The sequence below is a fragment of the Carcharhinus amblyrhynchos genome, chromosome 11, assembly GCF_965287045.1.
Source record: "Carcharhinus amblyrhynchos chromosome 11, sCarAmb.v2.hapA, whole genome shotgun sequence".
NCBI classification, from domain to species: domain Eukaryota; kingdom Metazoa; phylum Chordata; class Chondrichthyes; order Carcharhiniformes; family Carcharhinidae; genus Carcharhinus; species Carcharhinus amblyrhynchos.
Window position 1 is genome coordinate 36,101,965 of NC_137334.1, and position 72,089 is coordinate 36,174,053.

The following is a 72,089-nucleotide window of genomic DNA, read 5'->3' on the forward strand; positions in this document are numbered from 1 at the left end:
GGCTGAACCTGACTGTAAGGAGTTCAGTCAAAATGGCAGTTTTGGATTTAATTGCTCTCGCTGTTGTTAATCCTCAGAACTGTATATCTATGTGATGCTTTCTCGGCATTTTACAGCGCCCGTCTGCAGCTATGTCGAGGTGCCCATAGAGGAGAAATCTCACAGGCTGCCTCACAAAGGGGAGATTTGGACTTTGAAAGGGGAATGGAGGAATTTGGGGTTAGAACAAACTGCATGATAGAAACTAAAACAAATAGCTACCTGAAATGTTAACTTTTTCCACAGATTCTGCCTGACCTGCTGAGTATTTCCAGCATTTCCAGCCCCGGCAGAGCGCCCCACCCCCCCCATCCCTGACAAACCGGCCTTCCAGAAAGGCCTTCCAGGGCCTGCCTTGTCCGCTGGCCAGCTGGGGGGGCGAGGAGGAGGAGGAAGGGGAGGAGGGGAAGCGTTTTCTAGTTTTATATTAGGTTGTCAACAGTATTCCACGGTAACCTGTTTTTCCAGCAGTTAACAGGAATCGGGGGGTGGGGGGTGCTTCCTTCTGTACTGATGCATTTAGCCATACTCATCGGGGGGATTTTTCCCATCTTGCCCCCCCACAGCCTAATGGGTGAGGGGTGGACCATGCAAAGGTCCGTTGACATCGGATGGGATTTTCTGCATTTGGGGCGAATGTGGCTGGAAAGTCTGCCCACAGAGTTTTACAGCACAGGAAGAGGCCCTTCAGCCCATTGTGTTTGTGACAGCCACCAAGCGCCTATCTATTCTAATCCTCGTTTTTCAACACTTTGTCCGTAGCCTTATATGCTATGACATTTCAAATGCTCAACTAACTGTTTCTTAAACGTCGTGAGGGGTCCCGCCTCTCCCACCCTTTCAGGCAGAGTCCCAGATTCCCGCTACCCTCTGGGTGAAAAGAGGTTTTCTTCAAATCCCTTCAATCTCCTGCCCTTTATTTTAAATCTATGCCCCCTGGTTATTGACCCCTCTACTAAGGGGAAAAATTTCTTTCTACCTACCCTATCTTTGACCCTCATAATTTTGTACACTTCATCAGGTCACCCCCTCAGCCTTCCTTGATCTATTTGTTAGGGACAAAATTAGAAACTCCAAGATATATTATGAAGTTAGACTTATTTTGCTGATTTTGGCATTACTGCGAGCATGGGGTGGGGGAGGGGCAGTGATGGTGGTGATTCTTCTCACCCGCGGTGCTGCTCCAGCATTGCAGCGGGCTGGGAGACATAAGTGGAGGCCAAGTAACCAGCTTCCCACTGTTGCAGCATGGCCTCTGTGTTGGAAATTGGAGCTGAGCTGATTTGAATATTCTAATTTTAATATGATTATAGACCCGGGACTGAAGTCACAGGGCCCTCTAGTCTCTCCTACCCCACCCCCCGCTAGGAGTGTTTCACTCTAGCTTGTGTGAGTGGGACTTCTTTTTCCTGAGGGATGGAAGTCCTACAATTAGTCACCCTGGATGATATCACTTCAGTCCTGTGTCCCGTGGAACTGGCTGATCATAAATCCTTCATGCAAATTCCCAGTATTTCAATTGGCAACAACTACTAGCTGCATTTATAAATCACACTTAATGTGTGGAAAATGTCTTGGACGCAAGGAAAGAGACAGCAATGGAGAGTTTAGGGCATGCTCAGGAAGTTGGGATCTGAGGAGGGTTTTAAATTCAAGGAGGGAGAGAGTTCCAGGCGGTGGGAGTATACAGTCTGAATGCATTGCCACCTGTATTAGAATGGAAGCAAAGAGGACTTGAAGTGGAGAGCAGAGGTTGTGTTTGGGGATGTGATGTAGGAGATTGTCACAAAAGGACAGTGGACAAGACCTTGGACAAATTTGGAAATGGGGGTGGGGGATCATTTTGCAATTGACAAGCTTAACTGTGAGGAGATGGTGCAGTATGAATATCCTCGGCTAGCTAATACATTCATCAGTTTTGCCAAAAAATAAAGTATTCTACAAGGAGATTTGAAAACAAATGAATGCAGAATAGCAGTAGACGTTTTTTAATATCAAGGTTTCCGCAGGGTTTCTCCTGTTCCAAAGTCAGAAGCTCTGCTGAAATCCTATAATGATAGGTAAATGGGATCCCTGACGATATTCTGCTGAAGCTGCTACAGTGGAGTGGGAAAATGTTCAAAGTAATTCCCAGCATTCTATGGAGCGAGATAAAGGAGACTCTCACATTGGTTAGGCTTTTTTTTGTTGTTGTTGTTAAAAATACCGCTCCCCTCAAGTAGCCAAAAAAAGTCACAGAATCGTTCAAAATTTATTAAAAACTGTAGCTACAGAACTCTGACTTAAATCAAGGCCAGCCAGAGTACAGAATTCAGAAATACACAAGCTGTTTTTATTGCAAATTTGATTACAAGTAATTAGCATATCTCAAGGTATGAGAGCTATCTCTATCCACTCACAGTTATTGATTAAGATTACATAATTCAGTTATTAAAACTAATCACAATAACATCATGCTTGTTTAATTATAATAACCAATCAGCGTGAGGTTTAAATACATCAACTGTCAGTTTTAATAGCTTCTCCCAGCCTAAGACATGAACAATCCCACACTATAGGATGTTTCTCCCTTTCTTATCTGAAGTCAGGTGTCAGGAACTAGCTGATTACTATCCTGATATGCATATCTCTGCAGTTAAACATTCATAGGCTTTTGCCTTTTTTAATCCTTTCACTGGACACAGTTATTAATGTGGCTACTATTCTCCTTCATAATTATTAGATGGGTATTATTCCCCCTCAGGCTCTCACTAAATTTGGCAGAACAAGCCTGTAAGGAGAACAGTGAATAGACAAAATTATCCACCAATACTGGGTGTTTGAAATGTTAGTCATTGGAAAGAGAGTTGAATATTTACAAGAAGATCAGGCATTGGTGTGTTAGGTGTAAGAAACATAGCAACCCTACAGTGCAGAAGGAGGCTATTCAGCCCATTAGTTTGCACTGACAACAATCAGGCCCTATCCCTGAATCCCCACATATTTACCCCACTGATCCCTTTAACCTATGCATCCTGGGAAACTAAGGGTCAATTTAGCATGGCCAGTGCACTAACGCAGTGCACCCGGAGGAAACCCTTGCAGACACAGAGAGAATGTGCAAACTCTGTGTAGACAGTGATCCAAGCCAGGAATCGAATCCTGGTCACTGTAGCTGTGAGGCAGCAGTGCTAATCGCTGTGCCACCGGGCTGTCCCTATAGGGTCTATAAGGATGAATGTCTTGAGGGCTGTCATTTAATTAATATTTATGTTTGGTTACAGTGCATTTGTGTGAGGTCTGTCCTTCAGAACATACTTGCAGTCCAAAGGACCCTTTTCTTATTATGTGAAAACCATCTGGTTAGTGCCCCCAGGAGAATTACAGAGAACACAAATAGGAAACAGAAGTTCTTTTGATACATTCATTTCATTTTGAAAAACTACCAAACTGCAGAATTGGAGAACAAATAGGTACCTTTCACATGTTGACCAGGCAGAAAACGTCATGTGGTGGAGCTTGACATGCTGTGCGAGAATAAAATTGATTAATAATAATCTAACAGATCAAAATTTTGCTCCGTAATTAGATTCCAAAGATGGTTTTAGAAAAAATAGATTTGCTCTATTATTACTGCATGCAAATCTAATGACAGAAAAGAGACGGCTGCGCCAAGCAACAATTGATATCCTGGCCTGTATCAGGGATGGCTTTCTCAAACAATATGTCAAGGAACTAACTAGAGAATAGGCCATCCTAGACTGGGTATTGTGTAATGAGAGAGGATTAATTAGCAACCTTTTGGTGTAAGATCCTTTGGTGAAGAGTGACCATAATATAGTGGAAATCTTCATTAAGACGGAGAGTGACACAGTTAAGTCTGAGGCTAAGATCTTGACCTTAAGGAAAGCTACTTTATGGTATAAGATGTGCATTGACTAAGATAAGCAGGCAAAGGATACTTAAAGGGTTGACAGTGGATAGGCAATGGCGGACATTTAAAGAACACATGGATGAACTTCAACAACTGCACATCCCTGTTTGATGTAAGAGTAAAATGGGGAAGGTGGCTAATCCATGGCTAACAAGGGAAATCAGAGACAGTGTTAAAACCAAAGAGAAGGCATGTAAATTGGCCAGAAAAAAGCAGCAAACCTGAGGACAAATTTAAATTTAAAATCCAGCAGAAGAGGACAAAGGGTTCAATTTGGAAGGGAAAAATAGAATATGAGAGTAAGTTTGCAAAAACATTAAAACTGACTGCTAAAGCTTCTGTAGATATCTGAAGACAAAAAGACTGGTGAAGACAAATAACAGTTAGAATCAGGTGAATTCATAATGTGCAACAAAGAGATGGCAGACCAGCTGAACAAATACTTTGGATCTGTCTTCACTGAGGAGGACACAAATAACCTTCCAGAAACACTAGGGGACAGAGAGTCTGGCATGAAGGAGGAGCTGAAGGAAATCCTTATTAGTCAGGAAATTACTTGGGAGAAATTGCTGGGATTAAAACCCAATACATCCCCAGAGCCTGATGCTCTGCATCCCGGAGTACTTCAGGAAGTGGATGCATTGGTGATCATTTTCCAGCATTCTATAGACTCTGGAAGAGTTCCAATGGATTGGAGAGTAGCTAATGTAACCCCATAACCCCACCTTTTACAAAAAAGGAGGGAGATGAAACTGGGAACTATAGAATGGTTAGCCTGATATCGATGGTGGGCAAAATGTTGGAGTCAATTATTAAGGATGTAATAACTGAGCATTTGGAAAGTGGTGACAGGATTGGTTCAATTCAGAATGGATTCACCAAAGGGAAATTGTACTTGACAAATCTCCAGTGGCCAGGGTTTATTCATCAATAACATTAACAATAAATTTTTAATTGCACCTCACAGCATGATTGTGTCTCTGATTTCCCTCCACCATATTGAATGGTGGTGTAGGCTTGAAGGACCAAATGGCTGACTCCTGCACTTATTTTCTATGTTTCCAACAATACAAAGACATTGGGAGGGTTGGTAAAGGAGAGTTCATGAACCTATGACAGAGACAAGACTGGAACAGAGCTTCTGGATCTTATATGTCTTTTAGGAATTTAACCTTCAATTCAGAAGCTACATAATAAGTTGCACCCCAGGTTCCGAATACAGAGGAGGTGGTAGGTACAACAATTAAAAGACTTTTGCATGGGTACATGGGTGGGAAAGGTTAGGGGATATGGGCCAAATGTAGGCAAATGGGACCATTTCAGTTTAGAAAACATGGTTGGCGTGGATGAGTTGGGCCGAAACGCCTGTTTCCATGCTGAATATCTCTATGACTCTTCAAGTCTTTGACTTGAGTTGGAGGCTTGCAGCAAAAACCTTTTATTGACAAAAGACAGTTCATCAGATAAACAGTAAAGACTTGTAATAAAAAAGGCATGAAAGACAAGTGCTCAAAAAAAAAGAAAATCCTGTTGCCACTCTGCACTTTGGTTTGGTGCTGGGGAAGAAAGGGCAAGGATTTGAGCTGGACATTGGAGTATGGAGAGGTCTGGGCTGCTGAGGGAGGTCTGGGCTGTGGGTTGTAGGGGGTGGCAGGGGGGGAGCGGAGGTTGGGACTGCGGAGGTGAAGGTCAGGGCTGCCAGTGAGTGGAAGGGAAGGTTTGGGAGATCAGGATATCTAGTGGCGGGGAGATTGAGGCGGGTCCAGACACATACAGGAGGCCAGTAATCGGGCGGTGGTCGCATGGCCAGCAATGCGGGGGCCGTGGGGCTGGCCAGCGATCGGGAGACTGGCAGTACGGGTTATTGCGCATTCACTGATCTCTGGTCTGACAGATCAGCACATGTGTAGCAGCCTGCTCAGCGCTATGCTGCCAGCCTCTCCAGTGGGAATAGGCCTCACCCACTGATTTTTAATGAGTGTACTGAATGTAGGAGATTCACTTTGAAAATCCTGCTGAATAAACCAATATGATGTAATCCAGTTTTGACCAGAATTTGGCACTTAGAATTTTTTTGGGAGAATTCCACCCAATACTTTTCACTGTATACCAATACATGTGATGGTAATAAATCAACTCAAATCAAATCAAAATCTTATAAGACATATCAAGATTGTATGAATAATATAATGAAAATTTTACTTTTTTCTTTTGTTTGATGTATGCTGCCTGATTCATGCTGATGTAGGTTTGAATTTTACAGTAAAGAATTTGAAAAATTGAAACCTTGTCCTTTCTGTTAGTTGCTGGGGATTATTATCTTCTTAAGAAGTTATCGGTCTTTGCAGGGATGGTAACAAAGTGCAAACTGAACATATTACAGCAAAAACCACTGACACAAAGATTATTTATATCATCATTATTTGGCTGTCCCGGCACTACTGTGGCACTATCTTGCTATATTTCACTGCACATTGCAAGTAAGCTGCAATGTAAGTTGTTCTTTATTGATAGAACTGCTCACAATCATACAGGAAGTGAGATACTTATTCCAAAGAAATGCTAATATCCATGACATCATTGCAATGTATTAGAGAATCAAATATTGCTGAATGATTTCCCTTTGTTATATCAACCGTGAATTAAGTGTGACCATTTTAAGGAAATGTTCAATTTCAATCCTATCTTGGTGTCTGGAGAACTCACCGCATGGCAAAGTTCACTTAAGCCTCCTGGTTTCTCCCGGGTGTTCCGGTTTCCTCTCACAGTCCAAAGATGTGCAGGTCAGTGGATTTGCCATGCTAAATTGCCCCTTAGTATCCCATGGATTAGCCACGAGAAATGTGTGAGGTTACAGGGACTGGGTGGGGAAGACGGCCTGGGTAATATACTCTGTCAGAGACTCGGTACAGACTCAATGGGCTGAATGGCCTCTTCTGCACTGTTGGGGTTCTGTGATTCTATGAATCCATCAAAAACAATTCATGAGTGTAAATTCGTGCTTCTCATTCCCGCTTCTCAAAAATACCATGGATCAGCTTTTTACTTTGTAGCACAAGGTGGGATTATTCATTTCTGCCTGAGCCTTTTCAGATCAAGCATCTATAATTTCAAATACTTTCAAGTACAAAGTAATGGTGTACCATGAATTTTATCTGTGACATTTGCAGAGTGCTGCTGTGTCCATATCTGGGCTAAATTTATATCCTGCTCTGCTGGGAAGAAATGCTGACCACAGCAGCATTTATCCCAACCCTAATACCTATTACACAAATTAACCATATAAAGAGCTGAGCTCTGCCAAGGTCTAATATGCTGTAAAGCAGCTTCCTTTCCATGTCAGTGGCGATAGAAGATTGCAGTCAGCAATATATTGAACAAAATTCTTGCTCTGCTACTTTGATGGAGTCACTAATCCTTTACTTTAAGTAGGTTAATGTCTCTGCTAAAATAGTACATTGAGAAATTTGATCTGAAGGCTTGCAATAACATCGCACAATAATTCTGAGGCGTCTATATATCCTAATTTAGTTGATTCATTCAGGCCTTTGCTGGTAGCATTTTTTGCTCCACATATCTTTACTTGCCAAAATAGTTCTTCTAAATTATTGTTTAATATTGTTATAGCGAAGAGGTTGAACAGGAGTGACATTCGTAACATTGCTTTGCAAATGATTTGAGGCAGTAAACTAATTAATGTTTTTTCACTTTCATAAGAAAATATAAAGGTATGATATTGTTCCTGAATAACCACCACAAGGGTATGTTCCTAACTAGCATTCTCATAGCAAATTTTAAATGCATGGCTCAAATTTAATGAGAAAATCACACTCCATACAAAAGAAAGTATTTTCAGAAAGGTCATGAAGCTGGAAATACCAAAGGTGGTATGCAGTTATATACAGGCAATTTCATTCACAGCTTGTAACTCAGCAACTTTACCTACTTTTTGAATTTATATAAAAATGTAATTATAAACTTAACAATTTTAACACTTCATGGCTGGAAAAAGAATGCAGTGAAGACCAGAGGGGACACTTGAATCATAGTATCCCTACCATACAAAATGAGGCCATTCAGCCCATCCAGCCTGCACTGACAATAACCCCATCCAGGCCTTATTCCCATAACCCCATGTATTTACCCTGCTAGTCCCCTTGACACTAAGGGGGAATTTTTTTTAGCATGGCCAATCAACTTAACCTGCACACCTTTGGAGTGTAGGAGGAAACCGGAGCACCCAGAGGAAGCCCATGCAGACACGGAGAGAACAAGTAAACTCCATGCAGGCAGTGAGCCGAGGTTGGAATTGAACCCCGGTCCCTGGTGCTGTGAGGCAGTAATGCTGACTACTGTGCCACCCCAAATGGTTAATAAATAGAACACTTCTGAAATTTTAGAAGTTGCACTTCTAAATGTTTGAATTCTTTACATTACGTGTAGTTAGCTATATGAGTGTTCAATCTTCCTTATTTTTAGATTGCTTGAGGTCCGAGATATTTGCCAAGTTGAACTTGTCAAAGTCCGAAGCCACGCATTTATCATTTTGTTTCACAGGACACAAATTTAGCTCTGGCTCTCAGATCAATAATCACTGCATTAATTGGTGAGAACGAGTGGAGGTCCTACAGCAATGTCTGCAGAGTTGAACTGTGTGATATTAAACTAGCCTGATGGCTATGATTGAGTACTGTGCTGGTACCTCTCCCTGTCTCTGTTAATCACGCATTACCTGCAAGCATATCCATCACTGCGCTGCAACCCACAGCATCTCTGCTAATGGGACCTACTATGACATCAGGATTGGGAAATGAGACTTTCTAACGAGGCCAGTCGATAAGTTTATTAAGCTCACTTCCAGGAACGTACACGCCGCAAGAAGCATACAGTACGTATTAGATTAATCATTTAAGAACATAAAGGGGAGGAAATGCAGCAATGAAGAGTAATAAGGGTAAAAAAAAGTTTAGAAAATCACAAGTTTCAGCAAAACTCAATAATATACAACCTAGTGTTTCTTGTGACAGATGGACTGTGTTGCACCTATATAGGTTCCCCACTGTCACTTGTCACACACTTGGCTGCACAGAGCCCGCCCTGCCTCATTTATAAGGGATGGTGCGCTCTGTGGAGACTTTGGGACCTGGTCTTTCTCGCTGTATAACTGAACTCGTCTAATTAACAGCTACTGGTTGATTGATTTACTTTTGTGGAAACATCTGGCTACCTTTTAAAAAGTACATCAAAGTACACTTTGCTGCAAGTTGCAAACACGGAAGATTGCATGCTGGAGAATCGGGCCGCCTGTGAGAGGTTGGGCTGCATGCAGCTAATATTCAAATTGCGCCAACCTTTTAACTCCAGCGGGAGTCAAAACTGAAAAGCAATCTGAAGTTTCTGGCTCCTGTGCTCAGAAACATGCTGACAATTCCAGCACTATTCACTAAATTGCTGTAGGAGCTGACGTCTGATTCAGATTTAGTTTTCTAGGGCTATGCCACTAATACAACACAAATTGAATAGCTCAGAACGGAATGCTGACCAAAAGCCAGATCAGTGAAATATTCTAATCAGAGGACAAACGCCCAGTTTAATCTCCTCATCTCTTTGACCCAGCTTTTGGCCACAGCTCCCAATAACTCCATCTCTGTTTTGGCATTCGTTCTGTCTGATTGTTCTTCTGTGGGTTAATGTTGCTATGTAAATGCAATGTGTTATTTCACCACTTCCCACCTCACCAGTAGATGGGGCAATCTTCTTAAAAAAAAGAAAGACATGCATTTATATAGTGCTTTTTGACCTCAGGATGTCTTTAAGTACTTTTCAACTCATATTGGAAAAGACACAGCAACTAATCTGTACAAAGCAATTGGCCACAACTGTGATAATGACCAAATTACATTTTTTAAAATTTATTCATAGGACGTGGGTTTTGCTGACTGGCCAGCATTTATTGCCAAACCTTAGTTGCCCAGGGCAGTTGAGTCAACCACATTGCTGTAGCTCTGGAGTCACATGTAGGCCAGATCAGGCAAGGGCTGCAGATTTCCTCCCCTAAAGGACATTAGTGAACCAGATGGATATTTCCAACAATCAACAATGGTTTCATGATCATCAGTTGATTCTTAATTCCAGATTTGTTTTATTGAATTCAAATTCCACTATCTGCCATGGCATGCTTCGAACCCAGGTCTCTAGAACATTAGCTGAACTTCTGGATTAGTAGTACAGTGATAATACCACAAGGCCATCGCCTGCCTCAACCTGTTTTGCTGGTGTTGATGGAGGGATAAGTGTTAGCCATGATACTGGAGTTAACTCCCCCTGGACTTCAAAATACAACCATGGATTCTGTTACATCTACCTGAGAGAACATGTGGGGCCTCAGTTTAATAATTTATCCAAAAGGTGGCCTCTCTAATACTCCCATAGGACTGCACTGGAATGTCACCTTGATTGTGTGCTGAAGTCTCTGGAATAGAACTTGAACCAATGTATGTGTGACTCAAGAAGGAAGAATGTTATCTGTGTGCTACTATAAAAATAGGTAAATTGGATCACCTATTGGCATCTACAGACTAGAGCAGAGTGCGACTCAGAAAGGAGTGTTCATGTTTTTTGTTTGAACAGCGTGTTGTATTCTCACAGGCGCACAATGTTTCATTGGAGGAGCAATCATTAATGATGAGACAAAAGAATGAAGGCTTTCAGTACAAGCAACTTCATTAACCAATTGGTAAATGGCTAACTATGTTGCCCATTCTTCAATGTTGATATCCAAATGACCATGAGAATCTTCATATAAATATGTCTTTGAACAAGTGAAATGTGGAGACAACATTGTTCTTCAGCAAAACCACAAAATTAAGGCCAATTTGCGAGGGTGAAGTTGGACATTTTTGCACATTGGAAAATGGGCACAAACAGGGTCTAATTTCACCCCCTGCACGGCATATGATGAAAAGTTTGCTTGATTGACACTCAATGCACCAACTTCAACATTCATTTCCTCCCATACAGGCAGACAGTGGCCATGGTGTATGCCATCCACAAGATGCATTGCAGCAATTGACAAAGATTTCTTTAACAGTGCCTTCCAAACCCGTGCTTTCAACCACAGGAAGAACAAAGGCTGCAGATACATGGGAACATCACCAGCTGCAGGTTCCCCTCAAAGTCACTCCCACTGTGATTTGGAAATATAGCGCTGATCATGAGCTGCTGCTGGGCCAAAATTCTGGAAACCCTTCCCGAACAGCATGCACCTACACAACAGTGACTGCAGCAGCAGTTTAGAAGCTGAGGATAAAGGGCACATGAGGTTTGGAGCCCTTGCTTACCTTGGGGAGTGGGGAGCACCAGACCTGAACAAGATAACAGTTAGGGAATAAAGCTAGGATGATAAAGGAGTGAACAAAAAGTGAATCCAGGTGGTTAAAAGACTGTAAGAAAAAGCAGACTGCAAGTTTACATCTCCTAAGGAAATCTAAACAGCTGTATGGGTGAATATGTTTGTGTAGTTACTTGCTACTACTTTTGGTTATAATTGTTAACATGTCATCCTGATTTATTGTTTGTAAAAAATATTTTCTGTTTTTAATTTTTAATTTTTTATTTCTTTTTTATTTTCTATTTTTATTTCTAAATTTTTAAATTTTTTTTATTTTCTATTTTTTATTTCTAAAGAGCAGAGAAGACAGGCCCTAGTTGATATTGTTGAATATTAAAAGGATTAATTTAACTTAAAAGGATAAGACATGGTAGCAGAGCTGCAAGCCGTGGTTTGCTCTTCTTGCTCCATGTGGGAGACCAGGAATGTTTCCAGTGCCCAAGACTAGCATATATGCAGGGAATGGCTCCAGCTGCAGTCTCTGGAAGCCTGACTTTCTGAGCTGAACAGGTATCTGAGGACACTGTGGAGGATCCATGAGGCAGAGAGTATAGCAAGCTGGTCATGCCACAGGCTCAGACTCCATAGGCAAAAAGGGAGTGGGTGACCACTAAGTAGAGCAAAAGGACTAAGCAGGCTGTGGCTAATCCCCTGCAAAGCAGATATACCATTTTGGGTATTGTTGAGAGGAATGGCCTTTCAGAGGATAACAGCAGTAGACAAATTCGTAGCATCATGATTGGCTTTGCGGTACAGGAAATTAGAAAAAGGTGAAGAAATGCAATAGTCATAGGGGATTCAGTTGTGAGAGGAATAGATAGATGTTTCTGTAGCTGCAAAAGGGATTCCAGGATGGGATGTTGCCTCCTTGGTGCTTGGGTCAAAGATGTTTAAGAATGGTTGCAGGACATTCTGAAAAGGGAGGGTTAACAGCCAATTGTGGTACATATTGGTGCCAACAACATAGGTTAAAAAAAAATGGTGTCTATCCTAAAAGTAGAATATATGGAACTAGGGAACAACTTGAAAAATAGGCCCTCAAAGGTAGGTATCTAAGGATTATTACTAGTGACACATTCTCGTCAGAGTAGAAAGAGCAGGATAATTAAAATTAATATGTGGCCGAAAAAATGATGTGAAGGGAAGGGTTTCAGATTCCTAAGGCATTGGAATCAGTTCGGGGGGAGATGGGACCTGTATACACTGGATGGGTTATACCTGAACAGGACTGAGACTAATGTTCTTGTGGGGGTACTTGCTAGAGTGGTTGGGAAGGGTTTAAACTAATGTCGCAGGAAGATGGGAATCTTTGTAAGGATTCAGAGCAGGGGAATCAAGAACAAGAGAAAAAGACAACAGGGAGTTAAGAACAGTGATAGGCAGAGAAGTTAAGGGCCGGAGTCAGATAAAAACACAGTAAAAAATTATAGGAATGGGACAAGAAATGTTAAAAGGGCTCACTTAAGGTTTTGTACCTGAACTCTGGGATCATTCAAAAGAAAACGGATGAATTAGTTGCGCAGATAGATATATGTATGATATAGTTGGCATTACAGAGACATTCAGCATTTAGGAAGGACACATAGACAGGAAAAGGTGGTGGAATTGCACTGTTGATTGAAGAAGTTATAGATACAATCTTGAGGAAATACATTAGCACAGACAATGTGGGATCTGTACAGGTCCAGCTAAGAAACATCAAGGGACAAAAAACATTTGTGAATGGTAATGTTGGGAATAGCATTTGACAGGAATCAGGGATGCATGTGATAAAGGAACATCTGTGATTATGGGTGACTTTGATCTGCGTATAGATTGGGCGAGTCAAATTAGTCACAGTACAATAAAGGAAGAATTTCTAGAGTGTATATGGGATGGTTTTCTGGATCAATACTTTGAAGAACCAAAAAAGGAACAGACCATCTTGGATTGGGTATTATGCAATGAGAAAGAATTAGTTGGCAATCTAGTTGTGAAAGAACCCTTGGAGATGAGTGACCATAATATGATAGAGTTCTTTATCGAGATGGATAGTGAGGTAGTTGATTCTGAGACCGGGCTCCTGAATCTCAATTAAGGTAACTATGATGATATGAGGCATGAGTTGGCTCTGATGGACATGATCTTTGCGCCCCCCCCCACCCACCAGAAAACCATCTGGCCTCCCTCCTCCCCTCTGCCCATCACCATAGAATGATCTAGCCCTCCCTCCTTCGCACTCCTCCCACCAGAGAATGATTGGGCCTCTCTCTTTCCCCCCAACCAGAGAACAATCGAAACCCCCCCCCCCCCGCCGACCCACCTCCTCCTCCTTCCCCCACACCGGAGAATGATTGAGCCTCCCTTCTCCTCCCTCTCCACCAGAGATACATTAGGCCCTCTTCCTACGCCCCCCCTCCACCAGAGATAGATCTGACCTACTTCCTCCTCCTCCCCCCGGCCAGAGAGCGACCAAACCCACCTCCCTCCCTTCCCATCACCAGTCTGAGTTGGAGAACCGTTGGAAGCTCTGAACTTACCTTTCCAGAAGCTGAAGTGCCTGAAACAGACCTTTGCTGAGCATGTCTGTTTCGCGCCGAATCTGGACGGGCGAACATGATGGTAAAGGGGAGAGTGCCAGTAAAATTGGGCATCCAGCTCATTAAGTCAATTCAAATGCATGCAAGGGCTTTGGTAAAGTGGGAATCTGCGTGTTGCAGATGCAGGCCCGACTTTACCAAGTTTTCATGCCCAAAAACGGGCACAACGCAATGTTAAAATCAGCCTTAAGTTTTCAGTTCAACAAATTATACCACTTAATCTATGTCACCATTACAAAAGAAAACGTCTTATGCATTCTTCTACAAACATTGTAGAAACTCCTTGACTATGCTAACAAAGTGTCCAATAACTGTATTGGGATTCACACTGGAAACTGGCTTCCCCTGAAGGATATTGAACCCACTGCATTCAAAATTGCCAGGGCTCCTCTATGGTTATTCAAATGATTACTCTTAACAGCAGTACTTTTTTTTTTACAGTTTATCTCTTCTGATGACAAGTGTACCTTGACATTCTTTGTTCATAGTTCACACATACATCCACTCTCTCAATATGCATATTTCTTTGCTGTATCACTGTCATCACTTGCTGTTTCTGGATTGTCCTTGCCTCTCTAATTCCCTAGGGCCCCTGCTATGAATATTTCAGCTGAAATACACAGTAAGAAGACAGTCCACCCAACATGTTCATTGAGCACTCAATGTGGGAACTATGTCTTCAGCACAACAGATCTGAAGTAAGAGGAGTCAAATATAATGTTATTTTTAGTGATATTTTACTTTATTCTACATTTGACAATACAGTTGTAATAGTATCACTTTCACAGAGTAATCTCACTTGCTCTCTTTTACGAATAGGACCACAAAGATAGACCCAAGGTCAGAATTGAACCTGGGTTCCTGGCACTGTGAGACAGCAGTGCTAGCCACTGTGCCACTGTGTCACCCAATAGTCTAGCGCAAAAACAGAAAATGCTGGAATTACTCAGTAGGTCAGACAGCATCTATGGGGAAAACAAGATGTTCATGTTAATCTTTCCTCAAGATAATTGAAGATAAAAAGAATTGAAAGGCAAGACTCAAGACTTCAAAAATGTGAATGACTTAGGCACTTGGTTAAAAAAGAATAGAACAAAGAACAAAGAACAATACAGCACGGGAAACAGGCCCTTCGGCCCAACGAGCCCGTGCCGCCATTTTATCATTATGAGTGCCCTCCTCTACCCATGACCTTTGCCTACACCTATTGGGGAAGATTGAGGGAAGACTAATTTAGGGACAATTTGTTACACCAATCAGCCTAAGAGCACGTTTTTTGGGATGTGGGAGGAAACCGAAGCACCCAGAGAAAACCCACGCAATCACGGGGAGAATGTGCAAACTCCCGCAGACACGGGCCCAAATCCATGTATCTGCACAGCAAACAGTGATAGACACTGAGCTGTCATATAACCTGACATCAAATAAACAAGAGAAGAAGAAAATTTTCAAACTGGCTGCCATAATACTGTATTCATAAATAAACCCACAAACAGTCAAATTGCAGCCACGTTGTGTCATCACCCAGGGTACAATAAGCAAGTACAGACCAATTACAATTCTACTGAACGACTATACAGGATTTAATGGACTCAAAAGTATTGACAAGCCATTTCCACTCTTTAGTAATATTGGCTTGTAGTGTGACCTATGTAGTAGGGAGCATTCAACAAGCATCTAGGCTGAATGCAGCCAATTGAAACTTTAGTTTTAACGTCGAACAGGAATGCAGTGTGAGGCAGGCTGCGGATGGGAGGGCTTCTGGGGGAGTATGAAGCTCACATGCAGCTGGAGGAGCGCTATTTTAATCGCCGCACCATTTAAAGGATTGACTCAGCGTGGGAGTTAAAATCAGGGCTTTGCTGATTTGTTTTGGATAGCTGCTACATTATCCCTCAATAGTGATTTGCAATTTGTCTCTGTTGCAGCGATGTGTAATAGTAAGTACAGTACTCACATTATAATGCAGAATAGGCTGTGCTATCACATGAACTCGGATCCTGACTTCTGCAACATTTTCTCTTGCAACATGGTGTCATTGAGTCCCACACAAATTGTCAATGTGAGTGCTGGGGGATAAGTGAAAAAGTAGTTCAATTTACGATACTCAAGTTTGACATTGTAACTTAAGGATCCAATATCATGAAATATTTTGAAAATAAACCTCCTTGTGGGAAGTTTTATTTCTTCCAGAGCTAGTTTTCCTTACACTGAATGTTTTCCCCATACTGTGGCTGACATAATTTTCTTCTCTGAAACTTTCAGTATTTGCAGCAGTTGCTTTTTACTGTTGCATATTGTTTTCCAATGTGTGATATTCCAATAGTACTGATCCTGACAGCTGGTCTAATAGACAGCCATATGAAACTTTAAAGAATGGATGTTATGGAGGCAAATTTGTCACCTATTGAAATATTTATTAGGATTTTTTAGACCAAACCAAAACAGTGCCATCTCGCAGTGATGCATAAGAAGGATCATAAGCCAATTATAGTGTTCCCATAGACAGCCAGCACTGCTGCAGAACTTGGGGACAGCAATATTCCCACATTTTCTGCCTTCACAGGCCTATCTCACCTCCCATTGAAAGGCAATGCCTCAGGCACTTCATGCACAGAAGACAAGTCCTGACTGACCTGTGTCACGAATTGCAGAATAACTTTGAAGCTCAGGCTCTGATTCTCCCTGCTCTTCGAAAGCGCTCAAAGTGACTGTAGCTGGCAAAGTTTAAATTCTTGCCTCATGGTAGGCACCCTCAAGCCATGATGCAGGTGTCAGTTTGTTTTGAAATGCATGCAGCAGAACATTGAAGCATGGATGAAATGGCATGTTGGACTACACAGCTTTCTGAATCTCAGCAGCAGAGATGAACAGCAGCAAGATTCCAAATACAGAGGCCACAAGCATTATAGCTGAACTTATCAGGACAAAGAAATTAGGAGCTAGATGTGATTTTGCAATTGGAACAGTTACTACAGACAAGATAATCTAGGTTTCCTACTTGGAAGGAGGAGGTCATTTGGTCCATTGAGTTTGCACCAGTTTATATCCAAGCTTTCCCCACAACCCCACATATTTATCCCATTAATCTATGTATCTTGGGACATTAAGGGGCAATTTAACATGGCCAGTCTACCTAAACTGCATATCTTTAGACTGTGGGAGGAAACCGAAGCACCTGGAGGAAACACACGCAGATGCGGGGAGAACATGCAAACCCCACACAATCAGCCAAGGCTGGGATTGAACTTGGGTTGATGGCACTGAGAGGTAGCAGTGCTAACCATTGCGCTGCCCAATAGTCTAACATAAAAGCAGAAAATGCTGGAATTACTCAGTAGGTCAGGCAGCCTCTATGGAGAGAACAAGAAGTTCATGTTAATCTTTCCTCAAGGCAATTAAAAGGCAAGAATCAAGACTTCAAAAATGTACATGATTTTGGCACGTGATAAAAAAAATTGATAACCTAACGTCAATTAAACAGCCTTCCTTTCCAGTGAGTGTTCATTGGGTGAAACAGGTTTATCCCATATAGCCACACATATTTTGCCTCTTTTCATTGTCAAGTGCGTGTGCTAAATTGTTACTAGAGTCTCAGCAGATTATTGTCCAATTCACAAGCAGACAGTCAAGTGATTTTGTATTTATCTGTTAAAGGCAAAGTTTGGACCACAAGTAGCAACACACCCTCCAGACCCCACTATAGCCAAAAGTGAAAAATATTTCACTCCATGTGGGATCCAGCTGATAGTAACAACACAGAATTACAGAACCTCTACAGCACAGAAGGAGGTCATTCAGCCCATTGACAACAATCCCACCCGGGCACTATCCCCTTAACCCCACATTTTTACCCTGCTAATCCCCGTGACAATAAGGGGCAATTTACTATGGCCAATCAACCTAACCTGCACATCTTTGGACTATGGGAGGAAACCAGAGCACCCAGTGCAGATATAGGGAGAACATACAAAATCTACACAGAGAATCACCAGGAATTGAACCTGGGTCCCTGGTGCTGTGAGGCAGCAGTGCGAACCACTGTGCCATCGCGTCATGTCACCAGTCCAAAAAAAACAAATAAAAAAACAAAGATAAAAGCAAAATACTGCAGATGCTGGAATCACCTCTGACGAAGAGCCATCAAAACTCAAAACATTGGCTCTATTCTCTCTTGTCAGACCTGCTGAGATTTTCCAGAATTTTCTGTTTTTGTCTGTGAATTAAAAGAACAAACCAGGCCTAGGAGAGCAGGAAAAATGTTGCATGTTCTGAAGAAGAGCAATATTGGACTTGAAACATTGGCCAGAACTTTCTGACTGTTCACGCTGGCAGGATATTCTGATCCCATTGGATTCGTATCCTGCCATGGATTCCTGGCGATGAGAGGTGAAACCCCATTGACAGCAATAGAACCGGACAATTCTGCTGCTGGCCAATGGTGCGTCACCTCCCACAGTGAGAAAAGTGCCCTGGGAAGGCCAGAGAATCCCGCCCTTTAGCTCTGCTTCTTTCCTCACAGATGATGCCAGACTTGCTGAGATTTGCCAGCACTTCTTGTTTATGTTTAAAATATCACGTGAGTAGTGGTGGCACAATAGTTGGCAGTGCTGCCTCAATGCACCAGGGACCTGGGTTCGATTCCCGGCTTTGGGTCACTGTCTCTGTGGAATTTGCACATCATCCCTGTGTCTGCATGGGTAACCTCTGCGTGCTTCGGTTTCCTCCCACAGTCCAAAGATGTGTGGGCTAGGTTGATTGGCCATGCTAAATTGTCCTTAGTGTCAGGTGATTAGTGGCAGGGTAAATATGTGGGGTTACAGGAATAAGGCCTGGGATTGTGATCAGAGCAAACCTAATAGGCCAAATGGCCTCCTTCTGCACTGTAGGGGTTCTATAATTTTAGTGCAAATTATTTTGAATGATGTGTTAACAATGTTAAATCTTTACAAGATCATAAAACTGCCACAGTCCATTGAATTGTGATGATTCCAGTTAAAAAAAGAACAAATCTTGGATGAAACAATGTATTCTTGAAAATCATTGAAAATCACGTAATCAGGAAATGAAAGCTCCAAGTATTTTGTTAGGAAATTAAAGAAAAATTTCCTCTTTGTCAAAAAAATGGTTGTTAAATAAATAGCAATTACGTTATAATAGGGACATAGATTATACATATGTCGGTTTACATGAGTTCAGGGCTATCTCTCTCTCCCCCCCGACAGAAGCAAAATACAGGAGTCAGATCTCTTTACAAATCCAGGTGGGAAAATGATTAAAGTCAAGTTTTTAAATAAAAAATACAAAAAAACAGACAGGACAACACAGATGGTGGGAGTTTGGGGTGGTGAGGATGGATTTGGTTGGTGTGATGGTCACAGTGGTTGGTGCAGGTCTCTACTGCGCTGCGCCCAGCTGCCCTGCGCCTTACTGTGCTGCACTTGGCTACGCTGCTCCTGGCTGTGCTGTACCTGGCTGTGCTGCTCCTGGCTGCGCTGTACCTGTCTGTGTTGTATCTATCTGCGTTGTACCTGGCTGCACTGCACCTGGCTGCACTGCACCTGGCTGCACTGCACCTGGCTGTACTGCACCTGGCTGTACTGCACCTGGCTGCACTGCACCTGGCTGTACTGCACCTGGCTGCACTGCACCTGGCTGCACTGCACCTGGCTGTACTGCACCTGGCTGCACTGCACCTGTCTGCACTGCACCTGGCTGCACTGCACCTGGCTGTACTGCACCTGGCTGTACTGCACCTGGCTGCACTGCACCTGGCTGTACTGCACCTGTCTGCACTGCACCTGTCTGCACTGCACCTGTCTGCACTGCACCTGGCTGTACTGCACCTGGCTGTACTGCACCTGGCTGCACTGCACCTGGCTGTACTGCACCTGGCTGCACTGCACCTGGCTGTACTGCACCTGGCTGTACTGCACCTGGCTACAATCTACCTGGCTGCACTGTACTGGCTGTGCTGCACCTGTCTGCGCTGCACCTGTCTGCGCTGCGCCTGTCTGCGCTGCGCCTGTCTATGCTGCGCCTGTCTGCGCTGCGCCTGTCTGTGCTGCGCCTGTCTGTGCTGCGCCTGTCTGCGCTGCACCTGTCTGTGCTGCACCTGTCTGCGCTGCGCCTGTCTGCAGTCTACCTGGCTGTGCTCTACTAGACTGCACTGTACTGGCTGTGCTGCACCTGTCTGCACTGTACCTCTCTGCGCTGCGCCTGTCTGCACTGCACTTGTCTGTGCTGTACCTCTCTGTGCTGCACCTGTCTGCACTGTACCTCTCTGCGCTGCGCCTGTCTGCACTGCACTTGTCTGTGCTGTACCTCTCTGTGCTGCACCTGTCTGCACTGCACCTGGCTACAGTCTACCTGGCTGTGCTCTACTAGGCTGCGCTGTACTGGCTGTGCTGCACCTGTCTACGCTGTACCTGTCTGCACTGCACCTGTCTGTGCTGCGCCTGTCTGTGCTGCACCTGTCTGCGCTGCACCTGTCTGCACTGCACCTGTCTGTGCTGCGCCTGTCTGTGCTGCACCTGTCTGCGCTGCGCCTGTCTGCGCTGCGCCTGTCTGCGCTGCGCCTGTCTGCGCTGCGCCTGTCTATGCTGCGCCTGTCTGCGCTGCGCCTGTCTGTGCTGCGCCTGTCTGTGCTGCGCCTGTCTGCGCTGCACCTGTCTGTGCTGCACCTGTCTGCGCTGCGCCTGTCTGCAGTCTACCTGGCTGTGCTCTACTAGACTGCACTGTACTGGCTGTGCTGCACCTGTCTGCACTGTACCTCTCTGCGCTGCGCCTGTCTGCACTGCACTTGTCTGTGCTGTACCTCTCTGTGCTGCACCTGTCTGCACTGCACCTGGCTACAGTCTACCTGGCTGTGCTCTACTAGGCTGCGCTGTACTGGCTGTGCTGCACCTGTCTGCGCTGTACCTGTCTGCACTGCACCTGGTTACAGTCTACCTGGCTGCGCTGCACCTGTCTGCACTGCACCTGTCTGCGCTCCCCCTGGCTGTGCTGCACCACCACCCAGGCAGCCCGGGAGGGTCTGGGAATGCTAGGACTCCAGTCTGCCTCTGGATGACTACCTTTGAGCAGTTAATGTACTTGTCTCACCTTCCCCCCCAACCAGCCAGTCGCATCAAGGGACAACTCACATCATCATATAATTGGAAAATCCCAACCAGCCTTTATTATTTACCTTTAAAAAACTCACTAATTGTCTCGGGTGACCTTCCCAAGTCCTGAATCTCTGTCAGCTGGCCATTTAATTTTTCAGGCTATGTTCACCTGCACACCTAACCTTGGCATGACTCAAAAATGCTTACTGAGATATTTACAAATTAATTACAGATTTTGCTTTATTAATTTATATCATGTTCCTAGTTACAAAATCTTAATGGCACTAAAAAGTGGCAAATCTTCAGAACCAGATGCTTTCCATCCCAGGATTTAAAAGGAAATAAGTGAGAACATTGCAGTAACCCCAGTTATAATCTTCCAAAGTTCTCATGACTTGAGAAACAATCCTTTAGATTGAGGAATTGCACATGCCACTCCGTTGTTTAAGTAATGCGACATGGAGTGGCGCAGTGGTTAGCACTGCTGCCTCACAGTGCCAGGGACTCGGGTTCGATTCCCAGCTTGGGTCACTGTCTACGTGGGGTCTGCACGTCCTCCCTCTGTCTGTGTGAGTTTCCTCCGGGTGCTCCAGTTTCCTCCCACTGTCTGAAACGTACGTGGTTAAGTGAATTGGCCATGCTAAATTCTCTGTCAGTGTACCTGAACAGGCACCAGAGTGTGGCGACTTGCGGATTTTCACAGTAACTTCATTGCAGTGTTCATCTGGAGTGAATTGGAGTTGCTTTCCTTGCATGGGGAACTTCCTTGGACAAATGGGGGAAGTTGAGCTTTGCATTTAGATTGGGAATGTGCTGTCGTGGGAGGTCAGGGCATGGTTGTCTGTGTAAGCGAGGATGGCTGGGGACCTATGAAGGGTTGTGGGGTCAGAGGGATGACACAAGAAAGACTGAAGGCAGATCAAGCATGATAGAGGGGAGATCATGGGTCATTGAGGGCAGATTGGAGAGTGGAGGATAATCAAAGACTGGGTTAGGAGTTAAAGGGTGATAGAGGGAGGGTTCAGGATGATAGCTGACAAGTCAAGGGTGATGGAGCGGGTGGGTAAGTGAGAGTGTCAAGAGGAATGCATGGGGTTGGGTGCAACTCAATGGTGATGGGGCATAGTAAAGGCAGCTTGATGGTGATGGGAGAAGTTCTAGGTAGACAGATAGCTGATCAGTGGTGATGATGGGTGGCTCAAGAGTAACTGTAGGGCAAGGGTGATAGAGGGAAGATGGGGGCAATGGAGGGAAGGTCAAAGGTGGCGGAGGGAAGTTATAGATTGATGCTTAACAGTTCCAATGTCAAAGTGGGATAAAAGGAAGAGGTGGCTGAAGGCCAGATCAAGGACGGAATTGGCCGCAGTGGGATGTGTGGAGACAAAGGTGTGGTTGATGTCATTTTCAAGTTTGAGCCCTTAACCCTTGATCCTCCAAATGTCACTGTATGCCTTTTCTCTGTTGCTCTCAAACCTCCCACCATCACCCTTGGCCCTATGACATTGACAGTGGATATGCCATCACTCCTATTTGACTCTACCATCTTCTGATCCTAGACATTGCCCCCATTATCCTTGACATGTTGCTATTGGAGAGGGTGAGGGAGAATTGCTGAAGTCCCTGTTTCCTTCCCAATAGCTCATATCAGTAAGCTTTTGAAAGGAAGATGTGTGCATATTTTTTAAACATCTGCTTCATTCTTGATCACTCACAAGATATCAGACCCTTACTGTTACACAGTTCCACACCCCGACCCCAACTACTACACTTCCTTGAAGACCTTATGTCTCGACAGATAGACGCCCCAACCCAAAGCCCTGTCACCCTCGATTAGTCCTTGCCCCTCTGACACCCCCATGCAAACTGGAAATCTCCTGCTCCTCTCCCCTGTGCAACAGATTTGCACAAAACCAACCACTCACCTCAGGTACAATGGACAATTCATCTGAAGCACATTACCTTTAAATGAAATTCAAATGGGAATCATGAGTTTCCCAAACGCCACTGACGTAATCTTGAAGTTAGGGCTTAATTTGAAAAATTTGAAGGCAATGAGTATTCATGGAACAGAAGTGCATTGAAAATAGGAATGTGTCACCAACTCAGTGTGAGGCCCGGTCTGCATCTCAGCCTTCAGGAAATCGAGATTACGTCCCCCTTGCCAGTCAAACTGCCTGCTCGTAAAGGCTCCATTAAATACCAACCCACACGCAGTCTCAGTTAAATATTAAAATCCCATTTGGAAGTTTGGGCCTCCAAATTTTCAATTACAGTGGAACACATATCCATGAGAACAACACAAAAATCCAGAGAAATAGGGCAGGATTTTCTAGCCGCCACACAGCATGTTTTCCAGCAGCAGACGTGGGTCTTTAATGGCCACCGAAGGGATCTTCTGGTCCCGTTGATGGCTATGGCAATTTACTTGAGTGTTGGCTGGAATGGATGAAAAATCCTGCCCCAACTTCTAATTGTGAGCAGGTAGGATTTTGAAAATTTCATTTTGTTTTGCACCTTCCTTTCTTTGCATTCTTTTCCATATATTAGATGGACAGTTCTTCATAGTTCTCCCATTCCCAATTCTCATTTCTGAGAAAGCTTTTTGTTTGGTGTTTGTAGAATAGTCACACCAGCAGGATGACTATATTGGAAGATTGAGTGCAGACTGAAAGATATGTGAGAAGATAGGTCAGATGAATTGGTCTGTGGAATTAAGTGAATTTAATTGAGATTAACTACCTTTCCTGCAACTCATAATTTTTACGGTGTTATGCTTTGTAATTCAAATAGACAAAAGTGAGGGAGGGTTAATAGGTGTCTTTTAGCTAAAGAAAGACTTGGTAATTAATTCACAATTATTACAATATCAAGAATTGCACATTTGGAGATCACTCATTCCCTTATTGCCATTTGTTGTTCGTTATGAAAAACAGACAGTCCTTCCAGTTTCTGATTACGTAGAATCAGGGTGCTCAGGGTCGGAAGGGTTAATGTATGGAATCGAGTGAAATAGAGGTAAGGTAGCAGAATGTCACTATCAGCACCTTTTTTAGGCCTTAACACTGCCACTAACACTTCCTTTGTCATCTGCCCTCAATATCTTTGTGCATATCTCTCTGAGCTCACACCTATCCTAGACGTCCTACTTTGCTCCACTGGTTCCACCCCTCTCTTAAACAGCATAAAATTCACCCCATTTCTTCCTCTCTTTAGTTCTGAAGATTTAGATTCTGAAGCTCGAAAGATTAACTTTGCTTTTCTCTCCACAGGAGTGGCATGGTGGCACAGTGGTTAGGACTGCTGGCTTACAGCACCAGGGACCCGGGTTTGATTCCTGGCTTGGTTCGCTGTCTGTGTGGAATTTGTACATTCTCCCCATGTCTGCTTGGGTTTCCTTTGGGTGCTCCGGTTTCCTCCCACAGTCCAAAGACGCGCCGGTTAGGTGGATTGGCCATGCTAAATTGCCCCTTAGTGTCAGGGGTCTAGCTAGGGTAAATGCACGGAGTTATGGAGATAGGGCCTGGGTGGGATTGTGGTCAGTGCAGAGTTGATGGGCCAAATGGCCTCCTCCTGCATTCTATGATTCAGATGCTGCCAGACCTATTGAGTTTTTCCAGTATTTTGTTAATATAAATGTACACACATATATACTTTAGTTTATCCAATAAACTAATTATAGTTTACACATTCCTATAGATCTGTAATTGTTCTTTAGCCAGTCACAACATGGTGGCTGCAGTGGTGGCTACTGTGAAGGACCCCAAAATCCTGAAAAATCAACTTTAAGTAAGTTTGCAAATCTGACCTCCAAGTAAGGTGCCAAAACTAAGGACTCCAGTCAGACATTTGTAAATCTCCAAAAGAGCTCCAGACAGCCCCTCAGCAAAAGGGCAGAAAAAAGGCTGCACCACAGCACGTGGTGGTCTGTGAAAAATACTGATGCAGCGGTAGAGTTAGAGAACGCAGCGACAGTCGAGGAATGGTGAGCAACCTATGAAAGTGGGTCAGAATTTTCAGTTTAACAGCACAGCAGGCTGGCAGCACCAGGCGATTTCCATTGTAGTGGGTTTTGATACGCCTGCAATCTGTGTCCATGGTTGGCCCCACTACAATGTGGTGACCACAAGACAACAATCAAAAGAAATGATCAGCTGCTTTGACATAATTCCCCAGTGGGAGAAAAACAGGGAACAGAGTTTAATAGTAACTCGCAGCAATTGGGTTAAAAAAAATCTCTTGTGAATTTCAAGGAACAAATACCAAAGAGGTTGAGCAACAAGGGGCCATCAGAGCAAAACTAGCCAGTGCAGGAAACTCACATTACTGCAAGAGAAGTTGAAACAATTAAGACAAGCCTCTTAAAAGTGATGAATTCCAAATTCATCTTACTGGAGAAGTTTGGGCATATGGAAAGGCCAAATTAAACACAGAACTGGACACTTTGGAAGGAAAGATTTATAAAATTCCAAATTGCTTCAGGATTGGACAAGCAGGGTGAGATTCTCTGGCCTCCTATCAGTGTTTTTCTCAGCAGTGGGAATCAGTGTATCATTCCCTGGCGGCAGGATCCTCTGCTTTCAATGGGAATTCCCATTGAAGCCACCCAATGTGCTGGGAAATTTGTGGCAAGGGTTATGCCGATGGCGGGACTGGAGAATTCTTCAGCATGAATGGCTGGAGAATTACGGCCTAGATGTGGGGTTGAACAAGTCAATACATTGTTGTGCTCTATTGGAGTAATTGTACATGATGTTATTGCAAGACAAGGCATTGATGGAACATCAGAGAAACTCAAAGAAGTCTTAAAAGCCTTTGATAATCATTTCACTTGATGGAGTAACAAAATTTTATAAAGGGTCAAGTTCAGAAAAAGGGTCCAGGAACCAGGTGAACCAATAGTTTATTTTATCAATGACCTGTATAGAATGGCTGCAGGTTGCAAGTATGCTGTTCTTGAAACAGAGTTAATACTAGATTGTATTGTAGCTGATGTTACTGTTGATAACAGATCCAATCTATTAATATCAAAGAAGACTATCTTGGGGAAGGTAATATAATTGTTGAGACAAACTGATGAAACAGAATAGAGCCATACTCTGTGATGAAGAGAAACCTCAGCTCAGAAAATCTGCAGTGACAGTATGGTTTATTAAACAAAAGAATATTAGAGAAACTCCAAGGAAGCGGACATCATATGGAATAACATTTCAAGATGCTATTAAACCATGCTAATATTTTGGAGCCCAAAAGCCCCATGGGCACAAACAGTGTCCTGCAAGACCTATGCAATGTTTTAATTTTAAATGCTTTGGATACCTCAGGAAGATGTGCAGAATTAAAATCTCTAGGTATTCAAAAGAAAGCAAGAGAAATTTCACACAAAAGGTCATTAATGAAATTGTGGTTTCTCAACATGAAGAAGAACAAAACTATTTTCTGGTGAGACCAAAGGCCCCAGTTTCTGGATTGCGGATATTTGTGTCAATGGGCATATCACCAATTTGAAATTGGATAAAGAAGCAAGTGTAACAGTCTTGTCAGACAAAGAATCACAGCCAGCTAGTAACACAGTGCCTGAAGCCAACTATAACCCAATTATATGGGTTGCAAGCAATGTCCAAATAGAAAGAAAAACAGATACTGGAAACAATTGTCCTTCACAATCATGAAATCTCTCTTCAAAGTGGGAAAGCCTGCATCAATCTCAGTCACATCACAAAGGTTGAGGAAATCAAACAGCAAGAATCTAATTCTGATTTCAGAAAGGACTTTCTGAAACAATTCTCTGGGAAGACTGAAGACAGAATAGAGCACAACATTGAGGAAAGATGCTAAAGCTTTTTTTTTCACGCCAAGGTAGATGTCAATTCCACTCATGAAACCGGTCCAGTTGCAACTTGAAGGGATGACCAAGATGGGAGTAATCTCTCCCTTCACTCAGCTGACAGAGAGGTGCTGCAGAGTAGTTCTGATTCCTAAACCAAACAGGTCCCTTTGTGTGTGTGGACTTGATGCAATAAGACTGCGGCAGTGAAAATTTACCCAATATCCTCAGTGGGTGACAGCTTGGCTACATTGTAAGAGCATAATGTTCTTGAAACCATGTGCCAATAGCAACTTTTGGCAGGTGGCCTTAGATGAAAAATTGAAATTATTAGCAGTCTTTATGATTTCATCCAGCAGATTTTGCATTAATTGTTAAGTGTTTGGCATAATTTCAGTGCTCAAAATGTCTTCAACAAACAATGTCCAATATCTTGCAGGGTCTTAATAGAGTAAAATGTCACATGGATGGCATCCTTGTCCATGAGACAACTGCTGAAGAACATGACCTGAGGGTTAAAGCAGTTTCAAACTGTGTGTAGGAAGAAAGCCTAACACTTTTTGCGAAGTGTGAATTCTCCAACACAACCATTCGATTTTTAGGCCATATTGCGAGTGCTACGAGAATAATGGCATATCCCCAGAAAACAAGTGCCATGGGTGAATTTCCAACCCCAGCATCCATTCCAAATCTTCAATCTTTCTTTGGTATGGTTAATTAGCAGACAAAACTCCCATCAAACATGATGCAATTAGCAGAGGTTTGAGACAGCTACTGAAGAAGGATTAAGCATGGTGTTGGGAAATCAGGAGAAGATATTCTGCCAGATTAAAGACATGCTGCTCTCACCAAACATCTTAGCTCATTACAACCCATCCCTCCCACTGCGGTCGCAGTTGATGCCTCATCCATAGGGCTGTGAGCAGTCCCCTTCCAAGAAGTATCAAATGGGTGCATTGATGGGTCTATTTGGTGTGTGGTGATATTTGCTATTGATATATTTTATCTTTCTATAGACTCTTTAAAGTTCAGTGTTTTTTTCCTCAAAGCAGTTGGTATGTCTAATGGGAATGCAGCAGATGCTGTAGTGTTTAGCCCTGTAGTATTTACTTAGAAATGTTTATAACTGAGAAAGGATCTCTGGGATAGCTTTCTGATTAACATAATGGAAGGTGAGTTCGACATACAGGGCCATGTGATATAGTTAATGGGAGGAGTTAGATTTTTAGTCAAAAAAAAAGCTTTCTGTGTTTAGCTGCTGAGGAGGAGGGCTGTTAAAAGATAAAAGCCTACAAGCTGCTTTTTCTCTCTTTCTGAAAAATCTTTCTTACAAAGACTCTGCAATGTCTATATGGAGCCTTCACAGCTGTTACCAAAGTTAGAGCAAGTATATCTGTGATTGCTAAATATACTTAAAGTATGTTTTAGACCATGAGACCATAAGACATAGGAGCAGAATTAAGCCACTCGGCCCATGGCTGATACTTTTCTCATCCCCATTCTCCAGCCTTTTCCCCATAACCCCTGATCCCTTTATTAAACAATAACCTATCTATCTTTGTCTTGAAAACACTCAATGACCTGGCCTCTACAGCCTTGTGCGGCAAAGAGTTCCACAGATTCACTACTCTCTGGCTGAAGAAATTCCTCCTCATCTATCTTAAAGGATTGTCCCTTCAACCTGAAATCTTTGAAGTCTATAAAAGAAATATTGCTTAATTGGAACTGAAATAATGAGAAATTAGAAATTAAAATTGCTTTCCTTTCAGTTTAAGTATTGTTCAACTGTTTAAAATTAAGCTATTTAATTTTGTTTGAGCTATATGTAAACCATTTTATGAATAAAATTTGTTTTAATAAAAGAACCCTAATTTCTCAGTAGAATCACACCTGGAGCGAAACATCCTATCCTCACGTTTATGCCAAAAAACTAATTGTTGGGTAGTAATCTAACTTCATGATATAACTTGCGCTTCAAGAGAAAGAGGCGCTCACAGTCACCTATGCTAATGAGAAATACTCCAATATATCATCAGACTAAAGGTAGCCATCAAAACAGACCCCAAACTATTAGCCTCATTATTGGATAAAAAGAAGAGATTCTGCTTGAGATTAAAATGTTCCACCCACAATATATGTTGAGGGCAAGCCACAGAGACAGTGAGAACATTGTCCGGGGTCACAGTGTACCATCCTTCACCACAGGATATCAACCTAGTTGACAAGATCAAGTCCTATACTCAGTTAATGGCAGCACAATTACCACAACAAATATGCCTGGAACAGATGCAGGTTGAGGACTGTAGCCATTCGTCAGTGCTGCATTGCAAGTTGGCCTCAGCAGTGTCCCAGTGGAACGATAATGTAAACCTATTTCAATCAAAGGAAGCACTTTAATATAATTGATGATGTGTTGGTGGATGATGCGAGGCCAGTGTTTCCGTTCTTACAGCAGCCAGAGATTTTAGAAAGAATACAACAAGGTCACATGAGCATTATAAAAGTAGAGCCCAGTCTGCTGTGTGGGACTGGGAATATTGAAATATAGAAGAAATTATTTCTCAGTGGTGTGTGTAGTGGACAGACCTGACTAGAGGGGAACCCCTTACACCCATTCAATTTGCTCCTTGACCATGGGAATGTCTGGGAATGGATTTGCTGATCTACAATAGGTAGTCCTTCCCTATATATTTAAGTTTTGTTTTCAGTTTATTAGTGTCAAATGTAGGCTTACATTAACACTGCAATGATGTTACTGTGAAAATTCCTTGGTCACCACTCTCTGGCACCTGTTTTAGGTACTGAGAGAGAATTTAGAATGGCCAGTGCTACTAACCAGCATGTCTTTCAGACTGTGAGAGGAAACCAGAGCACCTGGAAGAAACCCCACACAGACACGGGAGAAAATGCAAACTCTGCACAGACAGTGACCCTAGCCAGGAATTGAACCCGGGTCCCTGGCACTTTGAGCTAACCACTGTGCCACCACACGACTGATTACTTTTCCAGATGGATTGAGGTGAAACATTTATACACTATGACCACTGAATTAGTTATTCAGGTTTTGCCATGGTATTAAGGACCAGGTGATGTCCAACGGTGACTCACAATTTGCTAACGACTATTTCAATCATTTTGCTGAAAGCTATGGATTCATAAACCTTATGAATTCTCCAAGGTATCCCCAATCCAATGGCAGGGCAGAAATTGGCGTCCACACTGTTAAAACCCTCTTAAAGAAGAATGAGGATTTTCCAATGGTACTTCTAACATACAGGTCTACCCCACTGTAATGTGAACTGGCATTGTCTGAACCTCTGATGTGCAAAAAGTTTCAAACGCAGTTTGCCAATGTAATCCCAGGGTTAGAAGTCTGAGACTGTCAGAAAGTCCAGGGCCAAGAGTAGTCTGAGAGAAAATTACAGACTTCCAACTACAACCGGATGTACCAATACAGGAACCAGCTCAGGCTAAAGGAAGGAGACAAAGTATGAATAAGGCCGGGAGTTAGAGAAGGGTTAATTGTCCAGAAGGCAGTATAAAAAGGAACAGGAGAAACCATATCCTCATTCCTCATAAAGAGAACATCCGTCATACCTTTGGAAGAGATTTGGAACCAGATGTCAAGTCTTAAAGTGACAAGGCACCAGATACTGCAATTTTCATCCAAGACCAGCCAAGTCAAAAAGCCATCCAAAAAGAGATATGGACCTTCCAAATCTGACAAGAACACAATCGGGAAGAGTCATCAAATCTCCTGACTGATTGAATCTATGAAATCAGAGAATTGGGCGTGAAATGGGATAGTATGTAAATATAAATATATATGATGTGGAGATGCCGGGGTTGGAATGGGGTAGGCACAGAAAGAGGTCTCACTACACCAGGTTAAAGTTCAACAGATTTATTTGGCAGCACGAGTTTTCAGAGCGTTTCTCCTTCATCAGGAGCCCCTTCACTCACCTAATGAAGGAGCAGCATTCCGATAGCTCATGATACCAAATAACCTGTTGGACTTTAACCTGGTGTTGTGAGACTTCTTACTATAAATATATATGAACAAAATCTTGGGGTGAGACCTAGTATTAGGATGGTCATGACTGAAAGGGTTAATGTGTGAGACAGGAGAAATAGCACCGCTGTACGATGTTGAAAGACACACATGTACGAGAATCAAGGGGGAGCATGCTCATAGCTTGAGTAACACCTAGTCATCTATATTCCTAGCTGGTTAAACCAATTATAGTTCAGACATCCCTACACTTCCACATTGTTCCTTAGCTTGTCACAATAAACAGATGTTAAAAGCAAAACATTGCAGAAGCTGAAATCTGAAACAAAAACAGAAACTAATAGCTGACTGACAACCACCTTGATTGAATTTTTGAGGAAGTGACCAAGATAATTGATGAGGGAAGAGCTGTGGATGTAGTTTGCATGGACTTTACTCAGGTGTTTGATAAGATCCCACTTGGCATACTGGTACAAAGCCTAACATCCCATGGGATTCAGGCGGGATAGCTAGATAGACACAGAATTGGCTTGGTCATGGGAAACAGAGAGTAGAGGTGAAAGGGTACTTTTCAGAATGGAGACCTGCAGCTAGGGATCTTTGTTATTTTTGTATATAAAAATGATCTGGAAGAAAATGTGGGTGGTCTGATTAGTAAATTTGCAGATGACATGAAGATTGATGGAATTGTTGATAGTGTCAGGGACTGTCAGAGGATACAACAAGATATCGATAGATTGGAGACTTGGGCACAGAAATTTCAGATGGAGTTTATGCTGGACAAATGCAAGGTGATGCATTTTGGACGATCAAATTTAAGTGTGAATTATACTGCATATGGCAGAACCCTTAGAATCATTAACATACAGAGGGATCTGGGTGTACAGGTCCACAATTCCCTAAAAGTGGCAACACAGATGGCCCAGGGATTAAAAGGGCATATGGCATGCTTGCCTTCATCGGCTGGAGCATTGAATACAAGAGTTGGGAAATCATGTTCCATCTATATAAAACCTTGTTTGGCCGCATTTGGAGTGCTGCGTGTAGTTCTGGTCACTGCACACCAGAAAGACATGGAAGCTTTGGAGGGAGTGCAAAGAAGGTCCACCAGGATGTTGCCTGGTCTCAAGGGTGTTGGCTATGAGGAAAGGTTGAACAAACTAGGATTGTTTTCACTGGAAAGACGGAGGGTGAGAGGGGATCTGAAATTATGAGGGGCATAGTTGGAGGCTTTTAGTTAGTTGGATAGGTGGGTGGAAGTATCAATTACAAGGGGTGCAGGTTCAAGGTGAGAGGGGGAACGTTTAAGGGAGATGTGTGGGAGTAAGTTTTTCACGCAGAGAGTGGAACGTACTGCCAGAGGAGGTGGTGGAAGCAGGCACATTAGCAACATTTAAGGGGCACCTGGATGCGTTGATGAATAGGGAGGGAATAGATGGATATGGACCAAGAAAGGGCAAAATATATTTTTTAAGTTTAGTTAGGGCATCATGATCGGCATAGGCCTGGAGGGCCGAAGGGTCTGTTCCTGTGCCATATTTTTCTTTGCTCCTTGCTGGAAAATCTCAGCAGGCCTGACACCATCTGTGCAGAGAGAATAGAGCCAAGGTTTTGATTTGCTGGGATTTTCCAGTATTTTCTGTTTGTGTTTCGCAATAAGCATGGAACAGATTAAAAGTGTGATTTTGTCCCTCTGACTATTCATCAGAATATTTACTTTTTTAAAACGATGGAGCTAAATTTCTGTGCCAAAATGCATAACCAATTTCTAGGCTGTAGCCAAGCTCATTCTTCAGTTTAAATTACACCTCAGAAAGTTTTCCACACAGTGGATACAAACTTGCCTGGGAGAGTGCTGAGTAAATGAGGATGGTGCTACATATTCCTGTGGTGGCCTTAAAAGGATACCCTGGGACAATGGGACACAATAGTGGAAAACATATGCCCCTCCTGCAGTGAGAAGGTCTATGTGTTTGTTCACTATTAAACTGCTATGCAAATTTCTTGCGATCTAAAAGTCTTTAGAAGCTTTATCTTGTCCTTGTGGGATTATTTACTGAGAAAATGTTGATGTAGGTTAAACTCTTTGCAGTGCACCCCAAATGATTGCTGCAAGGCAGGCAGAATTTCAATTACTCAGAAAATTAACTCAGTTATAATCAGTGGTAATTCTGATACACTGGGGCATTCTAATAGAATGTCATTCACCAGGCAAACCACAAGTGTTCTCAGGAAGAAGCATTGGAGCAGGGGGTGGGGGGGAATGGTAGAAAACAGGCCTAATTATTGCCACTTGTTAAAGCTGCTTCCCGTACACATTATATTGATGGATGAAATCATTATGATGACAATCAAGTTTTAATTTAGTTGTTCTGTTGAGTAAGTCTTTGAGACGCATTTTATTTTATCATGTTATTTAATTTCGCTCACAGTTTGAGCATATAAAGCAGTTTAAATCTTCTATTTATCATTCTGCCAGAGTCCTTCGTGGAAGTGATGAATTCATAGTTGTGTTCAGCAAACCACTCTGCGGAGCAGTGCTGAAAAATGCTCTCACAAACCAATTAAGAGGCTTTTTGATGTCTCCTTTCAATCCATGCTTGAAGGCACTGGTGACATTTTGGTTGAGCTCAAGATTTAACATTCTCTGCTTTTCAGAATCTTTTCCTTTAATTTAACTTGACGGTTGTGTACCCAGGATTTATCTCACAAGTCAGGTTCAAAATAATCATGCCAGAATGCTCATTTTCTGCTTTGGTTTGAGGAGGGAAGTGCGCACCCTCAAGCACAACACAGAGGTAACACGCTGATAACAGAAGCACGGCAGGATTGCACAGAAAAACAAAAGCTACTTTAATCATAGAAACCCTACAGGGCAGAAGGAGGCCATTTGGCCCATTGAATCTGCACTGATAACAATCCCACCTAGGCCCTATTCCTGTAACCCCTCATATTTACCCCACTAATTCCTCTAGTTTATGCATCCTGGGACACTAAGTGGCAATTTAGCATGGCCAATACACCTAACCCACACATCTTTGGACAGTGGGAGGAAACTGGAACACCCGGAGGAAACCCATGCAGACATGGGACAATGTACAAACTGCGCAGAGACGGTGACCCAAGCCAGGAATCAAACCCAGGTCCCTGGAATGTGAGGCACCAGTGCTAACCACTGTGCCACCATACTGCCCTTATAATGTTTTATTATGAAGAAGAAAAGGTTTGGTTTATTCTTGCACCGTCATGACTTGTTCCTTAATGATAAGTTATCAGTTCTGGTAGTAAATTTACACTCAAAATGCACCATAAGTGTAGAAGTCAATTCCTTTGTAACAAATATCCCAATTAACAAGAGGTGTTATCTGTTTAACAAGAATTCAGAATGAAATCATAGTAACATCTATCCATTGCATTATTTACTCAGTATTTTTTAGGTTTTAATGAAAGGTTTTACTTGGTACCAGGATAAGGGCATAAAACACGCCAAACTTTACTTTCCTTATAGCGATTCAACTTCTTTTTCCTTGGCACCCATCTTCGATGACTTAATCGAGATGATGTCCTCATATTGATTAACTTTCTTTAGTGCACTCAAATTGTGTTAAATTGATAATTAACTTCTACTTTTTTTTCAGATCCATCAACAGACTTATGTACCATCTGTGGGCCCAGCCCAAATAGTAGTCACCTTAGAACAAAAATGGCCACATTAAGAAAGCCTAGTGCTATTATCTCCTCAATGAAGTGGAATGGTGGGCAAAGATGGCGTGATTAAGTTAATTAAGCTAGTGTCATTGGTCAATTTTGTAGCATTTTCTAGTTTGTGCATGATAATCTTGAAAACAAAGAGGGAACTTATTCCTTCGTTTTTTTGCTAGTTCTCTTTTTCTGCTTGATTTTTTCACATTTGGCCAATGAGGAGATTTGATTTGTACTGTAACAGGTAGCATGTTATTTAAATCAATCATTTGCTCTACCAATGTGAGGGATGATGTGCTAAAGAATGATTCTCTAAGGCCACATGAATAAAAATGTGAGAGCAGACTGAAAGTTGTATGTATTAAAACATAACATACAGAAACTTAAGAAATTGTAAGATTGCCAGATGATGTAAGGAACAAATTGAAGAGATAAAAAACAGAACCAAAAGATTTACCCAAGGGGAGAGAATAGGAGCGAGCCTCATATGCAGACCAACAGCAATGCCAAGGTAAGGTGATTTGATTTATTATTGTCACATGTGTTGGTATATATTGAAAAATATTGTTTCTTGTGCACTATACCGACAAAACATACCATTCATAGAGTACATGGGGAGATGGAAGGGAGAGGGTGAAGAATGTCGTGTTACAGTCATAGCTAGGGTGTAGAGAAAGATCAGCTTAATATAAGGTAGGTCCATTCAAAACTCTGATGGCAGCAGGGAAGAAGCTGTTCTTGAGTTGGGTTGACATGTGATCTCAGACTTTTGCAGCTTTTTCCTGATGGAAGAAGGTGGAAGAAAGTATATCCACAGTTCCTGGGGTCCTTAATTATGCTGGTTACTTTTCTGAGGCAGTGGGAAGTGTAGACAGAATCAATGGATGGGAGGCTGTGTGTTGGACTGGGCTACTCACAAAGGGCAAGTTCACAATATTGTGTAGTTTCTTGTGGTCTTGGACAGAGCAGGAGCCATACCAAGCTGTGATACAATCAAAAAAAATGCTTTCTATGGTGCATCTATAAAAGTTGGTGAGAGTTGTGTGAGAGGAATGCACAGAAGGGGAGAAAGACCAATAGATAAGACATGCTATTGGACATTTACTATAAGAGATACAATGAAAAGCAAAACGTCCCTCAGTAACATGACAAGTTTTTAATAATTCTGATGTCATTTGTAAAAAAAATTAAAATGTTTGCTGTGGCTGTCAATTTTAGGAGCTCATTCTTAATAGCAAATGTGCAATCGGTGATGCAGTTAGTCAATCAAAACTTGCAAGGCTCATAAAATGCTTGCGCTGTACATCAGAAATCTTGGCAGAAAGTCAGTCCGTTATGCAGGCTGTTGTAGCTGACACAGGGCTGCATTGCAGTCTTTTGTGCAGTTTCCTGCTGCTCACCTTAGCTCACTCGAATCATCCGACCTCAACCTCTTGTGCCTAAAAATATCTCTTCCTCACCTCAATAATTTCATCTCCACTCTCCATTATTCTCCTAACCTTGATAACTGCCCAGGACACTTCAACTTTTTATCAAACAAATTCTCTTCTGGTCCCCTCCACTATTCACCATCAGTCGTGGCTTCACTTCTTCACTGCAGTGGTGCTTGGTACAAATGCTAAGTCCTTTAATATCTTAATTGATCTTGAACAATTAATCAGCCTATCAATATGCCCGCCTGTTCAGTTAATCTCCTGGACTTTTTTTCTCATCTCCAGATGCCTTACACTCACAATGGGCTGAATCTCAACTGCCGAAGTAAGGGTAGGTTAAGGTCAGGTCAGAGGATAAACTATCGAAAACAGGAACCCTATCCACCTTGCACACACTCACTTCCATTGTAATAGAGGTGGAACAAGGAAGTGGGAGACCAATCCATTCACAGGAGGTGGGTTGGTTATTTAATAATGCAATGAGGCAGGATATGCCTGCATTTTAACAGCAATTCTAATTTTAATTCAAGTTGAGTTTTCTAGACCTGAGGAAACCCAACAGATGAAAAGAAGCAAGGAGGACTGAATCCATGAGACGTGCACCTATACAGCACTGATGATAGGACAGAAGGGGTGTTCTCCCCAAGGCATAGAAACATAGAAACTTGAAGCAGGAATAGGCCATTCAGCCCTTTAAGCCTGCTCTGCCATTTGTTATGATCATGGTTGATCATCAACTTCAATATCCTGATACCTCTTCTCTCCATATCCCTTGATCCCTTTGGCCCTTAGAGCTATATCTAAATTTCTTCTTGAAATTGGACAATGTTTTGGCCTCAACTATTTTCTGTGGTAGTGAATTCTACACATTCACCACCCTCTGGGTGAAGAAATTTCTCCTCACCTCAGTTCAAAAACGTCCCTTATCCTCAAACTATATACCCTAGTTCTGGCCTCGCCCACCATCAGGAACATTCTTTCTCAATCTACTGTAACCACTTTGCTGTCCCCATAACCACCATTGTACTATACCCAACCAGTATTTTCCATTCTCAGATCACCAGCAGACATCCTCACATGATTGGAGACCTCTTCCTCCTTGACAAATGGAACCATCCATGTGATCAGACACCTTTCCCAGCCTGTGATTGGACCCCCTTCCCACTCCCCCACCCCAACTTGTGGGGGCCCATGGTTCAGGGTTTTCCTGTGTGTCTCTGATGTTAGTGATCAGTTTGCCACCAAGAGGCTGGTGACAATTGGACCTCTGGGTGAAAGCGAGGAGCCAGTCAGTGATAATCAGTGAGGATCAACAAGGATGGGGAGCAGGAGGGGGGCAGCTGACTGGGGATAGGGGGTGCTCGACCAGCTTTGGGGGAGAGGGTTTTATATCAGAGCTAGGAATCAATTAGAGAGTAGTTGGTTATAGGGATCGGTGGTGATGGAGTTGGTGTTGGTTGGAAGAGGGTCAACTGGAAAAGGGGATTGATTGGGTGGACTGTCAATCCCATAAGGAAGTCAGGGTTTTATTGGCAGCATGTCATCCAGGTAGCTGTTGAAAAGCATTGATGCCAGTACTGATCCTTGTAGTCCATTCTTGAGGGATCGAGGTGAGGGGTAATTTTGTCCCCAGAGTGGACATGCGATGGTTTATTGCTCAGCATCACTCAAAGCAGGCAGAGTGCCTGGAGCAGGGATCACTAGGGTCACAGTGCGGAGTTTGCATATTCTTCCAGTGTCTGTGTGTGTTTCCTCTGGCTGTTCGAGTTGGGCAGCATGGTTTGCCCTGCTGCCTCACAGTGCCAGGTTCTAATCAGTATTCTGTAAACTGTGTGTGACTTTATATGCCCTTCTCTGATCAGAACCTTCCACATACCTGACAAAGGAACACCACTTCCGAAAGCTTTTGAGATTGCTATCAAATAAACTGGTTGGACTCTAACCTGGTGTTGTGAGACTTCTTACTGTGTTTACCCCTGTGTTTACTGTGCCGGCATCTCTACATCATGATTTCCTCTGGAAACCAGCCTCAACGTGTATTGCGAGGGCAAGAGCTTGATTGGGAGCAGCTAAGATGTCGATGAAAATCCTTTAATGTGATGAGCAGTTTGGCAACATCACTGCAGCTTCATGCTGTGAATGAACAGGACAATCCGTTAGAGTATCACTGCACAGTGTTAGAGGTGAAATTAGATTGCTCATTCTCCCAGCAAGACTTACTTCAATGTCAGCGATGAGCACTCATGCTTCTCTGCTGTCCCAAGTCCCGACCTGTTAACTGTCTTTGTCTCTTCAAAGGTGCCGTTGGGAAAAAAAATCAAAGGCACACTTCAGTTGTAGGATATTTAGGAAACCCGATTTACCTCTCCTCTACCTCAAAAAATTTCTTGGCTAAAATCCAGCCTGATGTCTTTGTTCTTGGCTACTTTTCTCAGTGCAGCTGCAAATTTTACTGTTCCAGTTTCTCTTGCTGAAGTAAAATGAGGTAACTTTAGCTAACGTTGTGGAGATCATACCTTATGTTTCTTCTTTCATTCCTGTCCCTGACTGAGGCTGAAACAAACTGTTTGCAACTTTACTGTCAGGTTTGACCTCAAGCAGAGTTCCGCTTCAATACCAAGACAGCCTACCTCAGTAACATTGTTCTCCTTTAGCTCAACTGCTGTTGAATCCTTGAACTGGGGTTGTTCAATTTCTGATAAACCTCCGTTTATCATGCTTGATGCTGTGTACACTGACCTAATATTATTTTTGCTCATACTTCTGTATCTCTAGTATTGGAGCTGCTAAATGCAACCTTAATTAAAGCAAAGCATTAACTCCTGTTTTTCTTCTCTACTGCAATTACGACCACTACAAGTTGTATCTATAAGATGCCTTTAGCTGAAGAAACTATTACAAGCTGCTTTACATGTTATCTAACAAAATTTGTCACCCAGTTCTCAGTAAAGGTAGTGAACAGTTTGGTTAAAAAATAGATTTTAAGCAGCAACTGTTCTTTCTGACTTGCCTCTTGACCAATCCACCTAACATGCACATCTTTGGACTATGAGAGGAAACTGGAGCATCCAGAAGAAACCCATGCAGACATGGGGAGAATGTGCAAATACTCACCCAAGGCCAGAATCGAATCTGTGTCCCTGGCGCTATGAGGCAGCAATGCTAACCACTGTGTTGCTCTGTTCAGAACACAAAGTGAACCTTTATGTCTTCAGTTTCTCCTCCAATTCCAATCCAGATGACCTCGCAAAGACCTTCCTTCTAGTCTATTCTATTTAGGAAAACTAGTTTCTCGATGCAACAATTTAAATCTTTATGGTTGATTAAACTAAAGGCCTGTTCAAAATCTACAAAGTCTGTATAAAATAGCCTGCTTGACTCTTGTTATTCTGCTGGTAGTTTGACTATAAATATGAGGCCAGTGGAAGAATTGCTCTACATGATGCTAAATCATTGACGGTGCTGTAGGAATCAGAGGTGATGTATTTTGCTGCTGATCAAAATTGTGCTGAAAGTTCAATTTTTATTCATACAAAAATAGTTCCTCACCCTTTACTGGAATTGGTAAAGTGTGATGATTGATAAATATTGTCCTTTGAAGAGGTACTATTGCTGCCATTTTTAAATAATTTTTTTTCAAAATATGTACTAAACATTACAAGTGTGACTGATAACATTTACAAATAGATTGTTGTCAAGATGTTGGTGGATTTCTACCGCAAGAGCCTAATCACAGTAACTAATTGACCATAGAAAAACCTTGCTGGAGAACAGGTCAATATTTTGTAACGATGCTTCAGTAGAGATCATTTTTACTGTCTATGCAAAGGATGTTATTTTATTCAACCCTTTGTGTAATTTCATTCAGAATCACCCACTTTGTTTCTCACTAATGCTCAGAGTGTTATCACAACACCATGAGATGTCACCATTAGACTTTAAGTAGCTGCAGGCAAAAAGCAGCTTTTGCACAATTTGAGTGTTCTGGAAAAGTGCTGCTTGACCTCATATTCCTGAAGACCTCATCAAAAATAAAGAGCCAATGTTCAGATGGTTGTGTATGACATTTCCATTGACATTTGGGATCTAAAAAATCTGTGTGATTAACAAGCAAAACTACATTGCCTTCTAAATTACTCAAAGAACTGGATGTCAATGGATCTGGGGGAACCTCTGCTTTCAGCTTACCCAGGTGAAATGAATCCGTGACCACACTTGGGCATGTGTCTTTAGCCAAGTTGCTTTTATTAATTGAATGTTGAGTTCTAATTTTCTTGGCAATAAGGATTTCTGAATTGAAAATATTAACATAGAAACGTAGAAAATAGGAGCAGGAGGGGGCAATTCTATCCTTCAAGTCTGATCCCGCCATTCATTATGATTATAGCTGATCATCCAGTTCAGTAACCTGATCCTGCATTCCTCCCCCATATCTTTTAATCGCCTTTGCATACTTTAGTTTTCTCTACACTGAAGTCTTTAGGTTGTTCGGCCACATTTCTCATGTGATTAAAGTTACAGCTAAAATATAGATGGATGTGAATCTCTTTATGTATTCACATAACATGAATTAGATAAAGTGGGGGTCGGGGTGGGGGTGGGGTGGGGGGGGAGGTGGGGAGCTGATTTACACACCACAACATCATCTTTGGATCCAATGACATCCTGGCTGATATGTTCACCCGTGTCAAATCTAAAATCTCACTTTTACAAGTCATACCGTTTTTGGTTCAATACCATCAGTTGCTTTATTGGACTTGACTCATTCTTGCGTACATTTATAATGTAACTTGCGAATGTAACCATAAAGTCCCACTGCGACCTCGACCACAAGTGTTTGTTTTTCACAAGTTAATCCCTTCAATCTCTCTCCCAGCAGACTAAGTTATCATAAGGTGAAGTGAAATTTGATTTAAGCTGTTTTATTCCACACAAGGTGCTGCAGAGTCACTTAGCTGAATTGGTACAATGTATATTTACATCCTGATGCAAAATACTGTAAAGAACATACAACTTTACCTCTACTTGAGTGGCTCAGACAGCTTGACTTTAACAGAGCAATCCAATTCTGCATATGCCCTCCAGCCTAATGCAGAACATCTTTCTTTGCAGTCTCTGACCTTTTTTTAAAAAATCTTACCGCAGCTTCTCATTGATTTCTTATTATCTGTCCTTCTTTTGAATAGCCTGTCTCCGATGTCAGCATTCCCTCAGGAAGGATGGTTCCCTCAGATAAGGAGACAAGCAGGTCAAACAATTCTCCAAGTTAGCTCTCAGACAAGCTGCAATCAACTGCACACACCTCTTTAATTCTGCCCTCAATCCCTCTTCAGTAAAGGCCAATGTGCTCATTGTCTCCTTATTGGCAGCCTTCACTGCAGGTTAGCTCAATAGTACAATTGATCAAGGACAGCCAAGAATGACTGGACATGCACACCTTGTTATTCTCCTGTGGAGAAGCCTATGGTTATCTATTCTTCAGACCACAGTGGAGAGTTTCAATATTTTGAACAGATTGCCATTCACACAGCCTATTTAATTCCTCTTGAAATTCTTTACATCTATCCACATTTCACAACAGGGCAGCAGCAGCAGGAGATGCAATGAGCCTGCTATAAACTCTATACAAACATCATCCTCAGAACTCAGAACATAGTGAGCAGCAAGCAATGGATTGTGCAGCACATGCCCAGACCACACACTCACACACAATGGCCATGTCTTAAGCATCCTCACATCAAAATTTTCAGTGGTTGTAATGTTGAGAATGCGAGAGAAGGAACATTGTGACAGCAACGTGTGACATGGTGTGTTCTGAAAACATCCCCTACTGCATGCGCAGATACCCCAAACCTGGGCCTTTGGAGGTTACAGTGACTCCCAGTTTCAATGCATTTGATTCCTTTCAGAGCTTAATAAGGGATCTGTGCAGCATCTCTCAACCAGTCACACACAGATAGTTGATGCCATCTTTAGACATGTCCGCACATTCATCTATTACCAGATAGATGAGGCCAGCCAGGTGGAGAGAGCATGAGGCTTTGTGGTCTTGGTTGGGTTCCCCTGCATCCAGGGTGTAATAGATTGTACTCATGTGGCCATCAAGACCCCAGCAGGTGAGCTGGGAGCTTTCATAAACAGAAAGGGGTTCCACTCACTTAATGTTTGCATAGCCTGTGACCATAGGACACAGATTCTTCAAGTTTATGCCCCTTACCCTGGGAGCTCACACAATCACAGAATACTACAGTGCAGAAGAGGCCCTTCAGCCTGTCGGGTCTGCACCGACACATGAAACTTGCCCACTTAATCCCACGTGCCAGCACTTGGCCCATAGCCTTGAATGTTACGGCATGCCAAGTACTCATTCAGGTACTTTTTAAAGGATGTGAGGCATCTTGCTTCCACCACCCTCCCAGGCAGCGTATTCTAGACCGTCATCACCCTCTGGGTAAAAAAGTTTTCCTCAAATCCCCTGTAAACCTCCCACCCCTCACTTTTAACTGTATCCCCTCATAACTGACCCTTCAGCTAAAAAGAACAGCTGCTCCCTATCCACCCTGTCCATGCCCCTCATAATCTTGAAAGCCTCAATCAGATTGCCCTTCAATCTTCTCTGCTCCAGAGAAAATAACCCAAACCTATCCAACCTCTCTTTATTACTGAAATGTTCCATCCCAGGCAACATCCTGGTGAATCACCTGTACACCCCCTCCAGTGCATTCACATCCTTTCTATAACGTGGTGACCAGAACCGCAAGCAGTACTCCAGCTGTAACCTCACCAAAATTCTATACAACTCCAACACGACCTCTCTGCTTTTGTAATCTATACCCTGACTGATAAAGGCGAGTGTGCCATATGCCTTTTTCACCACTCTATTAACTTTTCTGCCTTCAGAGGTCTACGTACAGACATGCCAAGGTCCCTTTGTTCTTCGGCACTTCTCAGTGTCAGACCTTTCATAATACATTTCCTTGTCAGATTACTTCTTCCAATGTGCATCATCTCACAGTTTTTGGGGTTAAATTCCATCTGCCACTTACCTGCTTACTTGACCATGTTCCTGTAATCCAAGATACTTAACCTCACTGTTAACCACTCGGCCAATCTTTATGCCATCAGTAAACTTACTGATCCTACCTCCCACATAGTCATCTATGTCATTTATATAAGTGACAAACAATAATGGTCCCAGCACAGATCCCTGTGATACACCACTGGTCACTGGCCTTCAGTCACTAAAGCAGCCATCTGTCACCACCCTCTGTCTCCTATCGCTAAACCAATTATGAATCCACCTTGTCAGATCACCCTGTATTCCATGTGCATTAGCCTCCTTAATAAGTCTTCCATGTGGGACTTTGTCAAAGGCTTTGCTGAAATCCATGTAAACTACATCAACCGCACTACCCTCATCCACACACTTGATTACTTGCTCAAAAAATTCACAATGCTTACATCTTGCAGCACTCTCAGATACCAAAGCTATTCATGGCTCCTGGATGGATTGCTCTTGGGTGACAAGGTCAATAAATTCAATCATTATTGTCACTATGCATGTGAGGTGGGCCGAGGAGACAATAGAAAACAGCTGCATGGTGACATCTGCATTTGAACAATGGACACTCCGGCTGCAACAGCTCACTTTCTGATGAGAAGAGCCTTTAATTATTCCTGTGTCCACAGCATGCACATCTGGGATCTGCACTCTTAGCTTCATCTGAGACCCCCATCAATCTGGAGGATTGAGATGGTCAGTGGCACTCCAGCTCCAGTTCATGCTTCATTAACACAAGCAGATTTGGAACTCCCTGACCAGTCCCGCGGTGCTCTGCCATATTGTGACTTGTCTTCTCCAACCAAGGAACAATAGAAAGCATCATCAGCGCTCCACCTCCCTTGAGGTCCAATCTAGATTTCCCTTTCTCCCACTCAGGCATTAAGTGGACTATTTCGCTGGGGCACACCTTCTCTCTTCAGTGCATTGAGATCTATTGTGCTGAGATTCCAGCCTTGGCTGGACAGATTTCCGTGCCACTTGCCATATACACTCAGACCTCTGAGCATTCAGAGGACTACGCTTCTCTGCATGGGTCGATGCCATCTCTGCACTTAGCTTTGCTGACTTCACAGGCTCATGGAACCTTTTGATGCCACATGCAGCACACCCCATCATGCCCACTTGCTTAAGCAGCAACTTCTGGCCTAGCCTTTTTAGTGAGGTGGGGCTGCCTTCTTTTGCTGTCACTGGGCTTGAGAATGTGCTGCCTGGCACTGACCTCCTGAACCAGGACATCCAGGCACTCATTGGTGCAGCAGGGCACGCACTGCCCACTCAACATGCTTTCCTGCCTTCTATGACCCCAGGTGTTGATGCCATTATTAGACAACAGGGAGTGGTTGCACACAGCTCCATCAGCCTCCCCCACAACTCCTGGCAGCCTTCAGGAAGCTGCCATCTCTATTTTTAAAACTCCCCTTGCCAGATCCCCTTTGGACCAGGTGCCTTATACATTCTCATCCCACACAGCGCTAGGCCAACTGGTAGATGTGTTACATGCTGTGCAGACTATAAATTGGCCACCAGCATGACATTGCGTTAGCGATGTGATCGTCGCTGGGAGCATCTCGAGGGTGAAAGTTTTAATGATGACTATGGCATCAAAGATAGGGGGTGTGTTTGATCTGATCAGTAATTTGAATGGAGGGCCAAAGGCTAAGCGATTGGGATTTTGAAAATTCTGTTGGAAGTAGATTGAAAAATCATGGGCAAGATTCTCCAACCTCCCAGCTGTGTGTTTCCCGCTGGCGGGAGGTAGCATGTGGTTTGCTAGTGGTGGGATTCTCTGGTCCGGCTGCTGCCAATGGAAATTCCCATTGATGTCACTCCATGCCAGCAAGAAACCCTTGGGTGGTGATCCGCTGCTGGCGGGAATGGAGAATCCCGCCACTGTGAACAACTAGAGAATTCCACAGACAAACACAGAAACAGTTGTACTCGGGTGAATGTGAATGGAGCACAATGCCAGCAAGTGATCAGAAATGATCTTTTCTGTGACTAGTAAGATGGGAGTAAGAGAGGCCATGTGAGTTGGGAGGGTCAAGGTAGAGGCGTTTATATGGAGGGAGAGATTAAGGTGGGATAAGAGGGCAGTAGCATGAGGAGCTGTGTTGAATTTTGCAATCACTGAGAATGACAATTACATAATGCAAAGGCTGAAAGCAGGCAATATATCTTGATGAGAACATTATTATAATTCTTGGGTGAATTATAGCAAAGATATTTGTAAATGAAAGGCGAGGGGTTTGAGTTGCCCAAAGGAGGAGAAAGTGACAGAGAAATGGAGGATCAGGCCAAGGTGTGACTTGCTGTTAAGTGTAATACTGTCATCTCAATGGACTGGGCAGAGCAAATGGAAGAAACTATAGGCAGGAGAGGAAGCTTCATTTAGGGGAAATGTCAGTGTCTCTCAATCAAGTTTTCATCAAAGCCAAGGTAATGTAATTCTTCACAGTATGCTCATTGATGACAAGGAATTTGTCCACAGTGAATGCACATTCCAGAGAGAGAGCCATAGAGACACAATGAGAATGATCCACTGAATCTCGCCAAGAGAGTTGGAAGGAAAGGAGGTTGGCAAAATTAGCTTCCAGTGAGGCATATTATGTGGGAAGGTTGGTGAGAGAGTATGGTGAGACAGCTGGGCTTGCTACTCTAGGAGGCAGTGGCGAATGTCTTGATACACCCTTTGTATTATACCATAAGAGGCTGTCAGCTAAGAGGCAGTTAAGCCTAAGATGGCAGGAGGAGAGTAGGAAGGTCGAAGAGTACTGAAGGGTTGGTGTAGGGATAAGAAAGCTTGGAGCCTCTAAGAGGGAAAAAATGAAAGGAGAGGGACATTGAGGAAAAGTAAAGAGAAAGGAATTAATAATGGAGATTGTAGAGTAAAGAAACATACATGATGCTGAAGTTATCAACTTTGGTATGAAAAACAGAATGACAGAGTATTACTTAAATGGTGATAGACTGGGAAATGTTGACCTTTCCTTGTCCCACTCCTTGCCTGCTCCGATTCCTATGGCAGGCAGGATGGTAGAATTCTGGCCACATTATCCACTCTGCTATTGTCGTCTCCATGCCCCACCTCCTCCTTCCCCTCCCCAATCCCACAGCCCATAGAATGTTTTAATTTTTAAAATTTTGTGAGGAGATAGTAAGATCAATGCTGGGGGATTAAGCCTTTTTCCACTGAAGGTAATCAGAATCTAGTTCAAGCAAAGCTATATTACTCACAGAATAACAAGTGTAGAGTACATTGACTTCAGTATTGATTCATAATTAGTAGAAAGCTGATTCTAGTCCTGTATGGGTTCCAGCCATGGAATAAAAGGGTTATTCAGTTGGGTTGATATTCTACTTCAAGGCACAAACCAGTAGTGAATTTGAGGGGAAGTGGCTGGGTCCAAGATACACCATTTTCTTGGAGAAACAGTTCTTGGGGAATAACAGTGTCATGGTGTATGCTCATTGAGGGACTGCTATTTTTTTAAACTCTTTTAACTTCTTCCTTTCAAACAGTTTGGGGACTCCTCTTCCCCCGAGTGCTTTAGAACTTCGCTGTCTGTAGTCCCTCAGTGCAGGCAATGGTGTCACAGAACTTGGAACAGGAGCCATGCAATCTCAGCCTCTTCATTTTCTTATGCTTCTGGAAACCAGGCTGTAGCTCCCCTGAGCATTTATTCTTCTACGTTTAAAACACTACTTTCTGTGCTCTCTCAAAAAAAACTCTAGCACAATTCTTTTTAAAGTTCCATTTTTTTAAATCTCCAAGTCACAGGCCTTCAATCTGAGGGTTATCCTCTCTTATTTACATTCCTAAACTACCAACGGCATTGGCCAATTCAGGTCCACTCTACGTCCATGTCTCAGGATCTGGCAATACCTCAACATCAAGGGCGGTATGGTGGCACAGTGGTCAGTACTGCTGCCTCACAGTGCTAGGACCCAGGTTCAATTCCAGCCTTGGGTGGAGTTTCTATGTTCTCCCCATGTCTGCGTGGGTTTCTTCTGGATGCTCCAGTTTCCTCCCACAGTTTCAAAGATGTGCAGGTTATGTCGATTCACCATGGAAAATTGCCACTTAGTGTCCAAAGAAGTATAGGTTAGGTGGATTACAGGGTTACAGAGATAAGGTTGAGATGTGGGCCTGGGTAAGGTGCTCTTCAGAGAGTTGGTGCAGACTTGATGGGCTGAATGGCCTCCTTCGGCAATGTTGGAATTCTATGATTCTATGACTTCGCAGAGTCTATTCGCCCAAAGGCAGGTAATTAAAATAGGATACTCACAGGAAAATGGGAGCAAATTCCTTGATCGTCTCTGAAATAGTGCCGTGGGGGAGTGGGGGGACCCACTGCACACTCTGCAATGGGATCAGTGGCAGAGGGAGGGAAGATACGAGTGGGGCTGAACATGGCGAGGGGAGTAGATCAGGGTGCACGTGGTGGGGGAGATTGGGGCTGGCTGTGGGACGGGGGAGGTAACAACTGGCCATGAAGCTGGCAATTGGGGCTGGGCTGCTGGGGGGTGGTGGTTTGGGAAACCAGTGATCGGCAGAAGGAGGCTGGTGATCGGGAGGCTGATGACGGGGGTGGATAGTGTGAATGCGCCAATCTCCCCACTGATAGATGGGCACATGCGTAGTGGCTCGCTCAGCGCACTGATTCTGGCCTCTTGAATGGGATGAAGCCCAACACCCACTTACAGATGTGAATTCCCCTGAGGCACTCTGTGGAGAACAGAACGCCAGAGATTCATGAAACTAAGATCGTCCAAAAAACAGACAGGAAAATCTTCTGTTTTCCTCCCTTTTAGGCACTTAATTTTTTTTGGGAGAATCCCGGCCTTAGAATCATAGGTTGAATTTTATGTCTCCCCACCAGTGTGATTGAAGGCAGGGAAGGCTGTAAAATAAAGCAGGTAACCAGCCTGACACATTCCCTTCAATCCTCACCCTGTTCCCTAGTTTACAGGTAGGGCATTAGCTAACTGGCCTGCCCTTAGGTTATTAGGTGGACAATTAACTGCCAATAAAGGGACATATTTTGTCTCAGTTTTTTAATCTGTGGCAAAAAGCAGGGGCATGGCAAGCAACTAGGCTGCTTTCACTGCATAGGCTTCTGGTGGGCAGGAACTGATGGGTGAAATCTCCTTTAAGGGGGCACTGGTGCCCAAATAAAGCAACCCCAAGAAGGTGCCCTCCTTTATCCCACACTTCGCCTCTCTAACCTGCCTCTTGCCCCTCTCCCTACCTTGGCGGCATGGTAGCACGGTGGTTAGCATGGCTGCTTCACAGCTCCAGGGTCCTGTGTTCGATTCCCGGTTCAGGTCACTGTCTGTGTGGAGTTTGCACATTCTCCTCGTCTGTGTGGGTTTCCTCTGGGTGCTCCGGTTTCCTCCCACAGTCCAAAGGTGTGCGGGTTAGGTTGATTGGCCATGCTAAGAAATTGCCCCTTAGCGTGTCCAGGGATTAGTGGGTATAATATGTAGGGATATGGGGGTAGGGCCTGGGTGGGATTGCGTTCGGTGCAGACTTGTTGGGCTGAAGGGCCTCTTTCTGCACTGTAGGGTTCTATGATTCTATGATTGTTGAACTCTACCAGCCAAAATCTCTGGAGTTACCTGAGGTCTGTGAGACACCTTCACCTCTTCCTTGGTACTACTTGTAGCCCTAACAGTGATCACTTCTGTCATCTGGTGCTGCTGGGACTACAGAACTGATGACCAGTCAGATTAACCAGAAGCTCTCCCGCTTGGATATTCCTGTCCTGGAGAGGCGTATGGCCCACTCTGACCTAATTAAGGCTGGCCCTAGAATAGTATCACAAGATTGTGTCCAGATTCCACATAGGTGAGGTGCCGACCATGCTTTAGCTTGGGAAATGGCGGGTCATCCATCCCCTAGTAAAATATCTCCCATTTGGCAGAGATGTAAGCCCATGGTGTCTGTGTCAGCTGAAAAAGTGCTGCTGTTCAACCTATTTCCACTTTCCAGCTCTTTTTCCCTGATCCCCTTGGTTATACCAAGTTCTGGGGAGATGCTGACATTGTGGCAATGACACTGGACTAGTGATCCAGAGGTCTAAGATAATGGTCTGGCAGAATTAAAATACAAACAATAAAATCTGAAATTAACAAACTAGGATGGTAGCCATGAAACCATCATCGATTGCTACGACAACCTATCTGGTTCACTAATGTCTTTTAGGGAAGGAAATCTGCTGTGCTAACCTGATCTGGCCTTCATGTGACTCCAGACCCGCAGCAATGTGGTTGACTCTTAACTGCCCTCTGAAATCACCTAATTGCCCTCTGAAATAGCCCAGCGACTCATTCAAACCAAGGGCAATTGGGGATGGCCAACAAATACTAGCCTTGGCAATGACACCCATACCCCATGAAAGAAAGAAACAAAAAAAAAATTCTTTTAAAATGTAATAATTATTCCTGCATCCTTATGGGGAGTGAGTTTCAGGCTCCTGTTACCCTCTGGGTGAAAATAATTCTCCACAACTCCCCTCGAATCCTGGTGCAACTGAACAGAAAGTTGAAGAACAAAGTCAGCTGCCATCATTTTTAAAGAACTGCAGCTCAAAATTAAGATGGGACACGATTAAGCACTGTCACCATATCAAACATTCAATTTACTGGAAGGGCTTTAATGGCAGGAAGCGAGTTGCAGTTTTAGGAATGTGCATCATATAGTATCTGTCATAGATCCTTGTTGAGGTTTTAATTCCTTTTATATTTAGCATATTGTGCATTAGATGGATCATTGCAGCACAAGATCTGATTCTGTGGAATTAAAAAAAAACAGAGCACACATTTTGCTGATTTAAGTCATACATTGAAGTTATGTGGTTAAATTAGCTCTGTGCTGTAATGGTTCTTGAATTTCATTTTCGAGATGTTCAGAGCTCTGTATTGAAATATTGCACTAATTGTAGGCGAGACATGATTACATGATGGACTACAACATCTTTGTAAACATTCATGTAAATTATCCAGGTTATTTGTGAGTAAATTTCATCTTAGGAATACAAAAAAGACAACAGTTTCAACAGACTGAATTAATAGAAATTTATTTGATTCACGTTTCTATTTTAATACATAATTCCATTCCACTCATATACAATATCATCTCCAGGATGAATGATATTAATATTTAGGGATTTCCATTACCTGTGATGAAATGTTAAAGGGGGATTGGTGGGTTTACTATAATTAAAAATTGCCACAGATATGCATCATGGACTTCATAATAAAAATGCTTTTGAACGAATGAATAAGTGCTTTTCTGTAATAATAACTTTCAGATGGACATAGTTCACCATCTTCTGATGAGGTGTACTCACTTGAAATGTTAACCTGTCTTTCTTTCAGGATCTGCTACACATTTCTGACGTTTCCCAAAGCATCGTTTTCAGAAAAATCACAATAGCGACACGTTACGATCACAGGCGACCCAAATTGCATTTTGGAAGCAGCACTGCTAAGCTGAAAATACAGACGTACCTTGCAGTGACAGACAAATCCCCACAAGCAATAGACAGACAAGGGGAATGATAGTGATACAAGAATATTCAAATTATCGTCTGATGGATGACATATATTTTTAGGTATTTTCTAACGTTTTTATTATAGATTATTTTGGCTCCAATACCTTAGACTGGAGAACAGGTGGCCTGTGGGCCAAACTTGACATGTGAGTTCCTTTCATCTGGCCTATGTTTCTTCCCATGTTAAGTGCACAAAGCCAGATTCAAGCATAGCGAGCTCTTTTGGGAACTGAATCAAACTGTCCTGCAGTTTTTAATATGAAATGAAGTAGCTGGAGGGTGACTGGCTAGGTTGCAACTCTTTAAATTGCTTGGTTTAATTTGTCCAAGTCAAAGTAGACAAGTTCCCTCTGAAAATAAGTGTGGTACTGCCAAATTTAGAGCCCCATGAATGTCCGGAAGAATACAAGGGAAGATAAAATTTTAAAAGAATACGATAGGCACAAAGAACTAAACACTGCAACAACCTGTTTTGGTCCCCCCCTGTTGACATTATAGTTAAGAAAGCCCACCAATGCCTCCACTTTCTCAGAAGACTAAAGAAATTTGGTACGTCAGCTACGACTCTCACCAACATTTATAGGTGCACCATAGAAAGCATTCCTTCAGGTTGTATCACAGCTTAGTATGGCTCCTGCTCTGCCCAAGACTGCAAGGAATACAAAAGGTCAATAATGTAGCCCAATTCATCATGCAAACCAGCCTCCCATTCATTGACTCTGTCTACACTTCCCTCTGCCTCGGCAAAGCAACCAGCATAATTAAGAACCCCACACATCCTGGACATTTTCGCTTCCACCTTCTTCCGTCGGGAAAAAGATACAAAAGTCTGAGGTCACGTGTCAACTGACATAAGAACAGCTTCTTCCCTGCTGCCATCAGATTTTTAAATGGACCTACCTTGCATTAAGTTGATCGTTCTCCACACCCCACCTATGACCGCAACATTTACATTTGACATTCTTGTTTCCTTCTCTTTGAGCGGTATGCTTTGTCTGTATAGTGCACAAGAAACAATTAGCTAACACATGTGACAGTAATAAATCAAATCAATTCAAATCAGAAGCTGTTTAAGTCTAAGGCATTGAGCCATGGGGAGGATCCCAAAACAATCCATGAGATTGAGGTACCACATCAGGGAGAAGGCCAATTGTGTTTTCCAGATTCCCCATGTGGAATGTTGACATCTCTTTCGATGGTCACCTCACCTATTTCACATTAGACATGGGAGCTAATAAATCTTATAAGCCCCTTAACCTCTTCATGAGTTTTTAAAAATTTACTTATGGGTCATGGATATTGCTGGCTGGCCAGCATTTATTGCCCATCCCTAGTTGCCCTTGAGAAGGTGCTAGTGAGCTGCCTTCTTGAATTACTGCAGTCCCTGTGCTGTAGGTTAACTCACAATGCTGTTAGGGAGGGAATTTCAAGATTTTGACCCAGTGACTGCGAAGGAATGGCGATATATTTCCAAGTCAGGATGGTGAATGGCTCAGAGGGGAACATGCAGGTGGCGGTGTTCCCATTTATCTGCCCTTGTCCTTCTAAAGGGATGTGGTCATGGATTTGGAAAGTGCTGTCTAAAGATCTTTGCTGAATCACTGCAGTGCATCTTTTAGATAGTACACAATGCTGCTACTGAGTGTCGGTGGTGGAGGGATTGTATGTTTGTAGATGTGGTGCCAATCAAGTAGGCTGCTTTGTCCTGGATGGTTGTCGAGCTCCTTGAGTGTTGGTGGAGATGCACCCATCCAGGCAAGTGGGGAGTATTCCATCACATTCCCGACTTGTGCCTTGTAGACGGTGGACAGGCTTTGGGGAGTCAGGAGGTGAGTTACTTGCCGCAGTATTCCTAGCCTCTGACCTGCTCTTGTGTTTATGTGGTGAGTCCAGTTGAGTTTCTGGTCAATGGTAACCCTAAGGATGTTGACAGTGGGGGATTCTGTGATGGTTACATCATTGAATGTCAAAGAGTGGTGGTTAGAGTGCCTCCTATTGGTGATGGTCATTGCCTGGCATTTGTGTGGTATGAATGTTACTTGCCACTTGTCAGCCCAAGCCTGTATATTGTCCAGATCTTGTTGCATTTGAACATGGATTCCTTCAGTATTTGAAGAGTCGCGAATGGTACTGAACATTATGCAATCATTGGTGAACATTTCCATTTCTGATCTTATGACGGAGGGAAGGTCATTGATGAAGCAGCTGAAGATTGTTTGGCCTAGGACACTACCCTGAGGGACTCCTGCAGAGATGTCCTGGAGCCGAGATGACTGACCCTCCACAACCACAACCATCTTCCTATGTACAGGTATGACTCAAACCAGCGGAGAGTTTGCCCCCTGATACCCATTGATTCCAGGTTCACTAAGGCTCCTTGTTGCCACACTCAGTTGAATGCGGCCTTGATGTCAAGGGCTGTCACTCTCACCTCACCTCTGGAGTTCAACTCTTTTGTCCAAGTTTGAACCAAGGCTGTAATGAAGTCAGGAGCTGGGTGACCCTGGTGAAACCCAAACTGGGTGTCACTGAGCAGATTATTGCTGAGAAAATCCTGCCTGATAGCACTGTTGGTGACTCCTTCCATTACTTTACTGATGATTGAGACTAGACTGATTGGGTGTAATTGGCTGGGTTGGATTTATGCTGTTTTTTGTGTTCAGGACATACCTGGGCAATTTTCCACATTGTTGGGTGGATGTCAGTGTTGTAGCTGTACTGGAAGAGCTTAGCGAGAGGAGCGGAACGTTCTGGAGTACAAGTCTTCAGTATTATTGCCTGTATGTTATCAGGGTCCATTGCCCTTGCAGTATCCAGTGCCTCTAATCATTTCTTGATCATGGAGTGAATTGAATTCGCTGGAGGCTGGTATCTGAGATGCTGGGGACCATGGGAGGAGACTGAGATGGATCATCCACTCGTTACTTCTGGTTGAAGATTGTTGTGAATACTTCAGCCTTATCTTTTGCACTGATGTGCTGGACTCCTCCATCATTGAGGAATGGGGTATTTGTAGAACCTCCTTCTCCAGTGAGTTGTTTAATTGTCCACGACTATTCATGACTGATGTGGAAGGACTACAGAGCTTAGATCTGATCCGTTGGTTGTAGGATTGCTTAGCTCTCTGCCTATCACTTGCTGTTTTTGTCGTTTGACATGCAAATAGTCCTGTTTTGTAACTTCACCAGGTTGGCACCTCATTTTTAGTAATGCCTGATTTTGCTCCTGGTGTGGCTCCTGCATTCTCTGTTGAACTAGCTTTGATCCCTTGGCTTGATGGTAATGGTTGAGTGGAGGATATACCAGACCATGAGGTTGCAGATTGTGCTGGAGTACAATTCCATTACTGTTGATGGCCCACAGTGCCTTATGGATGCCCAGTCTTGAGTTGCTAGATCGGTTCGAAGTCTGTCCCATTTAGCACGGTGATAGTGCCACACAACACGATGGAGGTTATTCTCAATGTGAAGGTGGGACTTTGTCTCCACAAGGACTGTGTGGTGGCACTCTTACCGATACAGTTGTGGATGGATGCATCTGCAGCCGGCAGATTGGTAAGGATGAGGTCAAGTATGTTATTTCCTCTTGTTGGTTCCTTCACTACCTGCTGCAGACCCAGTTTAGCAGTTATATCCTTTAGGACCTGACCAGCTCGATCAGTAGTGCTGCTGCCAAGCCACTCTTGGTGATGGACATTGAAATCCTCCACTCAGAGTACATTTTGCTTGCCATCCTGAGTACTTCTTCCAAATGTTGTTCAACGTGCTGGAATACTAATTCATCAGCCGAAGGAGAACTGAACAAAACCTTACAGCAATTTTTATGTGCAGTAATATACAGGGCCCAGTTCATGGAACAGTTGCTGGCATGATCATGAAAAAAAGGTGATAATCGCTCCTTGATATAGCACAGAAGCTAATATCTACACCCTTCAGCACTACCATCTGATTATATTCTGACATCAAACAGACTGATGTAGTATAAACTTTGCATGTATTTGGTTCTGTGGGGAGTACTGAACTTCCTGAAGGTTTACAAAGTCTCACATTTAAGCACTGTATTTGTCCTGAATTGTCATTGTTAATAATGTCTTTTGTGAATAAACAGAGCCAATAAAATTAATTAACAAAGAAAATTAAATTATTGATTGGAGAATCCAGCAGCCAGATATTAGATTTTTCACTATCTGGGATAATTTAAGACTGTATTAAAGTGTGTCAATTCAGGCTGAAAAATGCCTTCCCGCATTGCCTCTCTCTGCAGACACAAATGAGGAAAGAGTCCTTTCGGTAAATCAGGTGACTCACCATCTAGTGGCCAAAATCAATAACTGCAGCACTCAATGAGAAGGTACACCAAAGTCAGCTATCTGCTTACATGGACGCTGGTGCAGTAGTTTGAACTAGACAGTACCTCTTTGAGACTTTCCTTTTAACACGGGGTAAACAGTTAATAGTTAAGATTCGTGGGCTATACTTATTTGTAACTGATTAGTGATTAATATCTGTCCATCTGTGAAAGAATATGGCAAAGCAACCTCTGAACTTTGGTGATATCAGTCTGCCACAAGTACCACACACAAAGTTGTCCCTTGCCAGTGGTGTGGGATGATACCTGCTGACACCTTGTTTGCAGGACTGGCATCTGCTTTGGAGGCCCTGAAACCTCATGACCGTGTGGCGATGAATTCCTGCCCACAGCCAGTGTTACAATTTGCGTTGACTTTCAGTTAAATTTTCCCACTCGTTGTGACTGATGCTGAGAATAGTCATGTCTCTTTGGACAGAATCTTTGAATCAGAGCTTTGGACACCCTGTTGGTCCCTTGGCTCCCCACTTAGCAGACATCTCCCATCCTGTGTACATGTCCCAAGCTAACAAAGCCTTCTTAGCACCAGCATGCTTGGCATGTTTGCTCTAGAAAGGACTACTTCTTTGGTGACTTTCACCCTAACTGTTGCTCCTGAGTTGGGTGGGCAAAGTCAAGAAATGTCCCAATTTTCCTGTTGGAGTCAGGCCCAGCACAGCCAAAAACAGAAACAGGGCTTTCAGATTGGAGATCTGGCTCCATTTTAGCTCAGGTGCAGAGTCCTTTCATGTCCATGCAAATCTTTGTATTCACTCCTTTTCGTGCCAAAGATGTGACACCAGAAATCAATGCTTTTTCTTCTTGGTCGATGTGGGTTGTCTAAGGTTCGCTGCCGCACAACAATGTGCTAAGGCTACAAGCCTTATTGATAAGCAGCTTGGTCCTCTGCGTCAGTTTGTTGTTTTTCCATGCCTGTTTTGTCACTCAACCAAAGTGGCTGAGCTCTTTGTCAAGGGGTAGGCTGTCCATCAATGTGCATCCAAGGTAGCAGAATTTGCTGACTGCTTCCAGCAGTGTGCAGTTGAGTCTGATCACAGGCGGAGACACATGACCCTGTCCCATCAAGACAAGTTTATTGGTACTGATGCTGAAGGATAACATGACACAGGCATGGGAGAGACAATCCATGAGCCTTTGAAAATGGTTTTCTGTCTAGGCAACTAGCGCAGCTTCGTCAGCATGCAGACAATCTCATATTGGGACATGTTGCGCTTTTACTCTTGTCTTTCACTCTTGATAGGTAAAGGAGTTACCTCTTTGGTGATTCATTGAGGTACACTCCTTTCATGTCTATAGGGAAAACATAGGTCAGGAGGGCAGAGAGAAATGGAAACCAAACAAAATTGGATGTTGTATTGTATGCCTTGGAGATATGCAGAGACATTAGACTTGAGCTTATACATGCCTTAGAGATATGTAGAGATGATACACTCCAGCTTGTACATGCCTTAGAGATATTCAGAGATGATACACTCCAGCTTGTACATGCCTTAGAGATATGCAGAGATGGTACACTCCAGCTTATATATGTGCAACAGATATTTTACCCACTGCTGTTAAAAAGTTTGTTGTCATGCTTATAGCAACAAGCCTCAGTTCACTCTTTCTCTGTCTAATTATACACTTACCTAATCATACACAGTGAGCAGTCAACAGACACACATAATAAAACAGCAAAAAAACTGAACAACTGAATAGCTGAGTTCAATGAGGCTAGCACCATTTAAAGTTATCCGCAATAAAATGGGAGGTGCTTTCTAGCTGGAGCAGATGCTGGATGGAGCTCACATAAATAGATGGATAATTGGTTTATTGAAAAATCATAACGGTGGCATGTGCCAAATTGTGTTGATGATACAAATAAAACAAGTAATCATAATTCAGAACATCATTATGGACAATCATTAAAATAAACATAAAATTGTTCAATTATGAACATTTAAGTACACTAATAATTAAAATGTGTTGCAAAATGCAGGTGCTCTTAATGTACAGAATAAAAATAAATTGATCAGAAATTGTCAGGCTGAGTTCACTGAATTGTGAATCATTTTGATAATTTAGTGAACTCAACGGCACGGGCAGCCATGGTGGCACAATGGTTAGCACTGCTGTCAATTCCAGCTTTGGGTCACTGTCTGTGTGGAGTCTACACATTCTCCCTGTGTTTGCATGGGTTTCCTCTGGGTGCTCTGGTTTCCTCCCACACAGTGAAAAGTCTGACAACACCAGGTTTTAGTCCAACCTATTTATTTGATAATATACTCACAAGCTTTCGGGGTTAGCCTCTTCGTCAGGTGAATGGAGAGTTCTGGCCTCAGACAGAGCCTATAAAGCACAGACAGTTTAGAGATTACTGATTAGAATGCGAATCCTTACACCTAACCTGCTGTTCAAGACCTGAAGTGGCTGATAATGTGAGTGGAAGGAGCACTGATCACAGTTTAAAGAGATGTGTATTGTCTCCAGACAGTACAGTAAGTGAGGTTTTGCAAACCCAGGCAAGTCACGGGGGTTACAGATAGTGCGACATGAACCCAAGATCCCTGTTGAGACGGTCCTCATGTGTGCGGAACTTGGCTATCAGTCTCTGTTCAGTGACTCTGCGCTGTCGTGTGTCGTGAAGGCCGCCTTGGAGAATGCTTACCCGAAGGTCAGAGGCTGAATGCCCGTGACCACTGAAGTGTTCGCCAACAGGAAGGGAACAGTCTTGCCTGGTGACTGTCGAGCGATGTTCATTCATCCGTTGTCGTAGCGTCTGCATGGTCTCCCCAATGTACCATGCTTTGGGACATCCTTTCTTGCAACGTATCAGGTAGACAATGTTGGCCGAGTTGCAAGAGTATTTACCATGTACCTGGTGGATGGTATTCTCACGTGTGATGATGGTATCCATGTCGATGATCCGTTTGAGGTTGTGTGGTTGTCTGAAAGCAAGAAGTGGGGGTGTGGGGATAGCCCTGGCGAGACATATCATTGATGAAGACGAACAGACCATTGTTCGCAGCAAACTACCCAGCCTTCAGGAGAACAGTGACCACAATACCACACAACCCTGCCACAGCAACCTCTGCAAGACATGCCGGATCATCGACATGTAAATAGATAAATAGCCAACATTGTCTACCTGATACGTTGCAAGAAAGGATGTCCCGAAGCATGGTACATTGGGGAGACCATGCAGACGCTACGACAACGGATTAATGAACATCGCTCGACAGTCACCAGGCAAGACTGTTCCCTTCTTGTTGGCGAACACTTCAGTGGTCACAGGCATTCAGCCTCTGACCTTCGGGTAAGCGTTCTCCAAGGCGGCCTTCACGACACACGACAGCGCAGAGTCGCTGAACAGAGACTGATAGCCAAGTTCCGCACACATGAGGACGGTCTCAACAGGGATCTTGGGTTCATGTCGCACTATCTGTAACCCCCGTGACTTGCCTGGGTTTGCAAAACCTCACTTACTGTACTGTCTGGAGACAATACACATCTTTTTAAACTGTGATCAGTGCTCCTTCCACTCACATTATCAGCCACTTCAGGTCTTGAACAGCAGGTTAGGTGTAAGGATTCACATTCTAATCAGTAATCTCTAAACTGTCTGTGCTTTATATGCTCTGTCTGAGGCCAGAACTCTCCATTCACCTGACGAAGGGGCTAACCCCGAAAGCTTGTGAGTATATTATCAAATAAATAGGTTGGACTAAAACCTGGTGTTGTCAGACTTTTCACTGTGTTTACGCCAGTCCAACGCCGGCATACCCACATCATTCCTCCCACACTCCAAAGATGTGCAGGTTAGGTTGATTGGCCGTGCTACATTGTCCCTTAGTGTCAGGGGGATTAGCAGAGTAAACACATGAGGTTATGGGTATAGGGTCTGGGTGGGGATGTTGTCAGTGCAGGTTTGATGGGTTGAATGGCCTACTTCTGCACTGTAGGGATTCCATGATTTACATGAGTTTTATGAAGTAAGGGATTAGGCTGACCTTTTGCCTTATATCTTATTTGGGCAGTGTTATCTTTTCTCCTTAACTTCATCACACATTTGCTTTTGTGTGATTGTGACAAAAGATAGTGGAAATGGGAAGTGGGATTCAAGAGTTTTCTAGTAAAGCCCAGAGGCAGAGCTTTTTCTGCTTTTCAGTAAAGGAAAATGTTTTGATTGTGTCAGGTATCTTTGGCACATGTTAGCTAAGATCAGTTTCAATGCACATTTCTGAACACTTTCAAGCTTGTTCACATTCTTTTTGGTAAGCCTAGCTTTCCAAACCTGTCACTGAGTATTCATTAGTGTCACAAGTAGGCTTACATTAACATTGCAAAGAAGTTACTCTGAAAATCCCCTAGTTGCCACACTCTGGCGCCTGTTCGGGTACACTGAAGGAGAATTTAGCATAGCCAATGCACCTAACAAGTACATCTTTTGGACTGCGGGAGGAAACTGGAGGACCCCCATGCAGCCATGGGCAGAAAATGCAAACTCCACTCAAACAGTCACCTAAGCTGGGAATCAAACCTTGGTGCCAGCAAAGGCAGCAGTGCTATGTGAGGCAGAGGCAACAGTGCTAATACCAGGCCACTGTGCTGCCTTTCATCTTAGATCTTATGTAACCATTAAACACAATGAACAGATTAGTTTGAGATATGATGTGATGTCTGAGCAACATTTGAAGTCTTTCCATTGCTGACTTAAGCATTTCACAAACTGAGGAATCCCATTTGAGTTCACTTTGAGCGCAGATTCCAAATAGTTTACTACACAATCTCTATATTGGCCAAGTTGATGAGATGGGTTGTGCAAGGAGCACAATTCCATTGTGTTGCACTTTCAGGGTTCTGTCTCATGTGATTCACGATTGTCCATTCACTCCATGAAAAGATTGACCCCTGTATGTGAGATTCATATTGGTGAAGAGGGTCCAATCACATATTTATAGCGGTGACTGGGTCTGGTGATATCAATACAGGTTATGTTTGTGATGGCTAAAAGTACAACAGGATCTATTAAATGAGCAGATGTTAAACTTGGCATGCTTGCTGCATTGGAGGCAATGGACAGAGGTTAACTGAACTTTGCTATCCTGTGCCCATATTCCTGGATTATTTAACTTTGCCTGTCAATATGCCCTAAATGTTGAATTTAATAAAGACCTATGCATTACCATGAAGCTGAGCTACTGTACTTTCCATTTCATTATGTATATGATATGATTAATCCTTCATTAGAATTTGCTACTTAGACTTACATGGTGGGGGTGGAGGGGCGGTCAGGGAAGGATGGATTTCAACCTCATAAACAGTTAGGTAGGGTTAGGTAGATAGTTAAGTCAGTTATTTTTAGATCATGATTGCAACTTGGTTCCAATGTGCTGACCTCCAGGTTTAATGGAGGCAGGTTTGGATGCCTGCAAGTAATCTACTTGCTGAAGTCAGGAACTTAATTAGTGCAGCCGCACAGGTACTTATCGCAGCAATTAACATCCTTAGGAGATGTTAATTAGATCTTTTCAAATTGAATTTCACTGACCTTTAAATTTAACGTCGCCAGCACAGGGATTGTGAATCATGTTAGTGAAATGGAGGCGAAATTGAGCTTTAGCTCATGTGGGTATTTAAAGTTGTGCTTGCCCTATTTGAATAAATGCTCAGTTTTTACAGCTGGTTTCTCACTTGCCTCCAGCAAACGTTTGCCAGAGAGTTTCTTGTGTTGTTATAGCACTTCCAAAGTTTTTGGAGCCTTTCACCGTGACCAAGTTCAGGATGTGTTTGACAGCACATTAGAATAGGAAGACCGTGACCATCAATGGCAAAGACACGGGACACAGGAGTGGGGCTGAGGTCGCATTTGGCATTACCCAAGTAACAGGGTATAAACAAGAGGTCGAGAGTTTCCGCTAGGTAGTTCTGTTTTTTATTTAGCACGATTCACTAAAACAAAACCAATGAGGCCAGCACAAAAGGCTTTGAATTTGTAAGAATCCCTACAGTGTAGAAGGAGGCCATTCAGCCCATCGAGCCTGCACCAACAACAATCTGATCTCGGTCCTATCACTGCAAACCCTGCTAATCAATCTCACACTTAGGGGCAGTTTAGCATGACCAATCCACCTAACCTGCACATCTAATGCAATTCGAATTTTTGCAATCATTTGCAGTACTTAAAAACAAACACTGCACTAGAAGATGAACCCAGCCAGAAAATTGGCCACATCTGCGATTGCATTAGTCAGCATGCCACGTTTCTGCTAATTATACCTGTTTGCAGATATTCCGATAGGCTTTAATATTGATTTGTTTTCGGCATAAGGACAAGACAAATGTTTTGAAAGCTTTTAATTTTTTTTAACTTACTGAGAAGCTGACTACTGGATGGCAATTTAAGAAGCAAATGATTCTGTACAGTTTTCTATTGTCACTTTTCAGAGGTTTAAAATCGGGTTACTCATAGGTGGTTGAATAAACGCTCATTAAATATGATAAATCTATATTTAGCTGCATTAATCAAACTGCACTGGTTACCATGCTTGAATGTTTTTTAAAGCCAAAAGAACTCAATCGCATTCTAAAATGCTGTCTCATTGCATTGGTTCACAAGATGGGGCCAAATATTCTGAGGATTGGCATGACTACTCCACTCTTACTTTTTATACTAAGGTGGATCTCCGCATTTATGGCCAGGATTTCTGAACTGGGTCTATTCAGAAATGCCGGTGTACCTGTCCCGGGAATCGTCCTTCTTTGTAGTGCAGGATTGTTGGGAGTACATGAGCTGTTGTATATTAAAGTGGTCAGCTCACTTTAATAGCAAAAATAAAAAAAAAAGGCTGCCGCATGGTAAGTTACTTAACAGTTTGTAGAGCTTTACAAGATAAGTGTTCCTTACAGTCCATGATGGAAAAAAGAGAATATCTCCAAATGCAAGACACAAGTCACCCTCCCCCCCCTTTTTTACAGCACTCGCTGCTGTATTTCAGTAAGTTTTCATTGTGTTGCGGTACCAATCAGAAACCCCAAGTTATGCTATAAAGTCAGACTAGACCACGACAATTTGCTATTTTGGCATGAGTGTGGGGACAACATGTTTTACTCCAGCTGTGATTCTACTGACAAATTGGGAGGCTTTTGCCAAAACAAACGTTAATTCACAACACAGTTTCATTATAACAAATGAATTAGCTTAATCTTTAACAATTGAACAATTCTTAAACATGACAAGATGCAATTCTTAGCTGCTAACCTATCATTGTGAGTTCCAATCAAGCAACATCTCTTTTATAGAATTAAACCAATCTTTAAAATTAGTTAGCAAAAGACAGGCACACTTGCTTTAACATAGGCTGCCAAGCTTTGGAGCTTTCAGTAAGTCTTAGGAGAGAGAAACACTGCTTTCTTCAGGTAATGACTGATGATATTTTTTCAATGAAAATTAAATTCTTTCTTTCTTGCTAGCTTTGCTCTTTCCATTAAATACATGTCTCTATCCCTGTCAATCAACTTAATCAAAACTCTACTCTGAAACCCAAGGGGAACCAAAGTAAACACAAATGCATTAGCTCTGCTTAAAGAAAAAGTCCAGGTGTGATTTTCTGGCTATGCTCACCCCAAAGACGAAAAATCCCACCCAAGTTCAATGGATTTGCATAGTCTGTGCCCCGCCTGCTATGATTCCTGTAGCGGACAGGATAGGAAAATTCCGCCCTCTATATCTAAAATGAATACTTTTCTTGTTCTTCCAGCTATGGATTTAAAAGTTTTCCTAGACAAAATGTCACCCTGTAAAGCACAACGTTGTCCCTTAGTGTCAGGAGGATTAGCAGAGTAAACATGTGAGGTTATGGGTATAGGGCCTGGGTGGAGATGTTGTAAAGAGCAGAGGAGAAGGTTCCAAATTAAAGACAGAAAGCTGCAGGAAGCAGAGATAATGCAAAATAGGCTTGCAAGAAGTCCAAAGATCAGAGGAGACAGTCGTAGCTCTATAACTCTTTATTATGGGCCTGTGAAGCAGTGGTGTTCTGTCGGCACAACTGAGTATCAGAGAGACAATATGCAGAAGGTGACGCTGGAAAGCTTGATCCAGGAGAGATGATCATCGGAAGGAGGGATCAAAATCCCGGAGGTGGATCCTTGTTGAAGATTTCCAATTGAAAGCCTAGTTTGGGAGAAGATTCTAAGGTGCGTTCTTCGAGAGCAGAGATTGAAAATCCTCATGTGAAAGACAGAGTTCAGCAAGACTGGTTAGCTCACGGTGTGAGATGTGCCTGGGGGTAAGTTGATTAGAAATTCATAGAAGTTGCTTTTGGTGGCATGGTGAATGGGGGTCATAAAGTGATACAAATGGGGTATTGCGAATGTTTGGAGGGTGTAAGGGATGTGAAGGGTGAGGGATGGAGCCCTTTGTGTTTTTTTTTAGCTGGGACAAATTCCCACAGCACTGAACTGAGCCTTTTAAACACACCCTGTAGCCTCTGTGACTGCTTTACATTCTTTTCAGGCCAGCTGGCCTGATTCCAGGCTACAGCTGCCAGCCAGCAATGAAGATCCTGCCTTTGTGGTGTTTTCTCGCAATATGGGTGAGTGGAGCTGGGAATTTGGTTGCTTGCAGGGTTTGTATCAGGGGTGGGGTGGAGGAACTAGTGTTAGTGCATGATTGTCAGGTTGGGGAACTGGTGAAACCTAACTGAGTGCTGGCATTATGTGGGCATGCTGGAAGTGCACCTTTAATGTCTGTATCCTCCTGCTCAAAGAGATTCTGTACTCTGCGCCTTGCTCCTCCTGAGGGCCTAAACCTCACATTTGGTGCAGGACCATGATCATTGTAGAGTTCCTGGGCCATTGAGGATTGAAGGGCACCTTAATCATGCTGATTGCTTGCTCAGTGATCATCTAATTGTAATACCACTTTCACTGCATCACTCCTGGGCTTTAATGCTTCAGTTCCTCCTAGGTGCAGTTTGAAGTGGATCCCTCTTATCTTTGTTTAAAGTTTTAAAGTTTATTTATTAGTGTCACAGGTAGATTTATATTCACGCTGCAATACACTCCGGCATCTGTTCGGGTACACTGAGGGAGAACTTAGCACGGCTGTTGCACCTAACGTCTTTCGGACTGTGGGAGGAAACCAGAGCACCTGGAGGAAACCCACGCAGACACAGGGTGAGTGTGCAGACTCCGCACAGACAGTGACCCTGGCGCTATGAAACAGCAGTACTAACAACTGTGCCACTATGCTGCCCACTGTGCCACTGTGGGCAACCAATGGCACAGTGGGCAGTACTGTAAGTTCACACATAGATGTGATGAGATTATGGAGGGTGCACTGCAGCAGGATGAAATCAGCATTGTCCAGGAATCTTGTACTCCTGATTGCACATGGAATGGATGCCTTGCAGTTTATGAATATTCCTGGGTGATCTGCGAGCACTTTAATCGGCTTGTGCACGCAGGCAATGGTGTCCTGAATATATGAGAAGCCAATCCGAGCCACAAGCTTGATTGTTTGCTTTGCCTGACTGGTATATTGTCCCTCCCACACCCCCCACCTCCCAACCTCCTTGTCAAACATGGCACCGTTCACCAGTATAATGTACTTGTGGGTGGCTGACTTGTGCCATTCTGTAAATATTGCCAGCAAATTCCTTGGCAACAAAGAGGCAACAAAGTTGAGAGCAATGGTGACTTTGACATCCACTTGTAAAACATGGCCACCAGGCCTAATTGACAACAGGTCTTGTTGCAGCAGACTGCAAATGTCTGCCCCTCCTCACCCCCAATATCCCCTCCCCACCCAACTTCACATGTGTCTCTTGAGACACTGGTATTCCAAAATGTCCAGGAAGTTGCTCCTCTGCCTACACACTCTATACAGTGGCCATTGCCTTCTTTGAACTGCGTCTATCTGGTTATCCATTTTCCTGTGCAGTTGCAGGTCTGTGACCAAAAGGCTGGTGGTTGGCTACTGCTGATATTCGTCCTCTGTTGCAGGAACTGTTGATACGTCCTGGTCCACAGAGTTCCCAGCGAAAGAGGCACCATGCTGCTCTGGCCTACAAACCCACCAAGGTGGCTCAGTACCAGTAAAATGAACAAAAGCATCTTGCAATAATTAGACAAGAAAGAAGGTGTGAGATTTCAGTGCCAATGGAAATTTCTTCCTGCCATTTCTGCAGCCACCACAATTGTCACCTTGCTTACACTGCTGAGTTCTTGGGAGTTGGGGAGAACTGTGAGCCCGCAGTTAAATCCCCAAACTCCAGCTAATATCACCCTGAATCAACTATGAACATATTGAAATTGCCAACTGGTCTCTCCTGATGGGGTTGCTCAAATACAGCCTAATGTTCTAGAGTTAAATATAAAAGTTGATGGGGTGGAGTTAACGTCCTGATGTGCTGTCAAATTTCTCTGTTCTATCCATGGGCAGATGCTTGGTTTAAATCTATTTGATGGTACATTAATAAAGCTGTAGAAATGCCACAGTGGATTCCGAGCTAGTTATTCAAATCACACGAATAACAGTGTAATAACATTTGAATTGTTGTCTCATTTAATTAAAAGATCATTCAGTGTCTTTTGATGAAATGACCACCTGCTTCAGTCCCAACCCCAGTCCATCTGTCACCGAAACCCTCATCTACTCATTAGTGATGAATAATGAACTATAATTAGTTAACAATCTGATAGTAAGGGAACATCATGGGAATAGTGACCATTATATGATTGCATTTGAAATTAGATCAGAGGGAGAAGGGAAGAGTCATAAGCCAAAAATTTTAAATTTAAATAATGCAAATTTCCAAGCGATAAGAAATGATTTGACAACAGTAAACTAGGCGGAACTTTTCATAGATAAAGTGACAAATAGTCAGTTCAATGTAACAAAACGTGATATCAGTCAGTAGCCCAAAAAGACAAAGGCTCCATTTTTATAGTCAAACAACTGTAGCGACAAATGATATACAAAACAATGTCAGATTAAAAGGATAGGCTGGAGCAAGAGCTCAGCCTATTCTGTCCCTGATCCAAGAACGTTGAGGCCAATTGTATTGCAGCCTCAGGTCAGTTAACTCAGCAGACATCTGTGATCAAACAAAGAAGCAGACGAACTCATTGGCTCATATACAATTGATGTGATTTTTAGCCATAAGCATTATGTGGAATTTTTAACAGTGAGTAAATTACAATAGATTTTTAAGTTAAATAAAATATAATCTCCTGCTATGTTGTAATATGCTTCTATTTTTACTAACTACGCTGGACCAGGCTGTACTATTGATGTTGATCAAAACTTTTAGCTGGGACTGATCTCTCTCTCCCCGAATTAATCAGTAAATTATCTTATTCAAGATGGAAATTTAAAGATTTATCAAAATATCACCTTAGTTTTGCCACATCATTAATTATGCACCCATGTCTCCAAACCAAATTCCACAAACTTGCAGTGCCAAACTCATTTTCACTTTTTTATGTTGTTATTTTGTGACATAAGGGAAATATATAAAAAAATTAGGTTTGAAATATTGTTTGGACAGATACTTCATCAATGCAGATTCCTTTAAACACCATTTTGTGCAGCCATTGTTAACTTGCTGTTCATGACTCACACTGCCTACTATTCTGGTTGTTCCTAGTTTTCAATTGATTTATGCCTTCCTATTGGGAGGATAAAAGTGTCAAGTTATATGTGCGTGTACATGTGATATTCAAATTTAATAAACTTTCCAGTAGCTTCCCTCAGCTTTTGAGATAGGCACACAATCCAATGATTAGTAGTTATACGAAGCAGTCATATAATGAAATCATGTCATCTTGTGAGCCCTTTCTGCTGTCACATCAAGTATACAAGAAACTTACTTCATGGTGTGAAGACCCAGTAAAAGTCACCTCAAGTTTCTAAAGCAAAATTTCTTGCCATTGTATGTGTACTTTTAGCTGATATTGAGGGAATTTGTGGCACGCTAGTTTGATCCCAAAATGGATAGGTCAGTGGAATAACTGTATGGAGTCACAGGGATGTGATGTGTTTGGGCCTTGGGAAGATGCTCTGTCTGAGAGTCAGCATTGACTTAATGGGCCAAATGGCCTCCTTCTGCACTGCAGGGAATCTATGATTCTATGATGGACAGCTATTCTCCTTTAAGATTAAATTAGGATGATCCTTGATAGTCCAGCAAAAAAACCCCAAGGCAACTATTCTTAATGTAATTAATTTAATACATAAAACTCCTAAAAATGAATCCAAGCATATCAATCGCTTCAATGTATGATGAACTATATTCATTTTTAATAACATGGGTAATGTTAGGTATTTACAGGATAACTTTGGGCGTTATGCACAGAAAATAATTCCCTTTTGAGGAAATATTTGGAATACCAGTTATGAATGAAGCACAGTCCATCACACAAACCAGCCTCCTATCCATTGACTGGGTCTAAGCTTCCAGCTCAGTCGGCAAAACAGCCAGCATTATCAGGGACCCCACTTACCCTGGATATGTTCTCTTCCTACATCTTCTGTCAGGAAAAAGTTACAAATGTCTGAGGTCATGTACCAGCTGACTCAAGAACATTTCTTTCCTGCCTCCATTAGACTTTGAATGGACCTACAATGTGTTAAGCTGATCTTTCTCTACACCCTACCATGACTGTAACATTACTAAATGCACCCTCTCCTTTCCTTCACCCTCATGTACTTTATGAGCGGTATGCTTTGTCTATATAGCATGCAAGAAGCAAAACTTGTCACTGCATACCAATACATGTGACAATAATAAATCAAATCAAATCAAAAATATTCCCCGAATTTGAAGAATCTTTACCCATGTAAGTGATAGCTGCTTCCATTCTGGATCCCTGACTCTCTGTCACTGACTATATTGTTGGTGGAATCCTCCTGTTTATTTTATTTTGCAAAATACACTGTATTCATATCTAACATATACAAATACACTGTCAAAGAAATTGGAACTTAGGGGACCGAGTGTAATGAGCACTGTGACTAACAGAGCAAAGGGTCAAAATAATGTGAAACATCCAATTCAATTAAACGGACTTTATGAGTTTTGTTGCATAACTCTTGGGCTCCAGCTGCTGTCTTTGTTTCAAGTGCTTCCTTTTTTTTCATTTTGAGTCTGTGGCTGGGCTTTTCTAGTCCCCATCGCCCATGTCCAATGCCCCACCACCCCCCACAGTGGGTATAATAGTAGGTGGGGGAGGGGCCAATATGGCTGGAGTTGGAAAATTGTTTTCTCAACAGGGTGTGAGCTCCTGCCTATCAAGAGGGGCTGTCCTTCCCATCAGAGGCTGGCATGAAGCCATTTTGCATCCCATTAATGGGATCCAGGTGTAGCCTCAATTGGAATTGTCCCACCTGCCAATCATCCATGCCGCTAGTGAGATATCATGCTAGTCCAGACCAACATGATGTAGACATTTTGGATCTTACCGGGAAATAGGCCAGGGGCAGTTTATGGAGAATGGAAGATGGAGGTTTCCAGTGACTGTGGACCCTGAAACACTATATGCAGCAGTGGATGTGTGGAGCAGCTACCATGTGGATCTTTATGCTGCAGGAATTTCCAGGATACAGATCTTTGCATAGCAAGTTGTCAGCTGCATGAAGTTCTGTTGGGCAGAGATAGCCTGGGGGCTGGGATTAGACAGGGAGGAGAGGAATAGAGGGATGGAGTTGGTGTAATAAGTTTTGGAGGTGTCAGAGAGAGATTCTGCAGGACTGAGTAGAATGCGTGAGGTTATATGGAATGGGCAAGTGGGAATGGTAGTGCTGGAGTACAGGTGGGGTTGGGTATGCAGGTATGAAGGGCATGGGGGAGTGTGTACATGTGAATGGACACTGCAGTGCCAGATAAAGAATTGCTAAGAGTTGTTGGAGTGGATTTAGAAGTAAAATTTAGAAGGGTGATGGTTGATGTTGTAGGGTGACAATGGAAATGTCTAAGGTCACATCAGAGTGTCAATGGTTATGACCGGGAGGGTGTGGATCACAGTAGGAGGCTGGAAGAAGTTGGTCTCAATCTGAATAGTCACACTCACGATGACTGCTTCCAACTACCTAGAGCTTCATGGCGGAAATCTCCAGATGCTGCATGGGAGTTGGGCATTTAGGCTGGGCGATGCAACAATTCAGCTCAGCTGGACAAGGGGAATCCCAGCATGGAGTACTGACAATGTTAGGGCATTTTCCTTGAAGGGCAAAGTCTCAGTGTGTATTGGAGAGTGCTTGTGCATGGCTCCCTGGTAAAGATCCTTGCCCCCTGTACTTGCATGATTCCAGAGGACATAGGCCCAGTCAGGGGTGTCTTCCTGAGCTGGGGGGAATAGGGGGATGTGGCACATAAGCGTAAAGGCTATGAGTTACAATTAAACCACATCATGGTGCATTTCAAGGGGAGGTGTTATTGTCACTGGAGTAGTAATCCAGAGATCCAGGGTAATGCGGATTTGAGTCATAGCAGATGGTGAAATCTGAGTCCATTAAAAATCTTGAATGAAAAATCTAATGATGACTATGAAAGCATTGTCAGAAAATGCTGGAAAATCTCAGCAGATCTGACAACATCTGTGGGGATAGATTAGAGCCAATGTTACAACTCGAAATGCTGACTCTGTTCTCTCCCCACAGATGCTGTCAGGCCTGCTGAGATTTTCCAGTGTTTTCTGTTTTTGTATCAGATGCTAGCATCCGCAGTATTTTGCTTTTATGAAACCATTGTTAATTGTCTCAAATACCCATCTGCTTCACTAATGTCCTTTGGGGAAGAAAATCTGCCATTCTTACCTGGTCTGGCCTACATGTGACTCCAGATCCACAACAATGTGGTTGACTCTCAACTGGCCTTTGAAATGATCTAGCAAGCCACTCAGTTCAAGGGTGACTAGGAATGGGTAATAAATGCTGGTCCAGCCAGTGACATCTACATCCCTTGAACGAACATAAAAAAACAGACCTTAAGACTCAAGTGTGGTCCATGTACAAAATAACATTAAGAATTATATCGCACTTATGCAGCCATGTGAAATCATATCTTAATTTTTCTCTCCCTACCACTTCTCCTCAGATATTTGCAGCAAGGATGGAGGCAGTCTACTTACCAGTTTGTCCTGTCATGTTGGATAACCTTGGTAACTGTGCATTACAAACCTGAGACTTGGGTCTCAGTTTATTTTGACTGTCCTACTGTGGGGTAGCTGCTTCCTCTGCAGTTACAGAGGCTGACGCTGAAGGGATCACAGTAAAGTGGGATTCTGAAGGGCCAGAGATCCTCTGAGACCCTGAGTGAAAGTCTCAGGGGTGTCAAACAGCTGCTCCTCCTCTCCCTGGGTCCCTGCTTGACCCCTTAAGGAGAAGGGGCACCTAGAGAGAGGTCATAGAATCCCTACAGTACAGAAGGAGGCCATTCAATCCACTGAGCCTGCACTGACAACAATCTCACCCAGGCCTTATCCCCTTAATCCCACATATTGTCCCTGCTAATCCCTGACACTAAGGGACAATTTACCATGGCCAATCCACATAACCTACACATCTTTGGAGTGTTGGAGGAAATCGGAGCACCTGGGGGAAACCCACGTAGACACGGACTGGTGAGTAACGAGAATGATGCTCACTCACAGTTCATGTCAGAAACATGAACCATGGCTGGAGCTGGGCAGTACCAAGTCATGTGGATCAATCTGCCTCGTGTACATGTAAATTACTGATTTACGTAAATACAATTCCCCCGGAGCTCAATTTAACATATGATGCATATTGCAATAACCAAGCGTAATTAATTTTTTGCAGTTTAATTATAAGAAGATATGCTTAACCAAGTGTAATCAGGTAAGGACAAGTTGTTTTACAATTAACACATGTCTGCTGGAAAACAGGAAGGTGAGAAATGCTCTGAACATTGGTTTATTTTCATGCATCCAGCAAAACAAATGGACTGGATCATTTTCGAAGGTGGCGGAAATTTGGCGTAATGACCACGAGCAAGCTGCAATCATACGGCTGTGATCCTGCAGGATTCCCCAAGGCCGGCCTCATTAGCTGTTCACTGTGTGCTCCTGGCCTGGATCGAGCCTGCCTGTGTGCCACAGGGAGTGCAATAAATCATATGCATCTCCAGCTCCTAGGGCCTTGAATGTCCTAGAATGCTGAGGACACTCAGAGAGATGAGAGAATCTGCTTTAAATTCTTTCAAAGATCTTTGCGCATGATGGTTTGTCAGCAGAGTGAAGGTTCGGCAGCACAACACCTTGAACTAGATAAAATGGTTAAAAATTCTAAAAGCATACAAACTTCTCGAAGTGAAAAAGGAATGAAATAGTTGATTCAAAAAACAAAGAGCAGTACTGCAAAGGAACAGGCCCTTCGGCCCTCCAAGCTTGCGCCACTCATTTGCCCAACTAGACCATTCATTTGTATCCCTCCATTCCCAGTCTGTTCATGTGGCCATCTAGATAAGTCTTAAACGGTCCCAGCGTGTCTGCCTCAACAACCTTGCTTGGCAGTGCACTCCAGGCCCCCACCACCCTTTGTGTAAAATACGCTCCCCAACACCTGTGTTGAACCTTGCCCCCTTAAACTTGAACTTATGACCTGTTGTGTTCGTCACCTCTGACCTGGGAAAAAACTTCCCACTGTTCACCCTATCTATGCCCTTCATTATGTCACCCCTCTATTAGGTCACCCCTCATCCTCCATCTTTCCAGGGAGAATAACCCCAGTTTACCCAATCTCTCCTTATAGCTCAGACCCTCCATACCAGGCAACATCCTGTTAAACATTTTCTGTACTCTCTCTAAAGCCTCCACGTTCTTCTGGTAGTGTGGCAACCAGAACTGGCTGCAGTATACCAAGTGTGGCCTAACCAACATTCTACATAGCTGCAACATCATATGCCAACTTTTATACTCTATGCCCCATCCAATAAAGGCAAGCATGCCATATGCTTTCTTTACCACCCTCTCCACCTGTGCTGCCACCTTTAGGGATCTGTGGACTTGCACACCCAGCTCCCTCTGTGTGTCTATACTCCTGATGGTTCTGCCATTTATTGTATAGCGACCCCCTACATTAGATCTACTGAAATGCATC